General features: G+C 42.7%; 2 protein-coding genes across 2 annotated transcripts in view; both read right to left on the minus strand.

Annotated features, from left to right (window-relative positions):
• Positions 1 to 2,116, minus strand: part of T265_12778 (hypothetical protein) — a gene marked incomplete at both ends in the record, with an annotated part of 17,979 nt that extends 15,863 nt beyond the window's left edge. Inside the window, 2 exons of the mRNA XM_009165397.1 lie at positions 1,352 to 1,498; positions 2,036 to 2,116. Coding sequence (XP_009163661.1) covers positions 1,352 to 1,498; positions 2,036 to 2,116 — 228 coding nt within the window. The remainder of the gene's footprint in view (positions 1 to 1,351; positions 1,499 to 2,035) is intronic.
• A 22,028-nt stretch (positions 2,117 to 24,144) lies between these two features.
• On the minus strand, positions 24,145 to 55,616 carry T265_12779 (hypothetical protein; the record flags this gene model as incomplete). The annotated part of the gene is given in 11 exon segments (XM_009165398.1): positions 24,145 to 24,531; positions 25,635 to 25,964; positions 33,540 to 33,665; positions 36,980 to 37,087; positions 37,968 to 38,105; positions 41,499 to 41,612; positions 43,075 to 43,176; positions 45,567 to 45,673; positions 53,975 to 54,021; positions 54,037 to 54,208; positions 55,184 to 55,616. Coding segments are annotated over 11 exon segments (2,064 nt in total), but the record flags the coding sequence as incomplete, so codon positions are not given.
• Positions 55,617 to 72,089: the final 16,473 nt, after the last annotated feature.

Raw genomic sequence — 72,089 nt, forward strand, 5'->3', positions numbered from 1 at the left:
ACTTCCAGAACAGCGGTATGTAATGTACATTCTTAGCAAAGCGAATTGAAGTACATTCAAGTTGACTTTTATATTACTGCGGAATAGTTCATCGGAAGGTACGTAACGTCGATCATCACTTGGAAGTCTACCAGTAATGAACTACAGGGAAGGGCACTTTGAATGAAAGTTTCTTCTTGGAGGGCAGCAAGTGTCTTCTCTTTCATTCGTTCACAAACTAAGTGGGCTGTAACGAAAGACACAGCCTAATTCCAGCTGAGTCTCTCGCTCCTTAATGAAAATATTGCGCGATATCTCGATAACCATGCAAACGAAAGTATAAAGCAGCCTCTATGTGGCACATTTAGTTGAAGAGTGGCATGACTGGGATTCATGTGAGTTTTCTAAATTAGTTTGTGATGGGGTTTGTTTCGAGGATTGCGCACAATTTGGGTTCAAGAACATAGTTGACTTGGAATCGGGGTCATGCGTACCCGATGTGTTCTAAGCAGGGTGAAACCCCTCGTTGTTTATCAGAGATCTTCCAGAAATCTTATGAGTGACGTTTCGTTTATCTGCTGCTTCATTATCATGTGGTTCATTTTCTCGAGTGAGTGATTGCTATTCTGCTTTTTAGGGCGCAATCAGCAATTTGAAGAAACATTCCAAGGTTCAAAGGCTTCTGTTGTGGACCACAGTCCCTTAATGCCTGCTTATTACCGTGAACCCCGGTCTGGATAGCTGCCTCATGGCCTGGTGCGCTTAACCAAACCGGAAAAGCCAATGAACGTGCGAGCCAGCTGCTCTATTGATCAAAGTCGTGTATAAGCGGTCAAAAGTGATACTGAGAATACAACTTATCTGTCAATGACGAGTAGAGAACAACCAATGAAATCTGTTTCAACGAAAACGGTTATTTCATTGGCAGGTATATAATCCCGTTACGTTCGGAGCCGGTCCTCCTAACAGTTTCCCCAATGGTTGTCTAGGGCTAGAATGCGGGCCCAGTTGCCCTACAATTTATAAGGCGGACATAAAATAGCTGGGATTCAACCAGAACTAACACATGGTGACCTAATGTCCGCAGTGTGGTGTTGGCAACGTCGTACACACGCGGCGTCAGTTTTAACTGGATCAAGGTTGGATATTCTCATGTTAATCCTGATTCTTCCGCATGCGCAGTACGCAACAGCTGATTGCATATTACTCCTGCAAATGAGTTTGTTATGCAAATGACCATCGCACTGAATGAGTAGCCAACAAGTTTGAGAGATGACAGATTTTGTTTTACAAACGCCTAAACAACTGACAATAATGGTAATGTGAAGCAACCAGCAGTAGGTTATCGTATATTCGTTGTGCGCCAACTCACTTCAAAAAGCTGCGAATACAGAATCGCGAAAACTGGTTGTGTCGCACCAGAAACAGCCGAGCATAAACATCCAAGTACAATGAATGCGAGTTCCGGTCTATTCATCCGTAGCATCCGGGCCAAGGGTGATCGTTTTATTTGCTTCAGCTGCAAACAACAAAAATCATACCAGCGAGGAAAAAATTACCAGGATCGCTGGGAGTGATACCAGCACTTTGTCAAACGAATAACTTCCTTATTCAGATGAGAATTCTGCCGGTAATCAGAGACCGGTTTAGACTGATATGGCACCAAGAACTCGCTTTTCTCATTAAAAAAATAACAAAAGTGGAAAGAAGCTCTTCTTACTTTGTTTGATATGACAGATGAAATGGAGCCGGACTGCAACGACAACTTCGACAGCGCGTCCAAGGAAGCCTGATTGAGATCAATATAAACGTAAGCGAAAGCCAACATTAAAGCAAGGGAAGTATTTCGACAGTGTTAAACAAACTGTAGCTCACTTCTCCCTGAAGTGCGAATTAATTTAGTCGCCACTGAGCTAATTCACGTTTACATCACTATCGTTTGAACGGTCGTTCCCCCGTCTGGGCGAAATTATTTTGGTGCGTTCACACCAAAGAAGGGAACGCCGGACTCAAGTAGTAATCTTATCAGAGATCATCAGCATTCCATATCCTTGACCGTGCCCCGATTTGAACTTCGGATATCTGAGATGCGAGGTAAGCTTGTTACGACTACTCCAGCAGCGTACGGTGGACACATTTGAATTTCCACGTCTTAAGAGGCGGACTTGTTCACGTTTGAGCTATATGACTTGTTTGTCGACACCTCGAACGACGATCCAGTAAACGAACTGTTTGTGCCGGCTGACTGGCCCGGCTATCAGGACATCCTAGTAACTGCGACGGATGTTTGAAACCATCTGGACAATTTTTGAGTACTTTTAGGTCGTTTTGGGATGTGAATTCACTTTAACATCACTCTTGCTTGAAAAGTCAGGTAGTTTTAGGTTTTCGGGATGTGAAGAATTCACGTTAACATCACTCTTGCTTGAAAAGTCATCCCTCTGCCTCTGTCACAAGAACAAGGTGGCCAGGGGAGGAGGACAACTATTCAATTGGTGGTGGTGCGATTCTACAAGCCCAACAACCAACTATAATTGGACAATTATACAACTACTATCCAAATTCCAGTAGTAAGAGAATAACAAGAGAACGTGGTGGCGTGCCGAGCTCACAATGACTAACGTTTCCAGCGAACTTCGCGTCTTCCACTTGGTCGGCCAGTTGAGGGCGTCGATAACCATTGTCACGTAGCTTGGAGGAAACCTACACTTTTTTGGATTACCTAGGAAATCATCGTTCTTCGAAGGAAACTGTCTATGGACTGAAAACATAACGATCGCATTTTTCATCACCCTCAAACAATAACGCACATTTCCACCCATATTTTAGCAGCATATCAAACTAAATTTTGGTAGCCGCTCACCTCATCTTCCACTTTCCACACCTCAGTTTCCATGTGCTTTAGATCAGCATCGGCATCTTCGTCTGTGAAATCTTGGTGTCGGCTGCGCTTCTGATGGCGAAAAGTGTAGAACAACGCGATTAGAGACGCCCAAACAATAGACAAGTATGAAGAGATCATTTATCAGGTGGGGAGAACACACGAAACAAGTGTTTACTGAAACAAAGCATAGATATTATATTTCATTCGTTGCCTGTTCAAGCGATCAACGTCAAACCCTACTACATTAAACAGGTGAAGTGAAGAAAACGTTCGAGTAGATGCATTTTCAGAAGAATTCATTTCGCCCAGTCCACCTTTAGAACTGAATTACCTTTCTCCATAAGCCAATCTTCATGACGCAGAACAATTAAGTAAGTGCCCTTTCAGCATACATTGATCTGAGGCGCATCACGAAATATCGACTGAAAAAGTATGCTTACATTTGGAAGCTCATACAGTCTTTGTTAATGTAGAGGAGTAATGATGTTGGTGATGATGGTGATGATGAGGATGGGGCGACTCGCTGCTCCTTTTCAACTACGGTCTGCATTTACCTTACCAATTCTACACTCCTAATCTGCATGCCATAGTGCAAATTTAAAGGATCAATTTAAAATGTAAAGTTTAACTGTATGTATTCCCTATTTGGTTTAAATTTAATTTAATGAACTTTACTCGAGAATTCAAACAGGCAGGTGAATACAGCCGTCATCCTGACGGAATTATAAGGCATCCTATTACTTTTTGGATGTTACTGTTGATTGGGATGATGGGCCAAGTGGTTATTACTTGGTATAGACGTAATACGCTACTCATAAAGTTGCTGGAAACTCTTCGATAGCCCATGACCAGTTTCGCTCATCTTGGAACTTAACAAGTAGGCGCCTTTCCCGACTTCCCGTCAACCTCATGTTCTGCTTCAACTCAAATTACACGAAGTCAGCGAAATACACTCATTTGCATACCGATTGGATTTTGACGGGGGGCTCATCTGGAATCGAGCTGAATCTCTCCCGTCAAAACTAAATTGGCATGTATTTCACTAGTTATCACATTTTTCGTCCATATGTCAACTGCTTGACAAAGCAACGACTGAAACTAGCCGTGAAAAAGTCTCGAATAACTACCACTCACAAAGCTGTCTTCTGTATGAATGAGATATCCACAGGTATTCCCGTTTTTCGAACACAATTGTTGCGCTAAAAGTAGATACACCCGCCTCCCTTAACAACTGATTCCTGAACATGTTTGATAGATAGAAGGGTGGAAATGTAAGTTGTACAACGAACTTTCCGCACAGTAGAGTAAATAGCCCGACTCCTTCGATAAGTCAAAGGAATTGTATTTTGACATGTGTGCCAAACTTTACCCTAGGAGACAGCAGTTAAACTAGCAATAACAGGAGTGGTAACTGCAGTTTCTAAACGGTCTGTATAATCTTTAATTCTGCCTGACTGCCGCCAAAGCAGTGAAAACCGTCTTAGTCTACTCCACCTCAGAGTGAGTAAAAATGAAGGTAACCTCTGTTATTTCAAGATGGTTAAAATTTGGAACTTATCAATTAGCAAATTAAACCAAGTAAGTTATCCTGAAGGAAAACGCGATGGCTAAACCGTCTCTTAGCTTTTCTTTCTTAGTGGAAAGCTTTGAAGGATAGAACCACAAGATTCTGTACATAGTTTGGTCCAATTCATTTGTTATATGAAAAGTGGATATGTCACTGGCTACTTGGTCAGCTGATAAAAGAATCTGGTGAAGATACACGTGGTTCGGATAACTCATTGAGTCTTGCACAGCTTGTCGAAGTGCCATTTAGTTCATGAACGATCATCAAATATTTGTGACCGATAAGATCACAAAACTGTGCCATGTGAGCCTTAAGCCACTATGAATCGATTCGATGTTGGGTCTGTGATTACATTACGCAGTAAATCCCGTGTTTAATTTCCCTGTTCGGGAAGATGATGTACCGTCATCGCTACAGACCCGACGAAAATCACAATTTGGGTCGAATTAAGACGTTATTTAGATGTCTCCAAGTGAATGTGATCCACACGTATAAATCGTGCCTTGAAGACGTGAAATTGATTTACACTCAGTGGGAGAACAACTACAGCGACAGTGAAGTATGTACGATAGGCAATATACACTATTTTTGCGGCATTCTCACTTGCATTCCAGGTAACATGCTTCAATAGTTTCTGAAGGCGTTTCATCTTTGTGTGTCTTCTTTTTATCACGATTCTATCGATATTTGCAAACGCCACTCAAGTAAGCTTCCTTCCTTCGATGACTTTCACCACAGCCATATCGGATAAATTCATTCTTTCTTGGCATCTGATCCGCCATGAACTTATCATTAAATGCGGTGACTTAGACTAGCGTCCCTAAGTGGACAACATCTTCCACTTTGTAGTCTCAAAGGATGTACAGGCATCATAAAAGTCACGAAGCATAATTTGTTAAGCTGGGCGAATCATGGTTGGAACACAAAGTTGAAGATGATAACGGGAATTGATATAAGTCAGTTCCTTTCCGTAGAATGTGGGGAAGGTTGAAAATAATGGATGTGATCGTATTTGTGATGTCTAAGAGGACGTGAATGTAACATGCTAGATAAAATCAGACCAACAATCACATTTCCACGCATTTATGATGCGATTTGAAAGCAAAACAAAAATAAAACTGCGTCTAAAGTTATTGACCATAGGATAGTGTTTCTTTGGGAAATTATAAGTTTTGCTGACCACTTAGATCCCGCTTCATTCATCGACATTTCATCGAGAACTCTTACTTCTGTTGAAACTGGAAGTCTTTACAAAGTCATTCACGTCTACAGACACTTATAAAGAATCTATACAATTCCTCCCATGTGAATTCACGTGCGTCCACTATATCTGTTGGTGTCAAATAATCGTGCCATCTGTCAATTTTTCCTCTTTAATGTCGTAAATTATGCGCTGTTTGAGTCCTCCTTACATGTCTCTAACGCTTCGAGGAACGAATTACTCTGGGAGTGTTCGCTCATGGACATTAAATAGGTACACAGTATTGTTGCTCTTGGATATGACTCTTTAGAATTCGCATGAGATGAGAAATGATTCTGTATACGCTCTGCACATTTAAGGTGGAAAGTGTTGCTAAAAACTGAGCGGGATCGAACCCAGACCTAATGCTTACAACCGAACCGATAAACCTATTCGGTAAGTTCGTCTATGAAGTCCCGGGAGACCGGCGAAAGACATCATTCCTCCCTTTTTTGAGGGGTGGTGCGTGAGGTGCGGCATCTACAAATCTGCGACATTTAGGGTGTCAAAGCGACATCAGATTGGCTATCCAGCGTACATTGTAAAATGCTGCGGTTCGATCTGTTCTACTTTATAGATCAGGGATGTGGAAATCAGTCGGGAGCTCCCTTTTCTTACCATCGGTGCCTCGGAAACTTTGCACAGGTATGCAGAGGACATCATATCAGTAATGCTGAGGTAGGGCAGACTTTTCAGGAAAGTTTAAGGTGTCCCGATAGATCAGCTGCTCAAACACCACATCTGACGTTGGTTTCGTGTGCGAGAAAACCGGATGCCTCGTAGAACCTTGTTCGCCCGGTCATATATCGGACAGGCGGTCAGCCCATGACTTGGCAACGATGCACCAAATTCCTAACCAGTTCACTCGCTCACGTTGGTAACTACCTTCTACTAGGATGAAAACTCCTGAATGAGGCAAACCAATTGTCAGTGACCCAGAGGGAGAGACGGTGATGAGTGACGAGTGAGACTGGCACTGCCAAGGATTGCCAATAAGGATGAAACAGCCGTGCAATGTTTCTCTTCATACTACTAACAAACTACAAATAGGTATCGTAGATGGTGGTCGTTGGCTTGTTCGCTGAGCTGGGCAATTTGATTGCAAACGTTTCATCACCAACAACCCACCGCTACGCACTACTACGCTCCACAATAACGCACTGATGATGTCACCTCGATTGGTGATGAAACGTTTGCAATCAAATTGCCCAGCTCAGCGAACCAAACCCAGACCAAACTATAAACAGCCCAGAAGGATGAATAATTCTCACAATAGGTGAAACTTCCATCGAAGACGTCGTCCAACAAGGGGCCAACCAACGCATAACCCCGTAATTTGGATACTGCGTTTCGAGAATGGACGCCGGTCTATCCCATTTAACTGAGAGCTAATCACATTCCTGAGTGGTCGCTCGTGACCGAATGGTTTAGTCTTCAACTACAAGTCAAGATGTAATTTAGAAGCTATGCGATCTTCGAGTGATGCGGATTGGTGATGAGTCTCAATGGGCATAAAACGCCTGCACAGTGCTTCTTAGCTTTTGAAAATGGATCGGGTTCGCATACAATACGAAATCTGCACTGAACGACTTTATCCTGCAGCAAATAGTGATTCTGGATCAAAGTTATCGCTTCCATCGTCGACATGCTTCACTCTGCAGTATTCCGTCAATGATCTGATAGGGCCGCCGCCTCCAAAATATGGCTCTGATTCCTTTATTCTCATTATTTTCAGTGAACGAAGCAGAAGCATCTGGAATCATTATTCTTCAGTACATGGTTTGTTGCTGAAAAACTGAACCGATCTAAACTGATGTTAAAACCAAGCAGAATACAGTGTCATACCGAAGGGGAGCTACCTTCGTCCGACCTTCCGAAACGCATGGTGGAAGACTGTACGTGGCCTAGCGACTATTCTAGCTGCGAATTTTCAGTTTTACCGACTTATTGTTTCACAGAAAATTTCGATTTTCGACGCATACCGTCCGGCCATTATGATGTCGGTGGTTGAAACATAGCCTACACAACTACGCATGGCCTAACTACGAAGCACCCCTCACAAACTACGCACTGATGATGTCATCATCATGATCTGTGCAGGAATAGAATGGGTTCAATGAACAAGTCAGCTGTGATGAATGAGAAACCAATATGCGTGACGATGCTCGTTAATTTTTTTCACCACGTTTTCTTGAAATTTTCAAACAAGGAAAGAGCTGAAGGAACACTGGACAAAATAAAGGAAGTGGAGACTGCACTGTTGCGAGCTGAATACAAAAGGTAACGAACAAATCTACGAACGTGACAAGTAAGAAAAATTGAGGTATTTTACCGCTCCATTATCTACGGCGTACGGCATGCACAATGAAAAACCACACTTGCAGAGTTAACCAAGGGCAACCATGAGAAAAACAGCTATACGATTGGCACTGTCTTCAGAGTGAGTTTCGATGCCATTAAAGGTGATCAAAAAAATTTCCGATAGTTTAGCTAATCGTAAATTTTATTTCCGACTTGAATTGAGATGACTTGGATTTAAAAAATCACATGCTAGCTTTTCTCGATAGACCAGCTGAAATATCCTTATTGCCAAGAAGCTGATGGTCAGAATTTTCCTACCGTCAACCTATTTGAAATAACGCGTGTTGGTTAAACATGTCCTCATCTGTTGTTGCCGTGAATTGTGGTAACGATGTTGATGTTCGAACGAGACGAGCAGGGTCTTGAACAATTTCAGGTATTAGTTTAATCGATAAAGTATGTCGAACAAGTGAAAAGAGACGGCAAGATAGATCAGCACCACAACCGACAACAATGCGGTAATATTGAATACTGGCTTCACTTACGATACAGTAATGAAAAGATTAGGCTGTGTATCTTGCCCGTCTAATCCAGCTTTATACTCGGATTTGTGCCCCTTAAGCAGTATTGCGGAAGCGGTTTCCAATATGAGGGTTGTACCAATATGGTTAAACCTGTTCTTTCTGACAACTTTACTGAATAATGCCTTGGCCCCTTTTTACTCAAGTGATCCAAAACAGCCAAGACAAGACACACGGACCCATCATCGTCTTTTGAAAGACGTTGGCAGAAACTCATTTGTTCCCCAAACCTACAGGCCTAAAGCAATATGCTAAATTAATAATGAAAGTACTAAAGAGGGATAGAGACTCATAGGTCACAGTGTGAGTTCAGGGAGCCAAATGATAAACAGTGGTGCAACGGCAGTTGAGCATCTAATGGAGCATAAATTGTAAGCAATTAAGCGTCTGTAGAAATATACTGGTTTTGTACATGAACTATGTAGGTTAAGTCAGAGCCGATGATTTATGTCTCTTTGTGCTGTGTCAAGAATTGGCATGCCAAAGAGAAATTTTCAAGTGTGATAGAATATTGGTAGTCAAATAGTCAGGTAAAATAAACTCACTAAGAATGAAGTTTCGTGACTGGGTGTAAGACATAGACATAATGGAAAGGTGGGTGTTATAAGTCGAGAAAATAGTTGAAACAAACACTGCTGAATTCAGCGTCAGACCACCTATCATTACTGACCCAGTTTTCACTCATTTCTCAAATCGGCCTGCAACTTCTAGAATGAAAATAACAGATAAAATTCAGCCGGACAACCCATGGTGAATAACTGTAGCTTGCTAAACAATGCAGACCGCAGTGTCATTCACGTGCCACAGGACTCACAACGTCACCACAGGCGGAAGATATCAGATAAATATCTACCAGGAACGGGGAACAGGCTACACAATCATGCGGTGTCTACTAACTGCATAGCAATCACCAACCTTGATCAGTTCTGAAGAATTGCGTTACGTTCGGTGCAGACCGCGTGTCATTCACGTGCCACAGGACTCACAACGTCACCACAGGCGGAAGATATCAGATAAATATCTACCAGGAACGGGGAACAGGCTACACAATCATGCGGTGTCTACTAACTGCATAGCAATCACCAACCTTGATCAGTTCTGAAGAATTGCGTTACGTTCGGAAGACAATTTGCATTCTAAAACAGTGGGTTCGTTTGATGGTCAAAAACTGTCAAAAACCATTTTCTCCATAGTATTGGGAGATTTAGACATTTCAAGTGAAATTTCGACCTCGTAGTGAAGCCAATTTTCTGATACAATCAGCAAACTATACGTACTTCAGAAGGAAGGGTGATTCACACGAAGAGCGAGTCTTCCGGCCGAGAACCCATCACTCGACCGTGACCACGAGATATGTATTTCGTGATTGAAGTATGATTGGAGCCATATACTATCTGGCTGCGAGTTTAGCACTCTGCTGATCAGCCGCGCGTAGCCCGAACGGTTCAGAATGGAATCACCAACCAGAGGGTCGTGGGTTCGAATCAACCTGGCAATTGATTCCTAATGATGAAACACCTATACAGTATTTCATGACTTTCCTGCATAGATTGACTTCACTTAAAGGACGAAACGTCGACTGAAATGTTTCGTCTACTCTCGAATAACTGTCTACTGCTAATATCCGCACGAATGCCACTAGGTTGGTATCAAATATCCGGAAAACCCTTCCAGATTTAAACGACAACTTCTCAGCGTCAATAAACAGGGTGCTCTCACCATTGTCCGGTGAACGTAGCGTTCTACTGTGGGTGAACTAAAATTTCCTCACACCAAACATAACGTACTTTCCTGCATTGACTTCACTTAAAGGACGAAACGTCGACTGAAATGTTTCGTCTACTCTCGAATAACTGTCTACTGCTAATATCCGCACGAATGCCACTAGGTTGGTATCAAATATCCGGAAAACCCTTCCAGATTTAAACGACAACTTCTCAGCGTCAATAAACAGGGTGCTCTCACCATTGTCCGGTGAACGTAGCGTTCTACTGTGGGTGAACTAAAATTTCCTCACACCAAACATAACGTACTAAATGTTCCTCCCATTTGCGCAGTTTGTGCACTTGCTCTATCAGTCATCTTAAGACCAGTGCCCATGTAGCTAGGAAGGAAACGCAAGTTCATCCCCCTAGATTTTCACTCAGTTGTACGGAGCTCAAAAGCGCACACAAGGACCATGTTGTTGATGCCCATGATAACTTTATCTATTGTTTTCATGGGCCATCTTTGATCAAAATATGTTGCCTGTCATTATCGTTAGTGGACTTTGATGAAGTTATGCAATAAAAATGCCTCTTACGACAAAATGAGAAGAAAAGAGAATGAGCAATTTTAAGAAACTCCTCAAATCCAAAGGAATGGGTTGTTAGGTTCCCCTCCGAATAACGGGACTAAGAGTTCAGAGACAAACAGTTCGACGCAGATCAGCCACCAACACCCTACGTGATTTGCAGCCCTATACGCTGTTTGTTTTCAATTTGTGCAGAGGACAACTCATATTACTACTCATTTTCGCGAGCAACCAAATCTCCAGAGTGATCGAACGTTTGAACCAAATTGAACGGAAACAAATGTACGGAAATTGTCATTTAGTATGGTCTAGAGCAATGGTTCTCATCATCCTCTTGGCTCTCTTCAGAGGAAACCAGAAACACATACAGACAACCTTCCAAAAAGGGCGGTTTCTCGAAAATGTGTCAAAAATGAAAATAAATGACAGAAAATAAGCAGTTACAATTTGGGGCGATTCTAATAGAGGACGGGGCCATACGGACTTGTCTTTGGCGGTTATTGTACATAAAAAATACAAACTACTGTGATGGGGCATCTGTTCAGTTAACATCAGAATAGGGATATCATAGAAAATTGTAAGGAGACCCCACGTTGGAACTGTGGAGTCCTTTTCGAATGCGACAAGTTGACTGCATCAAATCTTTTGTCCGACCGGGACGAATTTGAAAATGCAACTTGGGATGGCATTCACCTATTTAGATGTGGAACGAAAAACCTCAGTAGGTCTGATTTCAATAGTTTTCTAACGATACTTCGTCGCAAAAAGCATTGCAGATTAGGTCAACTGTTGTGGGTTGTACCCAACCCTAAAGGACATAATGCAATCGTCAAGAACTAGACGTCAAGTTTCTCTGGCCCATCTGAATTGACTTTGAATATGCCTACACATAATCCTGGGTGTATTTCGATAGCAAAACGGACTCGATAGCAGGCAGAGGGGTTACATCACTCTGATTTTGTTATATACTGGCAGACTGCAACCCACATACTCAGTGCAGTAGGCGAATATGTATTTGGACGCTGTTTTGCATGATAAGGTAATGACAGCTGTGTGACTCTTGATAATCGATACAACCGCACTAGATAACGACAAATATCAAACACCCCCCGTGACCATACCCCTTTCATCACCCTCTCATCACGTTCACGAGAAAAGAACTAAAGAGATGCTGCCCACAACATTGAGTAGATGCACATCAGAAGGAGTTTCGTTTGTCTGAGTTTACATGAAACTTAGACCAGGTGAATACTCTTCAAGCGTTCAACTATTTTTAACCATTTGCGTGCTAAAGGTCGTACAGAATCCAGCGTGAGTCCAGCGAACTGGTTCCACTTACGGTGTGATTTAGTCGTGCAAAGATATATTTCGTAATTTTCTACAATGCGCCTTTTATTGAAATGTTATTTTTTATTTTTATTAGGCCTCCAGAAACTATTCACAGATGTCTTCATTACGACAGTTTCATAGAATTTAGCTGGTTAGAGAAAAACAACTCTGAGTACCCATTTTGAATTTACGCTTTTCTAGAAATTCCCATGTTATAAGCGATACTTTGATGCAGTTTGGTAGGTCAGTGGGTATGCGTTTTCCGTGTCTGATAGTTTCACTTGAAACCAACCGGCGTTTCGTGGTGTCGATTGTGCAAATTCAAAATTTTGACTTGAATTTGGGATCAAGAGCGAAAAATCCCCGCCAAGCTGCACTTAGTGCCATGTTCCTTAGCTTGTCTACTTCTATAAGGATATATACGTCTCCCGGAGTGGGTCAGGCAGCCGCAAAGATGCGGTTTTCGCTGATTTGGGGCAGGTTCCTTGGTGAACGGTTTTAAATTCGATGGCAATCCTGGAGAGCGTTGGCAGAACGATACTATTCTTTGGGTATCCGGTCACTTCCAATCTAGCCGATCAGTCTCATCTCATTGATTTTGGAAATTCGAAATGGAACCTTTTGCAGAAAATTCTTGGAGGCTATAAATAATTTCCCGTATATTCTAATGACCAGAGTTGCATATTAGCTTTTAAGGTAGTTTGCTTTCGACTCAAGTGTTGGCTGAAACGATGAGACTGGAAGCATAAGTTAGTCTTAGGAATAAGTACGGACAGACGAACCAATCAATGGTAACACCAGTGCCAAATACCGAGTGGATCAAAATGAAGCTAGCAGACATTGGAAAGGCATTCGTGCAACCTAACGTGTGTTAAAATCTGCGTGACACCGGAACATTTCTAGTTGTGCAGATATTCGAAATCGATTTTGGGGCAGTAAATCGACTGAATCAGACAGATGATGAGAATCTGCAACAGTGACAAATTTGAAATGGAAGTCATTGTAGCAAACCTACCAAAACCCAAACCACAAACTTCAAGAACGCCGTATGGCACGATATCCAATTGGTGCATTTCACAAGTCAGTGTACTACAGACTCATTCACCGGCTTAGTGAACATGTGAGAAAACTATGCGCCCTAGTTACGTGAGAACTTTCTGACCTTTGAGGAGTTTGACAGAACCTTAAAAATTCTGAAAAAATTCCACACTGGATGGATAAATGGCTAACCACATCATCATCATCATCATTGTCAGCTGTAATAACCGCGTACTTGTCGTACAGTGGTTGTAGCTGCTACAGTTTCATTCACCGATGATTTGGGGAGGTGGGGTGGGTAGCTGCGCATTGGAGGCAGGAGCTGATAAATTAGTACGTAAATACAGCACTGTAGGTGGACTGTTATGTGGAGGAATTGGGAAGGGAGCTATGAATTGAAAGCAATAGCTTGAATGCATGAGCGCTATTGATGGCGTGACTGGGTCATGTCTGACAGTGTTTCTAACCATTGATATGGCCCATCTCGGGGTCTCCATCCAGAAAGGTGGGAGTGACCAGTGCAGCTGAGTTTGCTGCAAAGTTTATTACAAAGCCATATAAAATAGACAGTATCTGCTGTTCTCTTACTTGACACCATGATCACAAGCAAGTCCTCGCCCGAACACCGGCCAGTGAAAATCTTTCAAAATATATACTCAGCAAAAGAACAGTTCAAGTATAGCGACGCCATATGCTGTGACAAATATGGAGATCATACTCAAACACGAGATGCTAGAGGACCGTCGGTAAGGTGTACAAAGACTCCCTTCCGCTCCGGCTACAGGAAGTCAGCTGAAGGATCACAAATATGCCCAATTACTTCCTAGTGACCAGTTTACGTGTACCTGTGCTTGATGAGTAAGCGCAACTGGTCAGTGGCTACGACAAAGAATATTTTGTTGCCCGTCACTCAGACTAGTTCGCTCAACACGGAAAGTTGCCAACGAAAATCAAAGCACTCACGTGCTGACCTCATCAATGGTAAGCCACGTGACACAGCGACCGCATACTTGAGTCACATTTGTCCGTGATACTGGCACGTATTAGGGGCTAAGTAGGACAAACTAAATTTGGAGCAATAATGACTACATGTGCGCAGCCGGCTTCAAGCACCAAGGAGCCGCTAACGTGTGACAAATTTAGCCTGAACATAACTCCGTCGGACTTTTGTAGAGTCCATTCAACAAGAGCACCCCAAACCAGGTCTTGAAGGGCTCTGCTTGTTGTGCATATCTCACCACTCCTTAGCAAATAAGCTATGCAATGTAAATACTAATATATTGTATATACATGTAATCATAATGCAAAGTAAATTAATTGTGACCTGGCTGACTAAATAACATGGTGTCTATAGAGTGAAACCTCATTTTATATCTTCGGGTGCAAGAAACACATGCCTGGTGGCATAACTTAAAGCGAATGAAATGATTTCTGTTTTGGTGGATAACTTGAGCCACAATCATGATTACCAACAAAAACAGTATTACACATTTCCGTACAGGCAGGGGGATGGAAGTTTGAATAAACAGTGGGAGGGGAAAAGGAGTCCAGGAAGTTAGAATGAAAGTCTCACAGGGCCTTGAGAAAAAAAGGTCAGTGATAAGGTGCCGAACCTTTGGACAGCATCAAGATAAAACACACCTGAGAACTATGTTGAAGTGGGGTGCTATCAGCGGGATTAAATGGGTGTCCTCCGCAGACCTCACCCGAGATAAGCCCGGCACTCAAAGGAAGGTGAACTTTAGCTTGGCAGTTCGGCCAGGAAATGATAACATTCAAAACGCTGGGATCGGTTGCTTCTAGAATGCTTCCAACCAGATGCAGGCAGAATCATGTGATCCCCAGTCAGGAAGATCCCACAGCACTTAGTTGCTGTCACATGCCAAAGATCATATGGAATGGAAAACAGCGCTTCCTTTGGTAGACGGTAGCATACGTAACAGACGATACAATCACCATAAACAGGCAAGTTTCGTTCACTGATCTAAATATTCTAGTTCTTTAAAAAGAACGCTCTTACACACCACTCCGATGCGTACTCGTTGGAGCCAGTTTGGTGCTTTTGTATCAAGGACACAGCGGTAGTCAAGAGTTTGAGGGAGCTTGAGATAATAGGGGCGGAGAGGCCAGGTTTTGCAACCATAAAATAACACCGCTCTTATAGTTTTCTTGTATACACAGCCCCTTAGCTTCAGAAAAATTTGTTGCTGACACGAGCTGGTGGATGCTGCACCGTCCTTCGTTACCCGCGCATTTATTCCATTAGTTACAATGGAATCATGGTTTCCGCAGCTGCCAAGGAATGTGAATCAACCACCGAGCTCAAGTACTCCATTCTGAAGTTTCCAACGCATGGGAGGGTGTGAAATTCTGAAGAGTTTACATTTTGAAGGTGTAAAACGCATGCCGAAATACAGAATAACCCCGAATATTCTGTTTAAATAACTTTGCGCGGAACACAATCGTCAAGCGGCACAGAAATGTTATCCACATTATCCACATCTATGACTCCGATGCCTAGGTTCATGTTTCCTCAAAGTGTTCGCTCCATGATAATGTCGGTGGCAAAATTGGACAGAGAGGAATACGCGAGACGGCCCATCTACCGGTGTGACGGTGGATGCTACTGATGCGGGCATGCGAGTAGTATGCCTCCTCGTAAATCCACTTCGCGTCTACTAAAAACCGAGATCTATTACAAAGTTTGTGGAGTCGCATTTGCTTTCATTTGAGCAACAGTCAGTGGATATCCAGGAAAGTTCAGGAAGACGCGTTCGAGGAGAAGATGGATATTGAGTTTTTGTGAATAAGATGCATATGAGAGTTTTGCTCCCCTGTCCAATAGTCTGTAACTGTTCATTTAGGGTTTTCTAATAAAAAAACTGCAGCGAAGGCCTTCTTTCTTTCACGGTTGTGAGGAAGCTTTTGGATAGTTCACTGTACACCCTAGATCAATCTTAACTGTGGAGGTGCAAGGCACAAGGACATTCCCTTCTGGTCAACGGGAGAGCCAATTTATTCACAGAGACGAAGGTTCGTTTGAAGCCGGTAAAAACCACGACTGTTGGTCGGCAATACATGTGGCACCGCTCAATTTATTAAAGAAAGGTAAAAATACGATAATTGAACCCTCTAGCAAGTCGAAATCTCGCTTAGTATCATCGGACTTGCATATCACGTGACGAAGATGGGCGTCACAACCTAAGAGAAGCCAGTAGTCTTGTCACGACAGGCTTGAGAATTGTGCCCCCATGGTCAGAATACCCGGCTCGGATATTTTTTGAACGCGAGTACAACCACCGAGTGGTCTTAATACTCTGGAACATATTCTTAGCCCCAGATACGTGAGAACAGTCCAGTTAAGGCAAGGCACAGATTTCTTACCACCTGTGAATGACGCTGAGGGTAAACCAACTGGTCCAGCGGCTCGATGGCACTTTAAGCTAGGAGAGGGTACAGAGAACCAATTGACTGAGAGAGATCTTAACTCACGGATAACTGCTCAGAATGAGCGGGTAGAATGAAAGGGAGGCAATAGGCAGAAAATATGCTGAAAATATTCCACCCAGCGGTCTAAACGCTGGTCTTGATTATATATTAAGTTCCTAAAATTTTCTCTGATTAACTCGTTCACGGGAAGCCTTTTGGGTCCTATGTTACGCATTGGCTGAAAAAGTTTCCGCAAATTTGCAGCCACACTGGTCTCCCTTATTGCTTGAATTTTCCGGTTCCAACTCGCCCGTTTCCAAAGATGTGAGCTACGTCTACGCGGTCATCCAGTCGCACATCTACTCGCATAGGAATTTGCAAAGTAAGCCAGGTGACTGAATGAGTGTGTCCAAGTTCAAATGTGCAAGCGTACGGATATGATAACAGCCAGTCAAATCAGCAGTTGTGTACCGAATCACCACAGAATCTAAACGACCAATCCCGTGTTATGTTTCCTTTCATCACTCTGCTGGAGTTATATCTTTTTCCAATAGTAATTTCTGCTGCTCGAGACTATGACAGTGATACAATTCGCCACCGGAAGGTTATCATACACGTTCATCTTCCGGTGTACACGTTGACAGACACTGCACACGTCTTTATACCATTCAGAAAGTGCAATATTTTCTATGGACTGAGCATTGAGTCAACTAACCATTTACCTGACAGATACGCACGGCAAGTCTGTTCTGCTTACTCAGGAAGGAGAGATCAAACGTGCATATCCTGGAGACATTAAAACATCCATTTTCATGTATGTGATAATTTGCTTATTGGTGAGTGGAACTTGGGAGATGAGTTCCACTGATGAGTGTGCAAATTTCGATATGTTACTTTAACACCGTCAAACCTTTCGTGCGTATTGCCAAACGAGTGGTGAAACGATGAGCACTTGAGCTGTTCCGAAAATGGTGGTAAACGTCACAATTGATAATGACTGTAGTTGTTTCCTGAAGTAAACATACCAGGCGCGACCAGTTGTTGGAATTAAGGATTTCAGTGAATGACGTTTAAACACTCCCTCAGACGGTGTTGAGTTACACATCGGCTAGCTATGTTAAGTCCATCAAATCACCGGTGAACGCTGGCTATGAGTGGCGGGACATTGGTTCCAAGCTTTTCGAGTCACAGTGACTAGCGTTCTCATCAGCTGCTACTGTCAGTATTCAAGAAATACCGTTTGCGATGTCAGTAATCATCCTCAGCTTTGATGCAGAATACATAGGTTTTCGCAAATCCTCATGCACCGAGAGCGAGGGAACTATCAGCTCACAAAACCCCAAGTAACGCCACTCATGTAGCTATCAACCGGTCAGCCCTCAAATGGGCATTTTACTGGGATCTTTCTGGCCCATTTAGTCCCACTTAATAATAATGCCAGATCCCAAGATCATTTATAACACAAGAATTAGTACACATATTCGCTCTATTATGTAGGAGGACTGTCAGAATGCTCATAATCACGTGGGATAGATTACGCGACTCGTACGCACTTGGCTAATCATATCGCTCAAGACGATGATATGTTCACATTTCACTCAGAATACCTTAACTGTATGGTTGTGAATCTTGGGAATAATATGGCCGCGCATCAGCCTATTGATCAGCGGAAAACTCACGTGGTGAAAGTGTCGTACGGGTGCGTCCACGCGTCCGAATCACGTGCGACCCCACCATGCGCCGAGGCAAGATAAAATAAAAGTACGCATGCATATCACGCCCACCTGATGGCCAAAGAAAAATGTGCGCTCCTCAATCAAGCGCACAGACGACCACCTATAACTAACGGCGCTCGGTATTCGCACAATGGAATTGAATTTTCGAAAGCTACAATGTGTCCCTGATGTACTAAATCAGACAGGCAATTGAGTTCAGAATTCCAGTCCAAACCTTCAAACCCCATTTAGGCACCCCGGGTGTCACTGATATTAGGGAAGTAGTCCTCCGGAATATTTTCTGCAAGAGGTATGGATACTTCAGTGGACAATGAAATTTGTTGAGCTGTGAAAACATGGATGTCGACTAGGGTGGCTTCTGGTTTGAGCATCTACGCACCAAAATGCCACATTTCGGTGTAAAGTTTTATTCCACTCTCGAAAGTTTTGCAGCTAAGAGCATTAAGCGGTCAAGGAGCCCCGATGACCAACTGTAGCAACGAAAATAGCCGCTCGAGAACCGGTCTGGGCGTGCGGAAGACATTGGTTGGTCGATAACAGATTGACCATCAAATATGGTCACAAGTGAATGATATAAATAGAACGCTGTATCTGCATTACTACACAGGTTTTCTCGCTGGCTTCTTGTCTTCTAAGTGTAAGCCGGTAGGTAGGTGAAGAGATATAACGGAGTTCAGGAAGATAGACTTAATCAAACGACCCGTCCCATTGTTCTGATCATCATTCTGTCAGAGGGTGGGGTCTGGGGGAACTTTGTTAATGGGTTGAGATTTGGCAGAGCAGTTTTAACAATGGCAAAACAGAGCACGCATCTTGGCCACGGTGTCTCTGCTAACCAGCTTGACGCCAGTAAAGACACAGCCGGGAACTTTGGTAATTCGACTGAGGCTAATGATATGACTAAGTGTTTCCGGTTTGCCAAGCTCAGGTGCGCACATTGTACTGATATGGATGTCCATCCGTTGCTGGCGATTATAGATTAACAAGAAATTGATCCAGCATGAAAACGCTCTGTTTCATGGCTTTACGGTGTACACTTCTTCGCTTGGCCCATTGAGCACGTGCTTTGTTGTTGTACTGTCTAGGATACCCGCATAGTTAGCATTCCTTAATTATGAGCAACTGATTTCATGACCGCATTGAGTCATTGCGGTGTGACTGGTTTGGTTTTTGGTCCAAATGGCTTCCCTAATCTCACAAGTGTCCTTTGCGTGCCACCCTCAAAAAGAAAGCATCTGACGTTCATTTCAGTACCGAGAACTAGTCAATGGACCACGCATAACCGCAGTGCGATTAGTTTTCCTCTCGTTAGGTTGTTATTCCTGCTTTTAGGGTTATCATACAGGTTTGTGGGACTACATTTCTTTCGGTTGAAATTGGAACAACAATGTGCAAGGAAGCTATACCAAACCAGGTAATGCACGACTGTGTGATTGACGGTAGTTTGCGGGCTGCCGGGCGAATACGGCTAATCGATACGTCTGCCTGTTTGAGATATGTTTGGTGTGTGTGTGTGTAATAAATGGAGCTGGTGAAACCAAAGTGAACAAGATCAATGCAACGCGGTCAAAGCCGAACTGCTCAGTTTACTGAATTCCAGGACGCTCAGCTAGATAGCGCATTCCGTCAGAGAATGTCTAGTGTCTTCCGCTCAACTAGCAGTCGCTAGAGTATCCCAGCAACCATGAACGTCTAATGTACCGTGCCATGCACAATGCATGCTTGACATCTAATGTCTCAGAATCTTTACATGGTAAACCACAAGTATCACTTTCTAGCAAGTTAGAAAGTCGCAGAATTTAGTGACTATATTCTGTCGGATGGGGACTGCGTGGTCTTCAGTGCGCCTGGTTGGAGACGTTGCAAGATGTGGCTCCTCATCGATGTCAGTGGCGATCTTGTTGTCAGTTTCTATCCGGATTGCCTGAATGCGTGTTTGGAGGTGGGTGCACCTCGGAGTGATTGTGGTAACCCAGCACTAAGTCCTTCCCCCGTCCATCTTTATTCTTTTCTGCACAATAAGGCTTTCAATTAAATCATGGTTGTACGACAGCTAAGCATCTGTGTTGAACACTGACGTCATACTGTCGATGATGATGATGATATCGGAAAATTTGTTCCTTTTACTTGGCAATTTTCTGCTAGTATCATTCGACGCGCTAAAAATCAGTATGTTCGCGCTATGTATGTATTGTGAACACATTTATACGTGGTGCCCTTGGCCTAAAACCCGTGAGAATGATGCATGGTTATAACACACCCACGAACGGAAGAAATCTACACTAACTACTCTCTACAACTGCAGATTTCTCAGATTTTGGGCGCAGTTTCGATGACCTTGCTTACCTGGGGATCCTAGATAATAACCTGCCTTACTTGCAGGAACTTCAAGGTGGAGACAAGAAACTAGTCGAAGCAGTAGTTAGAAGCAGTCGTGCGGTAGATGCTCGTTGAACATCCGATTGATTTTATTTCTAGTGGCATCACATCATACCCGTTCACGATCAAAGGTAATCAACTTAAAAAGTTTATCGAAATTCGGAGGTTTACGAATTTGAAGATTTGGGTTGCGGAAGCCCTGAAATGAATGTAATAGAAGTGGATCCAGGAATTCTAAAGAGCCAGTGGCAACGGAAAGAAACGGGTTACAGAAGGGTTGGTATTGGGACTACTCAAGCCACAGTTCCGTTTACCTTTATTTAAAGTAAGTTCCCAATGTCCGGATAAATCGAACATTCGGATCGATAGATAAAACTAGCGGAAACATTGTAGGACTAGTCACGTCTTGTGATGTCACTAGTAAGCATGGAATGAAACCGTATTTGTTAAGTAGGTGGTGGATACAACTGAGGACACATTTACCTAAAAGCAACTGATGAGAAACCAAAAAAAGTAAATAGCGCTGGTATAACATAGAATAAGGTGATTAGTCAAACAGTCTCATTCACTGAAACAAAAGCTAGACGTGAGCGGCGGTTTTGTCTTGTCCAGGAAGTCCATCACTCTATCTACCGATGGCAATAAAGTCAGCGGTAAGTTCTCCAGTGACTGAATAGGTGGGAACAGTTGACACTGACCGATATTGGCCACCGGTTAGTCTTCTCCGAGGGCACGTTGAATCTATGCAAACTACGCGTGTTATCCTCAGAGCCATCTGAATCGTTCAAGGAACTAAAAAGCCCTCGACAGTTCTTATGTACGACGAACCGAAGAGCTGTAGCAATCTCAAAGGGTTCCTTACTCACTTGGAGTTGGCAGTGAAATTGGATCGCTGGATGGACAACAGTTATGACCCCGTGCATGATAATTCACTTTCACTCCACAAATGCCAGTTTGGGAGTTCTTCATAGCTTTCACCAGTAACTGACCTGTTACAATGATAGGTATTTAGAATCCTTATTCGATCTTAGAAACTTACTGGTTCGAAAGACTTATTAACGCATTGGGTTGCATACTCCTACTCGCTCTCTCCACCGTATCGTTCAGCTGTAGCACCTTTTTGGTGTCCAACTGTATGCCACTCGAAGGAAGCATGAGGGCTGGTATACTGCCAGGTTGCCCAACCCTAGACAGGGGAAGTTGAGAAGCAGAGGCATGGATGGAGAGAAGTAGGGTTGGAACCACGGACCTTCCGGTCAGTAACTTCGCGCTCTAACCACTAAGGCATCTCGCTCCCAGAGCCATATCCACCACGTTGAAAAAATTCCAATCGTCCGGTGAGCAAACCAAGCACAGGTGTGCTTATTTGACGACTGACTAATGACGCAGGTTAGAGCTCAGTGCTATCTGTACGATATTAAGAAACCTCATATTCAGGCTTCTTACAACAGATTACCTCGGTTACGAATTAAGTTGGTGTTAAACGGACAAACAAATGAATATCAGCTGAATTCCCGCTTCAGCCGAATGTGCCTACGATAGGCTATCCTCTTGTTCGGTTGGAATGCTATTCGTTACATGATGTATTTCTTTCGCCAACCTTAAAAGCAGTGCTGCATCAAGACAGATGAACTGATTCCCCGGTTCCGCAGTGATTCAACTGATGTATCCACTTATCTCAAATAAACCCGTGGTAGAAGAAGTGGTCAAAACAAGATTTGGTGCATCTTGCCCCAGAGTTTGAACTGCGAAACTTGCATTACGCTCGTTGGATAAATGGACGTCTGGAAACTGGCCTTCAGCTTAGAACCAGCTGATGTCCCAACAAGTCAGTTAGGTAAATACTCCTTGAAGCGTGATATTCCTTAAGCGGTAAAAGTAGCTTATTCACGTCCAGTAGAAGTGACGTTATGGCCAAAAACAGATGGTCCCATTACTCTGTTGCGGAAAAGTCACAGAGTCAAGGTCTCAAGTGGTCGGGTAGAAGGACATTGATTTCTCCCATGGCCAGGCCTGCCACATTTGTAGCACCGGCTTGTTCGAGTGTGTCTCCGCGATTCCGTCTTCATAACTGCAAGCTGTTCAGCTAGTTGGTCCATTCTGATCTGCAGTTCCTCCACTGGTGAACCATCCCTCTTCTCCTGTGACTGCAACGTGGCCACTGGTGCCTCCGCCAATTCACCAGCTCCTCCATACTCAACTGGCTAGTTGCTCTCGCCAACCGCAACTGGGCACCAAGCACAGGCTGCACACCTTCGGCGAACTGGTCAGACAGTTACTGCTCGCGCGAAACTCCGTCCACTCCAGGCAAAGCCTGAACCAATGACTACTGCAGGCTGGTCGGGTTGCATACAGGTGCCATCCTTGCCGTTTTGAACCGCCTGGCAGCCTCCTAGAGGTCGGCCGGTGTGTTAAGCCCCACAGAGAAGACATTCTTCCTTTCAACAAAATCGCCTTCTCTCCGCTGGGCAACTGGGAATTGCAATTCGCCATTTCAATTCCACATTCGCTGGCGCTTCTCCATGGACCACTCAACTAGGTCATTATGATTCATTTTGCTGTTGATCACTTAACCGTTGTTCGGTGTCTAAATTCACATTTTGTTCAAGCAAATGCTCCACATTGTGGTTATCGAGTTCCTTACTCCATGTCAGATTAGGCAACAGAGTTCTCTCACTCAGACATTGTTTTATCTTTCGATCGATGTATGTTACACGCAAAAACCTCAGTTCGTCTCAGACTTATTACACTTTTCGCTAGCGTCTGGTGATCCTGATGCGGTGGCTCGTGGTATCTACGGCATACGGGTTGTGATCACGATTTACGAATAAAGCTACAATCCTGTGAAAAGTAGACAAAAGGAAACTCTTCTTTGAGTTCACGTCTTTGTATTGGCTATCCAGTTGTTCCAGTTACTCATCAAATCCTTTCTTCTTGTCTGTTCTCCAACTGCGAGGCAGGTGATATCACCACGTGCACAAAAGGCTGCTGTGCAAAGTCTACATTAAAGGGAACTCAACTGTAGTTTAGTCATGCCACTTGATCGTTGCTATGGTCCGGGTCACACCAGTATGATTTGACTGATTACACTCCTTTAAGTGGTGCAAATGTCACGCAGAAGTAGGCTGGTTCAAGTTTGGTTCTCAGGTTGCTTTACCCATCAAATCATACTCAGCGCTGGCGGGTTTCGTAAACTGATGAGCGACGAGTTCGCCAACAAACCACGAAAAATTCAAACCTACTGCATCAAGTTGACCATGTTCTGGAACTTCCATGGATATGATTTTCATGACACACATACAGTTCAACGATTAGAAAACGCCTATGCTCTGAAACCTGGGTGGTTTGGCAAGCAGATTTTGTCCGGAACAGTCTCAGAAACGACGAGTCAAGTGGTTAAAAACATTAGGGGACTGATGTCTGAGAATAAGTATTTTCTCACTTGATTCAGTAGCATAGCTGAATAAAGGCCATCTAAAGCGGTTAGTTGATCATGTGTTCCTGCTTCACGTATTCGGCCGTTTTCCAGCACCAAGATCAGGTCGGCATTGCGCACCGTTGTCAGCCTATGTGCGACCATTACAACAGTGCGTCCTGAACTGGCTTTGTCCAAAGCCGCTTGAACAATACGCTCGGAGTTTGTGTCCAATGCTGAGGTTGCCTCATCTAAGAGTAGAAGTCTTGGTTTTCGGATCAATGCTCTTGCAATGGCAATGCGTTGTTTCTGACCGCCGGACATGCCAGTGCCACGTTCACCAACCACTGTATTGTAACCCTGAAAATGAGGAATACAAGAGATGTTTCACGAAGTCAAAGATTTAAACTGGGATATCGGAGCATGGCGTTTTTGCACTTATGGCTACGCCTCAAACCCCTGACCGAATAAAACAACCGGAGTTCAAATTACTAAGACTCTTGATATTTTACCGGTCACCCGCAGCGTACTTGTGTGATATTGCAGCTGGTTCATCTTGATTCCTATCTAGAACAGGTAGTATTCTTAAGCACATCTGTGCCTCATTCGACTTATGGATTAAGTGCATACTAAGCGCAGGTGATTGCCACAGAGCTTACCCTCAATCTCTTGGAGAAACTAGCAGCGTTACTGTGACGCGTCTTCATGCCACTTCTTCAGTAGCAAACTGACAGACAGTATCCCAGTGTGTGGCGGTAGGCATATCATCACTGAAAGCCCTAAAACGTTAGAACTAGATCGGGCGCAATAGTAAAATAAATAAATCGTTCATAAGCAACAATCTTTCTGTGCTCAGCTTTCATCTCGCCCGGAAGAAGTACAAGTTTGAGATAATTCCAGGTAGATCAAGCAGACCAAGACAGAAGCAGTTGAGATGCCGACGTTGGGTCTGAACCATGGACCTTCCAGTCGGTAAGTTCCCGCCTTAATCAATGAGCTATCTAGAGCTGATAGATCGGGCATGGATAATCAGGAAAGAAGGGTTGCACTAAAAGTGGAGATAAGGAGTTGAAACTGAGTTCAATATATATTCTTGTACACGGTGTTCCTCAGTTGAACGTGCGGAACAAAAGTAGCTCCAGAGTTGCATTGGGGGGTGTTTAAAAATACCGGGGCAATGCTGACTCTCAGTGTTGAAGGCCTGAGAGTCCTTCGTAGCCTGTTTGCATCTTCAGCTCACATCTGGTTACCTTAAAGTAGCGACGTAAATAAACGCCATAAAACTGTTTTAGAGAAGCAAAAATGTTGAGGGGAGTCCAAAGACTAAGCCCACCCGGTCAACCTCGGAGGAACCGGTCGTCAGACGGTCGACATATACTAACATACTACTTACGACGGACCAGAGATCTGTCCAGATTTCATGGAGTTTATCACTGGAGTGCTGCACAGTAAACATGTCAAACAAAGTTTAACGAACTTGTACATAGACTAATGATTGCATAGGACTTGACAGGTAGATTCGTAGCAGCGCAGCTGAGTTTTTGAATGAAACTGGAAAAAGATTCACAGTCAACACAAAGCGTGCCTACCTCTGGAAGACTGAGTATAAAGTCGTGGGCATTTGCCAGTCTGGCGGCCTCTTCAATTTCCGCTTGATCGGCGTCCAGTTTACCCATTCGGATATTTTCCGCCACCGTACCCTCGAAGAGTACAGGTTCCTGTTGAACGAACCCTTGCTGAGAGCGAAATGCTTTCAGATCCAGATCACGGATATCGGTTCCTTCAACAACTATCTGTGGACATGAGAAAACACATGAGAATTTCTCTCTGATCAAACAAGGGAACACAATGATTAAAAAATGGACGATTCACAAAGGCAATCCTCCTATTTGTTCTCTCCTCTAGGTCACATTCACCGCTAGATAATGATTCCAGTCACAAAAATGAAGTCAGCTGTGACCAATGGAGTAACTTGGTCTACCGAGAAACCCAAGAACTTGAAGAATTCGAATATTCGTCGGTCTCGTGCTCAAGAACAGGAAATATGACCATAATAACCACGAGTTCACTATCACGTGACACATATTTCTTAATGATAGCGTTTTCGTTTCAAAGGTATGCATATATATTTATATATGTATTAATGTATACATGGGGAACGATTGCTTCAGCTATGTGCCGATAGCAGGCTGTTTTTATGCAGTACGAACTTCCGAAATAGTCGAAGTCGTTTGGCCACTTGGTGTCCTCCAACAGCAGGCCGGCCACAAACTCAAATCGACCACATTGCCATCAGTTACTGATGGCGCGGATCCATAACTGACTGCCGGTCGTTTTGAAACACATTTGTGGACTCTGACCACGCGCTCGTCCGGAGTCGCTTCAACCCACGTTTCCCGGGGTCACCCTAACATTGACCAGGATAAGAGGGTAGGGGTCGCCAAGCTCAAAGGTCACCTGGGCGTTGGTGAATCAGAACACAGAACAACAGAGCAACCAATGGAACCGTCCGACCGAACAACTAATCGTGATCGAAGGTCAGCCCCGGCCTGCAGCATGTACATTAACACATACGCAACACTACTCAACGCACAACCTCGAACCCATTGCCATGCACCACTATACTCCTTACGATGATGCCTCCTTGACTGGTGATGAAACGTTTGCAATCAATTCGTCCAGCTCAGAGACCAAACCGACGACCACCTACGCTACCTGAGCTACCAACATTTTTTAATCAAAATCTGCCTAAGTATAATTTTTGTTCGGACGAGTTCGGAGAAAAGCCCCATGGAGTTTTTATCTATCAACTGGGTGCCACATAAGGATTTTTCACGTCTGTATTTTTGTAATTAACTCTCTGGGACAGAATCCAAAGGTGGCTGTGCCGGCATATTCTGACAGGGAAAAAATTGATTGGGCATTAGTAGGGAGTAACACCTGTAACTGCGCAGAGTCCGACAACCTCAAAAATAAATCAGGATATAGTTTCATGTTGTCACAGGGAATTCATCAGTTTTCGTCAGCGAGAAATCCAATCTCGCTTGGCTTCCGCGCCCACCGAGAACACTACCAAGGTGCCGCGTTGATGAGGTCGTTAGGTGTTCAATAGATATCCGAAAGACCGGATGGCTGACACCGAAACACCCCAAAACGATAGCTTTTTGGAACAGACTGACATTCTAATAGTAGGCTACAAGCAGAAGTCACCTAATTCCCTTATGGGTTTGGGTAGCTCTGTTCGGTAGTCAAATTGGTTTACAGAGTGGTAATATATTAACGTGCTATTCGAATAGACTACATCGATTATGTGGCAATGAAACTATACTTCCACTGTGCCGAGTGGTGACAAAAAAGGCTGTGAACGCGGTTTGGGAGTGAGATGAATGAGTATCCTGTGAAAGATAAACAGAAAGCCAGTGCACAGATTTTCCAACGCATAACGGGGTTAGTGAACTACCGGACTGGTTCACAATACTACTGAACTCGCAGGAAACGAAAAAAATAGGTTGGTCTAGTACATTCCCTCTAGGTGGGATATGAGCTCATGTAAGAAGGAATGCACCTGTTTGATGAATGAATGCAGTTGACGCGTCCACCACTGTATTGTCAGCAGCATCATAATCGTCAACAGCATTACATCAGCACTAGACACTGGTGCTTACTGTCAACCAAGAGGACACAAAACCCTGACAAAGAGTTAGAGACGAAAAGGGTAGGAAATAAGTGGAAATGCCCTATGTAAGTAGGAAGATATATCAGGAACAATGCGACTATACTTTAGAACAGAAGCCAGATAAGTGCACCTGAGCACCATACCAATCCACCACCATCCACGGAATCGATCCAACGTCATTTGTTCTTTATCTAACAGGAACTTAGCGCTGGTTGGATATCCGGCTAGAAAATGACAGCAAGGATGCAACTGGACGCATCGTCCACCTGGTCGAAATCCTGATGGATGCTCTTGAATTGGCGTCCGATGTGCCGGCGTGAGGCGTCGCAGTATTGGGAAATGGCAGGCATGAGGCATACAACACCCTAGCTGGCTGTATCTACAGGTAACCTCTCTTCTGTGAAAGAACTACGATGACTAAATGGCCTTAGTTCTTTTTCCCAATAGGTCCAAACAGTTTCATTAGAACAGATAGAGGACAGGTTGAAGTATGTCAACATGTTTTTCACTCTCTTCAGTCGCAAACGCGAGATTTGTGAGTTAGACAAGGTAGATAGTAGAATGTTGAACATGAACTGATCAGTAGGTTCCTGCGGACGGCTTCCAACAAATCCACAGCCTTACGCAAACTGAATTCAGTCTACGCTTCAAATAACCCACATGAAAGTCTAACGAGTTCCAATCTGGTTAAACAGGTTCTCCGGGGCTGGTCTAAAGATGATCAAATTTTCAATGGTGATTTCGTACACCCGTTTCATTCTTATTGGGGATCACCGGCAGCTCACAAAGCTCAAGGCTGTTTCGATCCGCAACTTACCGGCTGGTAGTTGAGCAGCTAACCGTTGGGTCACGAGCGGCTGACCAGCACTGTGATTAAATAACCAAGTTAATCAAATTTCTCGCTCAAGTATCCAGGAGTCGTTTGCACGTAATGTGGTTGTACACCACGCTGCTGCCACCACTAAATTCCCCATCAGTTTACAATTGTGGGGGTACGCAGGTGTGAAACAGTTCTTTGTTCTATGGTGGTAAAAACAAATTTGGAAAATATGTTTCCCCGAAAGAAAAATGGTCAGAAGATTGGGTGAACAATGAGTCCGGTGCAAATTGTGCGCTTTGGATTGGGTTCTATTGGCGACACTCTGAATTGGATCGGATTAGACTTGGCCCAATTACACAGTTTTTCTTTCACTTGCACATGGAAAACAGTCTCATTAATGAAGCGCAGGGAATGAAACTTATCAATTTAAAAACCACAATCAACATTTACATCCCCAATGCAGATCTTTCAGGTTAGAAAATCGAACTTAAAGGGCTCTAAGTGTACCAAACGTTTTTAAATTCCGTACACAGCGTATAGTGTGACATCACGGTGGTTGATGACTCGGCGTATGCTTAAATCGTCCCCTCAAGTAACCTCACAAAAATAGTAAGCTGAAAGGTCTTCAAATTTTGTTCGAAGATGTCCGGCTTTTAAGGCGTTGCACACCATTAATCTTCCCGAACTTCTTCTCCAGCATGAAAAGGCAGTTGAAGGTCCGCACTTCATCAGGAAGTGTGTTATACCATCGCGTAGTTTCTGCACCGCTCAGACCGCGTTCGTCCTAAACCGAAGCACAATAAGCCTCTGAGTATCAGCCACGTGAAGTCACGTTAGGTAGATGTATACAGCCGACGAACTTGACTGCTTTGTTGTTGAGGAAACGTTCAAATAAAAAGGTGAACAAAATTGAACCAGAATTACATCCGGATAACGGCTCGACTTCCATACATCCTAGTCAAGAACACAACAAATGCATCCTGGTGCTCGCGCCTTGTGTCCACTGATTATCTGAGTAATAAATAGCTGACAATTTTAGGCAGGCATCGCATGCCTCATCCATCAACCAAAAACGGTTGAGGAGTGGCAACCTATCCAGGAATGTTTCACTGCAACTTTGTTTATTTCAATGGTGTTAGTGGTATCCATTGCCAAGAACCGGTAAAGCAACAAACGGAAGTGTTGACGAAATAAGAGTAAAGATTTTCACCACAAAGTTGGACGAGAATTACCGCAGTCGAAAACTTGCACCTTTTTTCTTATTTCTAGCTCATGCTGTGGGCCTGTCGTTCTCACTGTCATTTCGTATTACATTACAATGATTCCATCGTTACTTGATTAAAAATAATGAAAAACTCGTTGAATTTCGATTGAAACAGTACGGTTTTGGCATTTTGGGAGAGCCTAAAGCTGTCTTGCCGAAAAACTCGTATTATATGTCGTGAATTCCATAATTTGTCTGTTGAAATGGGTTGCAAACCACCGGATGGTCGCGTGGGAAACCTCAAACGATTAACTGACCTGTGCTGTCGCAATAACTTGAAGCTTGAGCTGAAATCCCTCTTGCTTGCTGCCCTTGGCCACCGGGACAGTTGGCTATCCAGCCGAGAAGCACTGTACAGCTGTTTCATCCTTATTGGGAATCATCAGCAGTGCCCATCTCACGAAACCCCGGAGAGTCTCGAACACGCGACATCCTGGCTAGTAGTCTGAACACTTGACCATTCGGCCACGAGCGGCTGATCAGCAGTGTAATTAACTCGCACTTAGACAGGATATGGCGCCTCTCATCCTTCAATCACGGGATCCACATCACGCGGTCACACGTGTTGACTGGCTCCTCGAGCAACGACTTCTCAGAGGAAGTTTCACTCATCGGGTGAAGTTTATCCTTCCACTGAGCTACTTATAGATTGTTGGTAGTGTGAGGGGATTTGAGATTTTTGTAGAGATTTTGTCCTGTAAGTGAAGCCAATCTATTCTGAGGTCTATCTATCTATGCTGTTGAGGTCCTCGTTCTTGTTCCATCTTTATGACGACAAATTTCATTATTGAACATGAACGTACAAAACAGGGAATCCGGCAAGGTGATGGGATGACGTGCACCTAACGGACAATCTACCCGTCGCTTACGGCCAAAAACTACAGTTTTGTTACTGCACTGAATAATATCAATCTAAATTTTACCTTTCGCTCTGTTTGTCCACAAAAAGGGGACTTGAAGAAACGTCACATTTGATGAGCAGCATGAATCTGGATGATGCAACCTTACGACTCAAATAATCCGGGTTAGGTTGCGCCCCAAAATACTCCTATCTTGTTCTGCTAGACAGAAAATTCCCCAACGATGAAATATACTTTTGAAGCAGACGTTTGTCCTGAAAGACTGTAATTCAGTAATTCACAGGTAGAGCGTCTTGGACTATTCAAAGAAACCGAAACCGCTGTCGGCATCCATAACCAGCCGCCCAGAGGGGACACAGTCTTAGTGATACAGTAGCAGGAACTTGTAAATTGCATCAATCCAACCTATAAAGGAGTTTACTTCTGTTTTTAGTTCCATAACTTGTTGACAATTTCCAGATGGATGTTTCAGTGTCAACAGTTTCCGCCTCGTGTGATCGTGTTGGTAAACGCATGCTGTTGATATGGTCAAGCATTTGCCGGACAGAATGCACGCCTATTCTCTTGCTAAAACCTGCTAAGAGATTGTACTGGTGTGCCAGTTGACTTAGCTGGTCACTCGCCTAGTCCAGGTGAGAGGGTGATCGAAGGGTAATTTTGAGCAGTTATCACCATATGAAATCTATCATGTGCCCATGTTGCCGTACTCATTCCGGTTAAACCACTTATTTCCCTTCGATTACTAAGGAGAAAATAAAGAGAACCCAGCGGCCCATTTGGACTGAAGTACTTTTCAATTTTTAATCTATTCTTTATCTCGTCTAAACACCGAGGTGTGCGTTTATTGCAACTGTCATTTGTTGTGAACAATGCGACATTCTCTCTTTTATAAGTTGGAAAACATCACATGAGTTATGAATACACAACTTGCTGTTATGGTACTCGATTATCACGTCCGTGTTCGATTGTGAAGATCTCACATTGGGACATTGTAGAAAGGAGTTGAACAAGCTTCGTGCTCCCGGTTTGTATGGACAGGGATAGGTGTTGAACGTAAATCGGCATGCTGTAGTTGAATAACTTGGCGAAATGTTTTACAATAGGCTTGGTAAGCATCATATGCTCAGCAAAACCACTAAGTGACATGGGACTTTGCAAGGAAGTTTGTGCGATGCCCACTAACCACCACGTGGGTGTGATGTCAAGTCAAAATGTGTCAGCTCAATGTAACCAAATGTTTGCATATTAGTAATGCATGATCAACCATTTCTGTGGTGAAAATAAACTCAAGGTTGTTTTCAGTGCTCGCTAATAATGTTGCTCAGTGACGGAACCGCAGTCAAGCCACGCACAGCTTTGACACAAGACCAGTTCTGAGACGAGATTTAGTGAAAAAATGATTTGTTTAAAGACGAGAACACGCAAGCAAAATAAACCAATTCGCGTTAACGATCGACGTAACCGAATCATGTGAATACAGTATGCCCAAATTGCCTCATGGTTCAGCTGGCCCGATCTTTCAGATACCGCAGTATACATTTTTGACATAGCATAATACGGAAACTCGAGGGCTACGCCAATCAGAGCAGTCCCAAGCGGAGCGAAACCTTTATTGGGCTGCCAAACCACTTCTAGAAGCATAGAATGAGTTGAAATTGTCCTATTAGACCTTTGGTAGCCAAACGGCAACCAAGGATGCTCTTCAGTATATCCTCCTTGGTCGTCAGATTAAAGGGTGGTTCTCCGCGGAGTTCGCGAACAGCAATTAACCAATTCGTCATCGATTTTACTGGGGAAACACAACAAAACGTTAACCCATGTTCTCCAAGTCCGATAAGCAGCCATATCATCCTGAGATGCCTCTGTCATGGTACAAAGCTGCAGGTTTGTAACACTTGTACTACCATTTCTTTCAGATTGGTAGGACGCGATTCAATGTCGTGATTCAGCAAATGGAGCCACTACTTAGCATTTCAACCATCAGATTTGCAGTCTAAAAGGATCAACCCTGTACAAAAACACAAATAAGTTTTCCGGACAAACGCGAAGGCGACACATTAATCACGAAGAGGCCCATGGGAATTGATCAAAACAACAAACATTTTAAACTCAAAGGTAGCGACAGACCGTAAGACCCTATGGCATCCATGGTGAAGTCTACGGAGTCGCATTCGAACAGACTGAAGGAAAACACTATCGGAATTGAGTACAGGATTTAGTATTCCACCCAGAATATAAAAACATTTTTCCTGAGTGACTTGATATACGAGTGAATCATTTCGATTTTCAAACAGCTCGGTATTTACATTCGACTGAACTCGTTTGGTTATTCTTTTGAAGTCATCAAAAAACACTTCGAAGTTTCTTGAAAGTTTGAGACCAGAAACCAATGCATTCCTGTGAACGGAGCGTGCAACAACGATTTTGCTTATATTTACCAAACTGTGGGAATTATTCATCCTATAAAGTCTACTTAAGATTAATTAAGTAGTCTCATCGCGTCTTATGCCATAGTAAACGTGGTGCATGTTTCAGTTTCCATGACATCGATAAAAAACCCGGACGTGACGCAAATTCAAAACTCAAAAGAAGAGGGGAACTTCAACACGTCAGGAATCTCACCAGTTTTCGTACCAAATACTTAGTGACCATAGCAGACTACTGTCCATTTGTTAATGTTCGTCATGAATCTACAAGCTATCCAGCGAGATCTCAAGGCTAGTAATTTCTAGCACGATGTTTACTCACCCGTCCCTCTATTGGCTCGTAAAAACGTTGCAGCATATGTACAACCGTGCTCTTCCCAGAGCCACTTGGACCAACAAGGGCCACCGTTTGACCTTTCCGAAGATTCATATTGAACTCCTGTAGGACCTGAAGAGCATATAGAGAACACATGGTTAGAAGGACGAATAAGAATACTTTTGATCGGTGCTCAAAAATCTAAAATTATGGATTGCTGATGCAATTATGGGACACGAATTCGGAGTAAACAAAAACCGCCAGAGGTTAACGACGTTGCAAGCGATGAGACCATGGTCATTCATCCACACAAAATTTTTTATTACAACTGGAATGTCAGTAGCGTTAAGCATGGATGAAATTTTAAAACACTTGGTCTAGCCCATCCGAACAGTCAGAAGCTGAGATAATGTCATATCCAGTTGACTTTATCAGCCACTGACGTATGACATTAACCAATTATGAGTAACAGTAGCATCGAGTTAGAGTCACTGCATTACAAACGGGTTTGAGGGACCTTTGTTTTGAATTTAATTCTATGACATTCGGACAATGACTCAATTTATGTGTATGTTTGAATGGGATTACTCTGTTTTTAACAGTATTGTCTCATGTCTAGAAGTTTCAGATTCCATTTGTGAATTCGATCCGCTGTACTTGTAGCGTGCTCCTATGTCCGCTTGAAGAAATACACTAATCGGAACGACTTGGTCATTGTTCAGACATATCAGGTAGGCATAGTCCTCGAGTTATCAGCAATCTCATTTCACACCTGAACAACAAGTTGTCCTTAGTTAGCGAAACACGGTCACTTGCAAAGTAAGTTGGCATTAACAGGAGACTAAGCTAAATCTGCGCAATAGCACATCCATTTAAAGGATATCATCAACGAGCGTTTGAGCGGGTACTCAGTTGTGTCCCCGGTTAACACCTACTTAATTTTCAGGTGACTGTATTTCACCAGTGTTCCGATGCCCTTTGGGAAAACGATTGACCGGTTCTGTCAACAAGGATGCAACTGCATCCTGCGCTGTTACCATGGCCGTCACCTAGAAGATTTAATGTATTCAACTGATGAAAATTATATGAAAGGTTTGCATCTGGTTTCTTACTACAGGTGATTGAAATGCATTCAAGAAATAAGGCGTCATACAACCGTTCCCAGTGGACTACAGGCTCGATATTCCTTGTAGTTGGATCTCCATAGTTACGGAAGAAATAAGCAAATTTGAAGAACACAAAAGCATGTAGTAATGTTGAACCGGTGAACTGAACGCAATTAATCACATTCAACCTCAAATAAATTATTAGATATCAGAGCGTTAACCTTAGATGTAGGATTTATTGCTTATGTGAATACGCGTTCGTTAATTGGCAGGGGGTATTCCTACATGGACTGGAGGTAATGCGAATAATAACTTTCTTCCAAGGCTCCAGACTTTTGGCAATAAAATGAAAACGGGTTGTCTGAACGCAAAGAAGCGTTCATCATAGGGCACCTACTCATTTCGGTTAATGAAACTTGGCCGATCCAGTCAAACGTTGGAGTAGACGGTTGAAATTGATCTTATGGGTATCGGTGGCAGAGAATGTTTTTTCGGAGTGCTCAGTCAGCGCAGACTCAACGGCCATTGATCCCTGGCGATCTTGAACATTGAATTTTCATGTTCTAACTTTTATTATAGTGACTAAATGACTCATGGTTCCTGCCATACTGGACAGTTTTTTGACTGACTAACTTGGAAGTATATACGGTTATAATCCTTGAATGAAGCCTTTTTAGTTGGCGCTTCTGAGCAATGTGCACAACACTCGATATGCGTAACAAGCGTCCTGGTGATAAATGCAAGGATAGATCGCACCACCCACTTTGTGGCGGAACACGATTAGTCTTTGTGCAGTGAAAATTATGCCCTAAAGTGCAGGTAAGTGAACACCTATGTAACATAGAATTCGTAGCTAAACCATTCTATGTGTACGAAAACCAGCTTGCCTTATGCAGCGTACAAGACTAAAAACTGTGTATTCCCAACGAACAAGTGAGCAGCTGATGATAAGGTAACCTCATTCTATCACTAATCAGGGTGTGATATACTAGAATTTTTGAAAGTATTTTGCTCGTTTTTATTCACCACCTTCATAAGCGAGCGCTGCCATGAACCATAACCTAATCGACTGGACAAGCCATAATAATTGAAGATGATAAGCAATCATTATCATAGAGAAAATCGCAGCCATGTGTAATTGAATCTTAATCATTGGGCGCTAAAGAACTTGCACATGCCAGCAAATTTAAACCTAGTTTCCGTAACCAATCTCTAGCGGTTTATCTCGGCTGCAGACGTTATTAAGCATTATTAAGAATTTGGGAAGCACCGAGACGATTGCCGGATATGTGGGCTCAAATGCTGTTTCCAAAGTTTAAATACTTGTGTGGCGACCCAAAGCCTTAGAGCTACATGTCTCTTTATGGTGTGAACACAAATTGGGTTTATCTCGGCGAATATACAAAAGCCGATACAATGACCCATGACTTCACTGTACTGTCGGATCGCTAACTCTGGTATGGTGACAAATTGGATGAAACGTGGAAAACGCCCAGATAGTTTTCATTTTATTTTCAAACTGCTGTTTTGGGAATTAACTATTCATGTTCATGTGTATAAATAAATCCGTATGTGCTTCCCAGATTTGCTTGTGCAAGCAGATAATGGATTCGTTTTGAGACAATACGGAATATTCAGTGACTAAGGACCACAGGAGACTAAGGTCAAGCTGTTGGAATGTTGTCTGAGTTTTGTCAAGAATGTCCAAACCTCACTTCAGCTAATACGGAGGTATCCACTGCTAGGTGATGAACGGCTTAAATTATCGATCGTCTTCTGATCAGAAACCACTCTAGTAGAATTTGTATCCAGGGAAGCAAGCAGGCAGAATACACGTTAGTAGATTTAAGAGAGCAGTGACACTTCACAAAATACTGTCAGGTGCTCTTGGGAGCATTGAACGGGATGATGGGCATTGGTCAGAACCAGTGCGATTAACACTCAACCAGTACTTCTCCTTAATGACATGGAAATAATCAACATCTGCATGGACAAATATCAACAACTTCCACGTTTCATTTATCGCCCCAATTCACGTTTTCAACTTTTCAAGGAGAATCTGAGAAACTGGCAACAGGAAGGTCGAATGCTAGTCAGCCATGTTAGGTGATTGTCAGCTGGGGGCAAGGAAAAACATCCCGAGGCATGCTGGACCCTGCATTCAAGTGAATATCATGTGGCAGTATACACGTAGTTCTTGTCAGAAAATTGAGACAATGCTTTCTAATCGGCTAACGAGGACGTGCTCTCTTTTGGTCAAGAAAACCATGGATATTCGAGTGTATTAAACTTGGATAGATGCTAAGAAAGATAACTCATGCTGAATCACGTTATCCTTACTATAGTATCAGGACGCGTTGGATAGACAAATTTGACATCTTGAAAATCAATATTTCCATGAAAATCCTTGGAAAGAGTTCCAACGAAGTTTTTATCAATCGAAGGGATCTGCGGATTTCAAAAACAGAGAACGAGGAAAAAGAACTTTAGTGACGGGCAAATCATCATATTAGCTGTAATCAAATGAAAATGTTTCGAACATTTAGGCTTTATCATCGTGGCCTAATAATACAGCATTCTTATAAATGTTATTATATTTCGAAGATACCTATAGACCACAAATACGTGGAGCCCACAGTAGACATACAAACAAGGGTACTCAAATAGAAGTGAGCGGAGAAGTGCCCTGGGCAGGGGAAGTTTGCGTAATTCAGATATTTCCAAGCACGGATAGACACCCAAGCCTGAACTTACTACGCGCTCCATCGCTAAGAAGCGTAGACTGATTTGTGCTGCTCAACTTCCACCTAATATTTGATCGCTGGAGGTGCGTTCGAATATTTGCGGCCTGGATGGTTCACAAAGTGACAGGTGATCTGCTCGCTGCGATGTTGACTAGCAAACATCGGAGAGACATCATCCACGACAACATAAATCTGTGTGTTATGTCAGAATCTCGAACTAAAAACGAAAAAAGAGTTATTTTCTTAAAGATCATCTATTCGTTCTTGTGGTACCGATTTACTACATCCAACTTAGAACTACTCCCCATTTAACAGCTTTGTGTCACGATGTTTTCTCGGGGGCGGTTGTATAGCTGTTCATGCTAACCACAACCGAGAAAAACGTCACCTACCTTCTACCATAATAAAAAATAACTTGCCATTTTGAGTCTGTAACGCAGTTAACTGTAGCGTCTAAATGATGCCCGTCACAAAACTATTCATACAGTCACTAATTTTAAGCTTTTTGAAGCTCAAAAACATCATAAACGAGAGGTTCAGCTGGATTCCAGGTGAGTCTACCGCAAAACCAAATAGGTTTGCACATGAGTGTCCTTCGCTAATTTCGTGCAATTCGGGTTCAAGTGGGACGTACGCTTGATCGAAATACGGGGATTATGTCTACCTGATGAGCCGCAAGAGGGGCGAAACCGGTAGTCGGTTGTCAAAGAGCTTTCAGCAATCTTATGAGTAAGAGTTCAGCCTATTAACAAAATAACAAGAGGGGCTTCTCTCTGGAACATCAAGGTCCAGAGTGAATCATCTGATAAAATAATAGGCCTTGTTTTTACTATAGTCACTTTGTTGTTTTAGCTGAGCACCGTTGGCCATCAAAATGACATCCCTTAGTGATTCCTTATGAGAACCTGAGTTACATGAAGCTTTGGACCGAAGACCTCTTGGGAAGCCTAACAAATTGTAAGTGGTGGGGCTGGGCCAGTAACAGGTGATGGATGGTCAGCTAAACGTTCCCTGTGGTGCAGTCAGCACTTGTTTTCGCTCGCTAACGGTGGTGTGTAATGAGGACACGGCATCACGGAAGTGTCACCGAAACGAGTGTTGGCGTGAAACTGATTCACATGCAGAAGTTGTGACAAGAATCAACAAGGAATGGGATGGATGTGACCTCATGAGTTCGAGCAACACAGTGTTCAGGCCGTGACTCGGTCCTCGTTTTATGAGTTCAAGCCCGCTAGGGTGCTAGAGTGCAATTTTGCATACCGTATGAAGGTGATGGGACTGAACTTTATACCGCGAGTGGTAGTCCAGAGGCGGCTTAATGTATATAGATAGGTGCGTGGCAAACAGGTTGGGTATTCACTACTTGTCTTCATTAACATGAACCGGTTTCATCGCTGCGGAGGTGTGGAATCAAGTCCAATAGGTGATTACGTAATAAACCACTGTGATAAAGGGTCACGAAAGGCTGGGAGGCTGGTCGCGCTCCGGCGTGCAAAATCTCCATAAGGACACTATATGGCCACAACGGGGTTTCAATGCTTAATGTACATGGACCAGCTATAGATTAATACTCTGGCACCCTAGCCAGGGTGACCACTGCAGTGAATCGAGTCCAACCAAACGCTGGAATTTAAACACAGTGACGTCATACTACCGCCAATCATCACCTGTCTCCCAATCTACCAGTTGATACTTTTGCATAGTCTATTTTAGAGTCTCCATCTGCAAAAAGCGAACCCACGCTAGACACTCGCGACCCACATACACACAAAGCCTACACGTTCACGGATCCGAAGCTTAGCTATCACATCTGACTCTAGTTCATATGAGGATCGATTTTTTTTCTAACGGGGGGGATAAAGGGCTGTAGAAACAAAAATATTCGCACGCCTGACCGTCGCAGTCACGCGATACAAGATTGCTGAATGTTTGCTTTCTATCATTCTGATTGCGTTATCTTCGTCGTCTTCTGTCCACTAAACATTGTTCACGACGACCTGGCCATGAATTCTGCTTTTTCCACTGGATCAGTCTGTAAAATACCGCTTCATTCAACGGTTTGTGCATACTGATAGCAATCATAACACAGGGGAACTGGTCATCAGCTACAATTTAATTGCAGTCAACATGTAGGGTTTTAGTCGGTGTTGACAAAGCTACAGGCCACGTTGAATCGTATCTAATGGCTAGCTGTGCACAGGCATGTGAAAGGCACGTTAAAAGGTACTTGAACGATTGAGGTTGAACGATGACTTGAATTCCTAACAGTTTTCTCTGAGCACCTAGGAAATGCCGCAAAGGTTGTCTTTTTTCATGCCGGCGCATGGGGTCTTCTTCATTCCTGGTGTTTCTGATGCGATATTTGGCACCAGTGGCTCAACCACTTCAACCACATTTACACAGAACACGTGCTTGCAATTCAGCCTCTCACAACTTAAGGGGGCGCTGTTGCTGCGCGCAGGACCAGTCGATATGGTTAGATCTACTCCCATGCCATTGGTTGGTTGCATTGGATTGGGTGGAGGAAACAACATTCAGTGTCCATAGGGTTCACGCCTGGCTGGTACGCGTCTGGTTTATCATAGGTTCCTTGACGTTCGCAGGTTAAACTTGCGAGAACCCCCCACAGGCGGACTGAAAACAAATAGCTTCATTTGAAAAAAAGCAATAAGTTCTAGTGCCGGCGTTCGCCCGTAATCTAGCGACTTGGATTCAAGGTGGCCTGAATATTGTTTGGCGGATCAGCTGCTTAGTATCTAGTTAAATAGGTGGTTAACAAACCGATACGGCTATTGAGGGTACTCCTACTCACGTATTAATCAGTGCAATGCGTGTGGTGTGAGACTGCAGACAGTGAATTTCGACTGGTCGCTGGGTCCCGCTACCGAACATGAGATTGCGGTGCAAGCTTATTCGCTTGCTTTCTCTGGTCCTCATCTGATGAAGTGTTGTAGAACGCAGTTGTGTCACAAGGCGTCTTTAGGGCAGATGATCAGATTCGTATGTTCATCCAATAATACTACCAGCCCTGCTGTCACTCTAGGTAGGCGAACCGTCAGTAACTATCAGCGACCGTTTGTTTCTTGTATGAAAAATTATTCAGTCGATGTCACCCTATGACATAGTGACGAATCAAAAATGTCAGAAGAATCTATAGGTCACGCAACACGAGTTCTCAACACACCGGTTTCAAGCTGAAGCAGCTGACAAAAATGAACAATACAACATCATAGCGTTTGGTACGTTTAAAAAATAATTTTCTTTCTCATTCAGTTGCTTTCGGAAATCGGAACAGATGCACCTAACCTGTCCATGCCCAACTTGTCCACCAAAAAACAGGTTTGTTACTCATTTCAAATCACCTAAAATTGAACCGTAGATATCAACCTCTGTCCTAATCATTCATTAACCTCCTGCATTGTCGAAAACAAACTCTGTATCATGATCTGTTCTCGACAGACTAGAGGCCATGGGAATTTCCGACCGACAGATATCTAAGTAGTCAAGTAATGAAAAGTAGACATCGAAACTAAAATGCATCCTCTTTTCACTCAAATGCTGACTGTCCGAGAGATGTCACACTCGCCGTAGGAGTTCAGGTCGGTGCAGCTGCACAATGGTAAGTCTAGTAAAAGTGCGAAAAACAACCAAAGAAAGAGGGAAACACATTGAAAGGGTCTTTGGCCCATCTCCGGAAAAGACTCATTTTGGGTGGGCTCTGCACTAGGTCGCGGCTGACGCGGGAGATTCTTGTGGCTCCTGCGGGAGGATGGCTTCCACTCGAGGAATCCCCTGTTAGCAGGATTGCAATTTCCTGTATGCTTTCGAGCATTTACACGATTACTCATCGCTCCTCATGTTAACGTTGACACCTAGTTTTCACTGAGCACTTGTCACAAGATTCTGTTGCCGCGGCATCTTCAGTACGGGGTCATTAAGTTGCGAGTTCGTTTGTTAGGACTAGTAAGTACTTGGCGGTTGGACTAGTTAGTGCCTTTTTCCTACGGAAGCCCTGCTTAGTTCTGTTCGAACACAAAACACATTGTTGAGGTAAAATCGGGTTACTGTTCTGATTACAGTCACTAAAACGTTGCTGTTTGTCTTCGAACACTTACACGTTCTATAGTATCATACACGTCTCTCGCAGCTGCCGTTGCCATTAGGAAGTAATGAAGTGCCGGAAGAGCGTTTCCCAGGTAAATGCTTCCCAGAATGACGTTGAAAAATACCTGAGGTAGCGAAAAATTGGGTAAAATAAGTTGCAAGTAAATCAAGTAAAGAACGAACGGCGTTTGCCCCAAAAGAGCCACCTGTTAAGTTGGGAAGCCAAAATATTTGTCATGGATGCATAACTTCAAGCCAAGCATTGAAATTCTTGTAAAAAGAGCTTTACTCCAGTTATAAAATGGATCTCAATTGGTCTTCAGGTAACCAGATATGCACCCGAATCACTCACGTAAATTCGGTCCTGAATTGTCTATGCAACTTGATCTAACCGCTGAATAATGTACACTTTCTATAGGTATTGAGGTTACAACGTAACTACAAGTGACGAGAGTACAAGAGTAAACTCAAAAAAGAGAACTATTCTGATGCTAGGAAAAACGTCGTTTTTATTCCTCAAAATAACCAGTCGTCGCCCCTCACTTTATGCGATATTGAGCTGATACTGTCGTTTTGTCAACAATGTTCCATTTTGCAAGTCACACCATACCCCTAAGTTTATTCCAATTTGTTTTCAACTGCTGCATTGTTGAGTAGAGAAAATTGCGTATAGTTTGCGACCTTGGTTGGATTCGCTGCAGATAAATGTGGTGCTCAACACTGTAATTCCAAAGGGGAAGAAGCAAGCACCATGTTGTCAATCCTGTGAAAAACGTCCGATCCCAAATAACTCAAGCCTTAGTATTTTGGTGAAACTCAGAGCTGCCATTAGAAGTTCGACCAATACGCTTTGCTGCATACCAACTTGGTTTTCACATGAGACTCACCTGGAATAAGTTGAATCACTTGTTAAGGTTATTCTTCTTCAATCAAATGCGCCGCACTTGATGAGTCCCAAGAAGGACGAAAACGGTCGTGGGCTGTCTAAGAATTTTCAGCCTGAAGTGTATTACTCCCATAGCATTACATTCATCATACGAAAATCCCGCAAACCAAATGTTATTTAAGGACTCAGTCAAGGTGACACCGTGAATTTCCTGTGGGCACTGAGCCGGAGTAATTGAGTTTGTTTTTATGTTTGAAAATTTCAGCCATGCTCGATACACGCGTCAGGAGTTCACTCAGTGAGGGTTGACATACTGGGCTTTGAATCGTTCATCTGTGTAGTGCCTGAGCAACCACTAGCAAGTAGGTTGGTGGAGACATTGCTGAGCTATTCAAGCCTAGATAGAAGCAGTAAAAATCCACCCATTTGCCCTTGTCGTGCGCATCCATTCTGAGGTAGCCCGGGTACCTTTTCAAAATCTCCAGAGGGACTCAGTACAGTATTCGAACTAGCAAGTGGGAAGTAGTCAACTAACAGCGTGAACGCACTAAAAGAAGCGGGCATTCTTATTTTGTTGCTACTCAGGCGGCGCTCAACTTTGATGCTTGTTCTGGTTACCCTGTGGAGTAAACGTACTTAGGCTGGACTCGTCTTTTTGGGGTTGCCATTCAGCTGTTTCATTCACCGCTTCAATGCCTAACTGTCATGCCACCCAAAGGAAACACCGGGGCTGGGATACTTCCAGGTCGCCCGAGCCTATACAGCGGAAGTCGATAGGCAAAGGTCGGTTTCGAAGCACAGACCTTCCAGTCAATAAATTCGCGCTCTAACCACTTGCTCCATGTTGCCCCAGTCCTGTGATTTCTCCGTGGAATGTTACCATGAATTTACAAGATACGTTTAGTAATAATTACTAAGAAGCACTTATTTATAGCTTTAGATGGTGTCCAAACCTGGCTGTTAGCTGGACCATTAAGCATAGACCGGTAGCGCAGTATTGTCTGACCTTTACGGTTTCAAACGGTGGTTGGTGCATTCTTTCACTTTAAACCCCGAAGTGGTTTGCTGAATACTCAATCTGTTGTTCAGTGTCTCTTGATGCATCAGTCCAGTTAAGATTTCTCCACAGACGCGCCGGATGTTCGTAGATTTTCTTTCTCATACCAATAAACATGCAAAAATATAAGGGCGGATCTATAAATCCAATAACCGCGGGATTTGAGTAATGGATCGAACGGAAGATGGAGAAGCTCCATAAGGTCCTTTGTGACGAAGAGCTCTCCACTTTTCTGCTAGTTCTTATAATAATTATCAGTTTAAAGACAGGGATACGAGGATTTTGTCTCCGAAATCAGGACAAGTTTGGCCGATTTGTCCTGAATAGGAAACTGTTCGTGGCGAGACGACTTATTCATGAGTCACACATTCTTTTGTTGCACGATTGTATCTTCCCTAATGAACTTACCATTACGATTATTATTACTATTACTATTACACGTCAGCAGAATGGACTAGTAAGGACTCAGATACCCAAGAAGGGCGAAACCGGTCGTGGCTGTCAAGGAATTTTCAGCCACCTCATGAGTAGTGTGTTACGACCGGGAAACCCGTTAACCTAATTTCGCCCTATCGTGAGTTGGCTAAACGAATGATATGTATTTTTAATTCCCACCGTAGTATTTGTTGCTCATTGCTGTTTGGAAGATCCTTGTAAAATTTTACTCTAAGTGGAACACTAAAATATCATGTATTCATGTGACGTACATTCGCGACTACTTCTGCCCTATTCATCCCTAAAAACTTCATCTGATGGAGTACTATTTCCGGGGCATCCGATGTGAGCTGACTGATAGTGCTGATGCGAAGAGTGTTTGGGTTAAAACAGTTTCCAACATTTTATGGCCAAACTTGAGGAATCGGAAGAGACTGATTTATGACGAGTGATCTCATTGGAGTTATTTGGGTCGTTGTTCAGGCAAGATAAAGAGCGAGGGAACGACTGAACATCTGATTTTCAATTTCAACACTGCACTAAAGCATTTTCGACCTGTGAATATGAACATCGTACCAGAGTACCGCTTCTCGATATCTATATATGACTATACCATGGATCGTTTTGTGTGTAGGCAACCGGATGGGACTGCACGATATCTGATACGCATAAGTTCCAGACAAGCATAACATAAACGTGCTTTTGTCCATACAGCTAGAGTGATTTTCGCGAGGAACGGCAAGTTTCCACAGAAACACTTACTGTGATCAAATGACTGCCCTTACAGCTTCATCAATAAATACATCAGTTCCAGTGATTAGCAGTGTGTGCAAATCGCGGCACCAGAGTACTACCTTCACACTGAAGTTCCTCACAATAGTGATCATGTTTTCAGACTATTTAGACAAATACAACAGGTGTCCCTTTGATACGGCAAAGCCGTACGAGAAGGCCGCTGCAGCTAGGTCAAATACCAGCGTTAGTTTCATATGCTCCCGTGCAAATTCGTGGTCCATTGTCGGATTGGATGAAAGGCTTGAAACTCAAGCAATACAGCATATGTCCGAAACACTCCGTACGGTGTCAGCAGACTATAACTCAATCTTGAGCGAATCCATGGAGAAGTTATTGCTAGCAATGCACCTACTTTTCAAGGAGAGAGAGGTCAACATCACTAAAAGTTTCGGGTTTTGACACGAAACAATCAGCTACATAGACTAAGGCTACCGTCTGAATGCGATAGCTTGGAATTCCAGTGTTTTAACCCTTCCTATATATGAACCACTACTGCTCAGCTCTCGGATCACTTAATTTGTTTCAATTGCTTGTCACTAAGACGTACTCCAAAAAGAAGTCAACATTAAGCAAAGACGCAGGCTAACTCATGGTCTTATTATGATCTCAGTGCACGTCCTATTATATACGCACACTTTTCTTCTCTTAGTTACAAATGAACTGAAGTCACGTTTTAGCACCAGCAATAGCAGGTTTGTTCAACTCTTGCGATGGGTCTGTGTAGGTAGAACCAAAACATATACTTATAATGCAGAGAATTCCCTTTCCGATTCCACAAATTCTGAATACCTTAGGAATCTCCCTAGTGTAGCTAAACCAGCATTGTACCATTTTGATGGAGCATTATAAGAAGAACCACCATCGACCTTTTGTTTTTGTGCACTGTGAAGAAGAGCATAAACTCACCGCAACAACCGTTCCGCCCGTGTATTCCGCTGTTAACATCAGCTCCACTCCATACCAAAAAACGACCGCAGCTGAGGTGAACAAGGTCAGACCAATCAAGCCCATCACTGAAAGCACAGAGCAGAAAAGTTTGTTTTTCGCATAATGTAAGTTCGGATGACCGTTTAGCAGATACGGAACTTCCCTGCAGAGTACCGAAAAATCGAGCAACACAAAACCAGAAGCAGTTGGATTGTGTGAGCATTTTGGAAGAGTCTACACTGGATCAACAATGATATATACATATAGCGCTCACTTTCAGTGCATTTTTGGAGTTATTTACTTTGAAGTGAAGATCATTACATTACTTGAAAGGTAACAGTTGGGGTTTTTGGAGAGAATTCTCCAGTAGTTCCAACTGTACGGTCACGGAAAAACATTGCTCAGCCATTTCCACGAACATGTCACGTGCTCTCCACAGAACAACTGTTAGTGGGGTTACATCAACTTTTCGGCGACTCACTACGTGAATTCCTTCCTCAATTACCGTTGATTGGACCGCTGCAAGAAGGTTGCTCCGAATAGATGGACACAGTTGCAGTTCGATGTGTATGGATCTAATAAAATCGACCAGAATGTTTAACCTTTGACTTTAGATGAAGTAAGTTATGAACACTGGCGTTGGTACAGATTTGTCCTGGCTGTTCACAGACAGGCACTTCAAGATTCACTGAGTAGGAATTGGTAGGGAAATCTGACTGGACTATTGAAGTGATCACTCAACAAGGCATTCACCTTAGAAATAAATGCTGTAAAGATAGTTGACCGTACATTGAAAAAATGTGCACATAGTGCGAAGTGAGTGTCAAAGAAATTAATCAGTAATTTGTTCTCGAGATAGAAACTATGATGGACACCTTTTTATCCTCTGTTTGCCGCTATAAAAAGTGTGTTTAGAACGGGATTAGTTATATGGTAGACAGGTGTCGAGTTTGTGATTAGGTATCAGGGATCCAGTCAGCATCAGTTATTAATTAATGTATGTGAGTATTAATTCCCTGTGACAAAGCATCCAGCATTGAATTAGTACATATCGGTGTTCGCGTCAGACAATGGGGCCAGTGTGTTTGAATTTCTTACACCGATTCATCATTCTTGCAACTGTAGTGAACTGCATTGATTAATTTTGTTAAGCTTCTGAGACACACAGGACTCTAGAAAACCAAAATCCATTAGTCTGACACAACGTTCGGCCGAAACTAGAAAAATGTACAAGTCGAAACTTTTGAAGCCCGTTTGTCTGCTTGTTTAAATGGTGCTGAGGGGGCTTCCAAAAGCGGAAATTTGTTGAGCACTGGGAACATCAAAAGATTGGCCGAAACGGGTGGATGGGCTAATACTGTCCTAGTCTGATTCCAGATGAATCCATGCAACTGGTTGCTTCGAAAACCTTGACGCGTGCTCTGAAAGATGAATCAATACAACAGTTGGTCCGCAATGGTCAAGCAACACTAGACCAAGAGGTTTAGACGTGATTACGCACCACTCTTGAAATCGTCCGGCTCCGGTCGAATGCGTGATGTGATAAAACAACGTGTCAAGCATCCGCTTATTAAATCTTCCGTGTAGACGGTTCAGCGGTCACCGATCACTGCGCCATGATAAACGAGCAGAGTTTAAGTTAACCGGATTTTCTTGACGCACGAAGCACTTGGTTTTGCAGTGGCGATCGAGTGCTCACAAGCCTCCTCCTAAACTTATCTCCTTAGCACACAGCACAAAGTACACACCCGTGAATGTAGCAGGCTGTCAAAACCAGTCTGAACTATTCTGTTCATAACTTGCATCCCTCCAATGCGTCTATCGCACCAAGACAATCTACCAGTTTTCTGGAATTCATGGTTATTCTTGCTAAAATGCCTGACTTTCGTTTGATCAGTCTGTCCTGCCTGGGCATTATGACAGAAGGGTTGAAATTTGTCATAGTGCCAGACAAGGACTTATTGCGCGCCCTAATATTTATACACAGGTTCAATCTGCGCGTAATTAGAGACTCACAAGCTGAACTGCAATCAAAGACCGTAGAAATGCGGAAAGTGTTACTTGGAGTGCGAGGTACAGACAAGAGTAAGCATGCAATCAGATCCAATTCATGAAGTCGGAGGGCTGTCAACTAGCGGAAAAATTACGTTCAGTTAGAAAAAAAAATTTCAGACTCTTAATATTTACAATCCATAAACTAGCACAGCTTGTGAATGGATACGAGATACACTTTATTCAAGTTGAATTTCTTTCCTTGTTATCGCTAGATAGATCTGAAGAACAAACGAGGCCAAGTCTGTCTAACACGAAGCGACTGGCGAATGAACATCATTTCTGCCATTCAAGGGACATTGTGGGATCGTTCATTCTTCATTTGGTGTTCTGTCAAGGAAGCTTGGTAGAATATAGTTGCACAAGCGTCGATCTAATTAATTTAGTGAATTACTGACTCGTACGGGTTAGCGATGATGCTCCAGTTTTACAATATTTTCAGTGCGTTGAAAGGGCACTGTCCATCTACCAAATTCACAAACATATCTATCACGTAAGTGGTATGCAGCGTTCACATGTACACTAAGCTACAACATGGATATTTCTATGATTCTCTACGTGCTGTTACGCAACGAGTGACTGATTGGATAAGAACAAAATTGAAAATTAAATTAGTTAACATAGGTACAATAAAGGATTCATAAAGGATTCGAAAATGAAAGTTCGGTTTTTGAAACACCAGTGAAGAATGGAGTTTGGTTCAGAAATTGGATGACGGAGCTGCGAGAATTCTCATCTCTAGAGAAAAAAGTGGTTCGAGGTTGAGAACAAAACCACAGAGACAAGAAACAGAAGCTTTCACGCCTTGGTCCCAAAGAGTTGATGAGTTGGCGAATGTATACGCTAACTTCTACTCAACAAGCGACCCGATACCACCAGCAGGGAGAACGATGAATACAACAATTTTGTGTCTTCGAGATAGCTCAGTAGCTAAGGTGCGCACATACTGAACGGAAGGTCTCTGGCTGGAAATACACCGCTGGAAATACACTACTCCTATCTAGTCTCCGGCAACTTGACGGCATCTCAGCTATCGTGCTTCCATCGGCAAGTATGGCAGCTGTTGTTTTCGCTACCTAGTGCTTTAGCTACGATGGGTCCAGCTGGTGTTTCCCACAAATAAATCTGATAAGCATAGTTATTTCTCCATTTACTGCAGCTGATATTAAGTTTGTTCTAGTCTGCCACTTGTAATCAACCAACATTCAAAGCACGTTTGCGCACAGTGTCAAACCATGTTATCCATGAAACCCAACAACGATTGAAAAATAATCCTATCTTAATTATTCACTGCTTAGAGAACTACCAACACAAACTAATTTCATAAAGCCCCGATCTCAGGAATACTGTGCTTTTTTGTGCTCGATGCATAGGAACAAACTACGAGGACTATCATTTTCCTGTTAAGCTGGATAGATGGAGATCACCGCAGCCCAGTGACGTGTTTGTTTTTGGATGACCCTAAAAGTAATCCAAAACTACAACGCGCAAACACACATAGAATGTCACAATTTACGTGTATTCCGACGAGCTTTTTAGCGTACAGGTCAAGTAGTATCTTTGTTTCATTTGCTACAGTGCAAACACTGACTGGCTGCGGTGTATGCACATTTCTGTGACTAAGGGAACTTCAGCCTGGTGATTAAGATAGCGGACTTCTGTGTCGATAGCCAGGGTTCGAATTCTAGCGACGGCGCTGTCAAACGGCCGCTGGCCCCTCCGAAGATTGCATAAACAGGTCGTTTCACCAATAGGCCCATGTACTTAATCTGCAGAATCCCACATTAGAACACTTTACATTTCATCACACAAATATTTTTAGTAGTTGCATTCACCTACTGGAAGCGTTTCCACTCCTTTTTGGTGACCGTTTTACTGCGCAGTAAGCGATTCGGTTAAAAAAGAAGCTACAATGAGTCTCGCCGTAACAAACTACTCATAAGGTTGTTGAAGACTCTTAGACAAGTCACGACCGGTTCCGCCCTTATTGGGGATAATCGGGTAGGTGCAGCCTCCGAGTTTCCATCAACCTTATGTTCTACTTGATTCCAAATTGTACGGAGTTCGACAAACACGCGCATTTCCACAATGGGCTTCGTTGATGGTCCATCATACGTATCCACAATCCTGGTACATTTGACCGCGTGTTTTCGGTGCCAATTTTCCAACTTCACCTTATTTGAAGACAGGATGAGTCAATTTCAACAATTTCCAACTAATTCTAATTTCTAAATTTCTAAATTCTAATTCTAATTTCTAATTTTCCCGAATTTCCGCAGGTGACAACAGGATCTGTAGAAATCGCGACTCATGGCTGCTTTTGGCGAAAAATTTCGTAAACCGCTTAGTTGTGAGCTCCATGTGGACTCCGACCATATAGGCCTCTTTTGATATGCACGGAATATGAAGTATCATCAATGATGACCAGGTTCCATTTGTACGCAAGGGTTCTGATAAACGGTGTCGGAAGGGAAGATTCTAGTTTCTAGTTTGATTGAGTCAAATATGGCGCAGGCGTCGTCCAGATACGCTGTAGAATGCTGCTGATACCCTGATCTACATGGATTGTCCTTGTGGATTGAGTAGTAGGCCGATTAAACTTCCTGAGGGTCGATGAGCACCATTCTGGAGGGCACAAACGGCTTCCCTAATAGAAATGTGGCTTGCATTTAGGTTTGGTCCGAGACTAAACAAGCATCGGATACGGTTCAGAAAACCTTCCTTCCAAACCACAAAATAACTTTGAAATAGTTATGACCAACACATTTGATGATTTGGGTATTCTGCTAAGAATACTGACTCATACACGGTCGCCAGAGTTTCCCTATTAGGGCCATTAGGCCTTTGGCACTTGCTTCCTCGTTTGATTGTAGACTGATAGCTTTGCTTCTATCTATATGGCGTGGTGGATAAAGTGTAGAAGCTTTTGCCAGCAGCGATTTGGCTGAACTGTTCCGTTTCGTGAACCTGGTCTTCCCCGTGAAGAACACGTGGAGGCGAGGAAACTTAATCAGAAAATCCCCCAGTTGTCGTAGCATGCGTTGTGGAAATATGTTCAACCCAAAACTGATTGTCACTTCCGATGCCTTGAGATGAGCCTAGTTTGGTGTGTTTCGTTTAACGTTACAGGCGAATTGAGGTCACGAATAAACTGCAGACTTCTCACTTCTAGTTGTTTCCCTTCTGTCGCAATGCTGCCTAAGAGAGACAATGCGCTTCTCGCTGTGGTGCTGAAATAATTCACCAGGAAGAAAGACTCGCAATACTAGAAGGTGAACCACAAAAATAGTTCACTTTAAAGAGTTTCTTAGGGATTTTCATACGCATGAACGAATATTTTATTCACAATGTAAAGGAATGTCTTGTATGCTAGCTGTTTCTCAGATAGAGGGGTTTTATGAAGAAAGAATACCGGGGTTGTTACTGGACCGTGTCGTACCATCTTCTAACAGTGAGACAGTTGTCCGACACAAAAAATTCCTGACAATTTTGATTATGCAACCGGTGTGTAGCTTCCACGTGTACACTAAACTTTATCAACGATCTTTGAATGTTTTATGGTGTCTGCGTTTTAACCGCTGTTATGTAACCGAAGAAAGTAGTTGAACTTCGAATGAATGGATAAGACACGAAATAGCTACATTAACTTCACAAAATATCTAGAATGGTCGGTAGCGGGCAGTAGGGTTTCAGATGATACTCAGCATAACCGGAATTAAACATCTAAAGTTTGGCCACTCATGGAAAAGACGAAAATATCTTTGAATGCGGAAATTCTACATGGACCACACCTTTTACCGAAGCTTTTTTCATTTACGTTCATCAGAACATAGTTCTATTTTCACCTGTCTCCAAGCTCGTGGTACAGAAGGAACTGCCGTAACCGTGTGAAATGTTCGAAAACGCTAAGATGACTTTGGTAAATCTGAGTAGAACCAATCAACTCGTGAATGTTGTTAGCTAGTATGAACGTAGAATGCAAAACGCTGTTGATCCACACATTCAGCTATTTCCAGGAATATCAGCTGATGCATCCGATCATTGAACTTTGACCACACCGCGTATCATTCGGACCAAGACAAAATTTTGCGTGCCACGAGGGTAAAATCGTCATTTGGGCCCGGGTACCAGCTTTGCGAAGCGAGTTATGCGGAGCTGTAAAAATTCCAAATCCGTGTGTTGGGCATTTTGTCCGACTTTGATACTGATGCGACAGCAACATGAAGGAGGGAAGGATTGGATCTTCTTAAATTTCGAGAAGAAATAGGTGTAGGTGAAGTAGGATCAGCAGAAGGATCCTCTGCTAGATATACTTGTTGCCATCCTCTTCTATTTTTCTGGAAGAACAGGTCATAAGGATGATATCTCGATACATAGTTGCTGTAGTGACACACTCGACAGCCATAATGCCTCGTAAATAGTACTCACACTGTGGCGAGGCATCGATGCACGCAAAACAGGATCCTCGTAGTACTAGGTGTGCTGATTAGTTATTTCGGATTACTGAGGACTCCCAAAGTGAAAATCGTCTTGGGAACCAGCTGCCAATATGTTAGAATATGGTCTTCAATTGATCCAGATTGAAGATTAAGGCCTTACTGCTGTGGTCGCAGAGCTTGGTCAAACAAGGGGCTCGATTTACTTTGGGAAAATTTCAGCTTATTGGTACGGAGACTGAAAGCAACAATGTTCGACGCCATTCGCACTTCTGTGACAGGCTGTGGAGCACCCATAGCTGAACGATCTCTGTTAATTCAAAGTCACCGACTGTTGTAAGACGTAGTGCTGACGAAAACTAATGAACATTGGCAGTTGGATAGTCGAATCCAGAGTTTCTCCGTAGTGAAGAGCTGTGATACTTAGCTGGAAAGCAGTTCCCCCGATTCGCGTTGATACTGGCTGCTGATAGCGTTGTCGGCTCGTAGTGCACTGGTCTTACTTTACTTCCTGTGTTGCTGCATAACCACGAAATAACTCAAAACCTGTCTTCTGAACATGTTTGCATTCTGCTCTGTTGGTTCGGGCGAAGTAATACATTTTTCCCTTGTGGATAGGCTGAGATTGGACGGAAATTAAGTGCCCAACTGCGTCAGGTAACGTATATGAAGAACTAGGATGTCCGAAGTTGAGCAAAGGCAGATAACACTGAAAAACTTGGTGGTCATGTTAACGTGTGGCGCGCTGAAGTAGACCCCTCCCTGGGAACGAAAAATTATATGCAAAGGAGCTTTTCTACATTCACAAGAGCCTACTTTGAAAGTATTCCGCGGTGCCCCGACTGGGGGAAAGCGCTGTTGTGGCCATCCATCGCAAAGACCTTACTTCGGAGGGCTGTTGAATATTAATCTATAGCTGCAGAAAAGAAACATCCCAATAGTTCTACCGACACGTCCGGCCAACACCTTCAGAAAATATAGTGCACGCAATGCTATCACGGCCATTAATCAGTTTTAAATATCCTCAATCCTTTGCAGCTTAGGATTCTTAAATTTAAGTCCAGAGGGTTGAGAGTGCGAGAGTCAGGTAAGGAATGCACGAAGGATAAAAGGTTCCGCCAATGTTGGAATAAGCATCTGTTGAAGAGAAGGCTTCTCTCTGATCTTTCAGAAGAACACACGAGGTTGAAAAAGGCTCGACGTTTAAACGATCAGAGCTATTCAGAGAATCAAGTCGTTTGGCGTCTTCTGAAGTGGAAGCACTAATGAAAAAAGACAGTCAGCGATTGACAGTAAAGTCCGGATGTACGGGCGCACTAGTGGCATGACCTCAGATACCTACAAAGGGTTTTAGTCTTCGAGGCCGTCACAACACCCTGTGATTGTGTCGGTGGGAATTTTGACAAGGAAAAAATCTGTGCTTAAAAACCAGGTAAGAGGCAGACGGCAGCTTCATAAAAAAGGATACTTAATAAATATCGCCTTCAGGTTAGCTTCGGAGTCCAGAAGAAGATACAGCTTTTCAAAATGGAGACCTCGTGATATTTTCTGCCCCATAGTGTACATCCACTAAATTATCTAGATGTTCTGAGAAGTCACGTCTATAGGTGCCTGAGGGCAGTTATTTATCCCAGATGATCGTCATGGTAGAATGACAAAGACAGTGAATCTTCTTGCCACCTTTGGCGACTATTACAACAGAATAACATGCTTCAGCAATCAACGATAAAGAACGTTTTGGCTCGTTCTCAGGTCAGTTCTTCGTGTACTTTGTTCTAGTGGCCAAAGGGTTTCGCGATCCCACAGCATACTTCGCAACACTCCTGTGGGTTTGAACGTGGATTCGCAGACTTGCCCCAAACATGCGCCAAGAATAAGCAGTGCAGCGGTGATACATACGAAAACAGGTGGTGCTACCACAGGTGCCCGCCTGTGGTATTCGTTGGCTGCAGTTCACTGACTATTTGATCAATACGACTGTCACGCCTCCCCGAGGTTGCACGAGGGCTGGGATACTGCCAGGTTGCCCAAGCCTAGACAGAGGAAATCGAGAGGCGGAGGTCGGGTTCGAACCACGAACCTTCCGGTCAGTAAATTCGCGCTCCAACCACATGGGCCATCTCGCCCCCAATACTGACTGGTTGAGCATTATCCACCCCAAGGTGTGTGCTTGTGGGGTCGAGAGACAAACTACAAGCTTAATGTAATCCTTCATGACAAACCCATCTAAAATCAAAACCTACCTTTGAAGAGACAGGGGATCCCTTAATTCACCACGATTTAACTTACAGTCCGTCTAGAAGGGAGCAACCACAGAAAGACCAAGAAAATGTTTCCATGGTATTTCTTCCTGCAAGAATGCCCTGTGTAACTCAACCTAGAGATACTGCCATTGTGCATCCCATGGTTTCTTTCAATTTTAACTAAAAGGTACTAGTTTTAATGAGAAATCCTAAAATGAAACAGGTGTCCCATGGATTGCATAATTTGTCTACAGTTGTATTGTTGAAGCTAGAAATATGACACAGGTTTCGGTCAAAAACATGACTCAACTGGCATTTGGTCGAGTATACTCAAAATGTAGTGACTATTCACCTTCAAGTTTATCCATCCAGCTAAATCCAATTTGAAAGACAAAGACAACAATAGCTTTGAACCGATATTCACCATGAGTGAACTCAAACAGTAACTCTAACCTGTATGCACTTCTTATTCAGCCAAGACCAGACTACACATCAGATGTGAAGAATGGTACAACAGTCTAACAAAATAAAAAGAATTAAAAGTGCGCAAACAAGCATTTTACTGGATGTGTTTGATGCAAGAGATCACACTTTAGCGGTCAGAATAACTCCAATGCTATTCAATTCGTTTAGTCTACTCGTTTTGACAACTCTTTTTTAAGACTGCAACTGTATGAATGAAAACCAACGACGGTTGAACAAAGCTCAGATACATAACTGAACCGCACTTGAAATAAGTGTGACCACAGTAGAAAAGGTAAATGTAATTGGCTCCGTTTTGAAGGTTATATCTGAAAGAAAATTTACAATTCTTCGTCTCCAGTACCAGATATAACTATGCACGCTAGGATTCTGAACTGCTTACCTCCTCCAACCGCCATCGATTTTTTAACTCCTTGCTTTTGAGCGGTCGTTAACTCTGCGGAGTAGCGGTTGTATTCTTTTTCTTCGCCCCCAAATGCGACCACGGTGCGGATGGCTGATAACACCTCATTGGCAATCCCCCCGGCCCGACTGTAAGCTTCCACTTCTTTCAGTGTTAGTATTTTCATTAGAAACCCGAACAGGGCAAACGCGATTGCAACCAGCGGAAGCATCGCAAATGCGACCAAAGAAAGCTTCCAACCAACAGCAAATGCAATAATGAGACCGGTTAAAAATCCACTGATATTTTGAACAAAATCGCCAAATTTCGTCCCGATGCCGTTTTGAATGATGTCAACATTTTCTGACAGCTTGTGAACTAGGCCACCGGAAGTTTGTTTTTCGAACCAAGGAACGTCTTGACGTAAAATTGCCTACAAATGAATGGGAAGGTAGCGAAACGAGTTATCATTCGGACAAAGTGAGCACGGTAAACTTTACATATCCCTCATAGGTAACCGCTCATGAGAACTCCAAGTTGACTGGATACCTGACTGCTATTTCATTTAGAGTAGCACACGATTCTGTCCAGTTTGGTGCCAACGAAAAACAATTTAATCAATAGTGTTTTATGATCCCAACAAACAAACAAACAAAGAAAAAGAACGTGTTTTTTGTGACGGATCCTCTTAACCAGTTCATCACAAGTCTAAAATGATGCTATTAAGAAGACACGTGAAGCGTCTATCTTAGGAATGAAAAATGTGTGTTTTTAAAGCAAATTCAAATTGCTGGAATGCTGGGTCCCTAGGTGACTGAAAATTTCCACCATTAAAAAGAAGGTAAATAGCTTCTTTTGAAACATAGAAAGAAAAGGTCTCAACTTGATAGGACTACTTAACCGGTTCGTCATTCTCCCGAAACTCAACTAGTATTTGCCTCTGCTTCGCTTCATGAATGATCTTTTGAACAAACTGGCATTGATGTCTCAAATTCAGGCCATCATGATAACCGCTTTCATTTCTGTTCTTCATACGTTTTCTGATTCCAGAATTATTAGGTTGTGAGTGCCGTCATCATAATCCAGTCTCAAGTTAGTCTCTAAAAGCGACAAACACGACTATTTCAGGTGCTCCGTTGTCCATAATGATTTATTGGGTTGGCCTACAATTCTGATCATACTGGGTAGGTAAAACTGAGGCTTACCAAGAATGTTGGCTGGTTGAATTTGGGTATCCGTCAAAGCAGTCAAGGCAGCCATAGTGCTCATTATGGCCCCGTATAACATTATGAAATTGGATATACCCTTCAAAGCCCAGTTCTGTAGACTGATGTTAATAGACTGACTGATCATGCAGCCATATTCAGTAAAAAAACGATACGATTCTGCTGGATAGTGAGTCTGATACATGGCAGCTTCTAAGATGTTCTTCCTCCATCCTACGTAGGCATTCAAGGCAAAAATTACTAGCGTGCACCCTTAGCGCATTCACACCCTCAATAAGGCGGTCGAGTTTCCGCCTGATGGCTACTTCATACAGAGCCCAGGAACGATGTTCGGGTACGGATGACGAACAACGAATAAAAGACGATATAACAAGAGTTGCAATCTATTTCCAGCCTGTGGGTACCGGTGTAACGGTGATGCTACTGATGGGGAGGTATGCGAGTAGTATGTGCTGTTCTTGTAAATTCGCTTTGAGTCTCTTAAAAAGGAATTTGTGGAGTCACCTTGTAGCATTTGCTTGGATTTGAGCAATGGATGATTGGAGTCAATGAATACCCAGGAAAGTTCAAGAAGACGCGTTCGGGAGAAGTTGGATGCAAATAAGATTCAAATGAGAGTTCTGCTTCCCTGTCCAATAGTCTGTAACTGCTCCGTTGAAATTTTCTGATAAATAACTCCACAGCGAAGGCCTTTTTCCTTTCACCGGTAAGTAGAAGTGACCTTATAACAAAACCGGCGATATACTATGTTTGTGGAAACTACCGGAGGGGACGCGGGTAGGTGGATCAGCGGGTCACGGAATCAACTAAAGCACATTAATGTCAAAAACACGTTCATTCGTCGACCAACGAGACCATATAAATTTCCTATAAAGTAAGATTATTCAGTCACGAAGCGGGATTCCGACCGTCTCTGATATGAATAACGTCTAATTTCGTACTAGCCAGGATCAGTTTAGAAGTATGCGATGCCTGATTTAAAGGTGTCAACCTCAGGAAAAGATCGATTTTGTTCAGAAGTGCTAGAGCTTTTCCGTGAAACGTGGAGAACTAAGACCACAGATCCTTGCAGTTTTTCAGGTCGCCTGATTTTAACTTTAAAACAAACCCTTTTCTAGCATGGTTCAGGCCATGCACTCCGAGCACTGTTTCCTAGATGTGAAACCATTTTACACTACTCGACAAGGGAGACGGCCAGACGACTCTGACTGGGTTATGGATCGACTGGGTGAGGGTTACGATTGCAAGGCTTATGGGGGAGTGTGCCGACGATTGGATTTAATACAAGCACCAGCCAAACCTAGGCAACCTTTGGGTAATGGATGCAGCATTTGCAATGAAACGACCATATGCTCGCAATGACTGCAAACTAACTCACTTCCGTACATTGTCAGGGACGGTTTCTCATTACTCAACAAACTTTCTAACTATGCTGACACACAAACAGACGCTATAAATCACATAGAAGGTAAAAAACTAACGAAATTCCGATGGAAGATGAAAATTACTGAAAGTAAAGCAGTTAGTTTTTCAGATTTCGGATTCACCATCTCTATGTATAGGTAAGATTGTCATGTGGGCTAGTCGGGTGTACACTAACTTCCGCCAAATTGCTGAATAATGTTCACCTTGTTCGTGCTCTATATACAGGTTCCAATCAATAAACGAACGACGTTTGGGTTCCAAGAGTTCCAGAGCAAGGCACATTAGGACAAGTTCAATAGCCTTGCAACCGGGACTATGTCCCGAATCTGTAACGTCAACGCTGGTGAATAGTTGCTTTGTTATTCACATAAGCCAAAACTACTTGCGATATTTATCACAACAATGGCAAAAATGAATGTCCATATATTTATGACTAAACACTACTCATAGGATGGCTGACAACTGGCAACCCTTCAGCAACCTTATGAGTAGTGTTCAGTCAATAAAAAACACTAAGATTTCTCAAGTATTGTACTGAAGCGGCCTTTGTGTAGCATTCTTAGTTGAAGAATATCCGGAAAGAGACATTCTGCACGGATTCAGTTAAGTATCCCATTAAAGCCACATTAGTGCGCAGATGGGTACATTTAAACTTTTTTTCGTATACTTATGTCGCGTTAACTGGGCGACTGCAGTAGCGTTTCGGCACATTTCTCCTGGATTTCGTCTAAACTTGCTGAAATTATGAGTTCCATTTTCTAATTTAGCGAGTTGGTGCAACTCTTATCCGCTACAGTAAAGGAAGCAAATCCCTGATGGTCAGACACCACCTAAGACTAACGACATTATTCTCTAAAACCCGCGGAAAGCAGCCACACTATTTAACCTTGAAATCACACAAATAGCATTCACATATTTTTGCCGGTGGTTGTTTAAAAAGAAACAATAGAAATACACCAAAAGGCGGCATCGAAATAAGGTCGCTGCATGTGAAAAATTTTTGCAAAAAACACCTGGTTGGCAAGAGATTGCAGGTTCCAGTAGGAATGCACCAACACATTGGGTTGATTTCAAGAGATCTTTAGAACCTCAAATCGGAATGGAGTCGTTTTGAAAAAAAGCTGGATATCAATCTAGGGGTTTCAGTAGGGGGACAAACACATACACACACAGAAGGTGAACAACAAGAATATTCTGTTTGAACCGCTGGACTAAATCAACTCCAAATCAACTCCAATCCTGTTTCAGAACAAACTATATTGCCCGGAATGAAACTACTTGTAACCATCGGAATTCGTACAAACTAAAATATACGCTTGCCACTCAGCTGGAGCTGAAATATGAGTAAACTTCCAAGTTAACTGATGCTATACACTTGTACACTTTGCTAGATAAATCACGACAATCAAATAGGAAAGCGGCCTTTTCTGGGTTACGGAGTTGCAGCAGACGGGTAGTGCCTTCTGTGGGGTATTCATGGAATAAACTCTCCTCAGAGGTCTCTTTTGAAGCACTACAACACTGGCCACATTGGGATGTCATAGCAATACCAATAACAGTTTTTAATGTCTCTAAATGCCCACTTGTCATTCAATCTACAGTATGATAGACGACCTTGAATGGTTGTCTGGTTGATATCTATTAACTTCGTTTCGGAAACCCGCTCCTGCTTGTCGGAGTTCTGGTTGTTTGCTTCCGTAGCGCCACGCATTTTTTACCATATACTTTGCCAACACTGATAGTTAATACATCACATCAGGTCAAAGTATGGTAACGCTACAGCTGTTACTGACGGCATCAGTCTAGAATAAATGTGGAGAGTTGCTTTCTCCAATTATGAAACTCCAGATCAGTCAGTTCATTTCTAAGCACTACGTACTGCATTTACTTGCATTGTTCTTGTTCTCCGAAGAAAGCACTCTCAAAATGCGTCTAAAATGAATACTGTGAAGTCCGTTTAACATAGTTTAGCTGGAGATACCACAATGTAAATCTGGTAATCGATCAGGTGGCTGTTGGTCTGTTTACCGGTAACGGATTTGCAGATCTTCGACAGCACACAACCGGTTTACCTCCCTCCTTGGGGCTCATCAGGTAGGCCCAGTTCCCAAGTTTCCATCAACCTTATGTTCTACTTCAAACCAAATTGCACTAAATCAGGGAAATACTCTCATTTGCCTGGAAACATCACAAATGAGAGATCCAGCTGGGTGCATGATGAGTCTCTCGCAAAACCAAATTGGTTTTCAAATAAGTGTATTTCGCTACTGAGTTTGTCTTATTCAGTAGGTTTGCAGATATGATTGGATACCCAGCACACACGTGGTATTGATAGTAAATACAAAACCACGCTTTGGGTTTCGGTCTTTGAAAAGATTCATACTCTTATTCACTAGAATGCTCGGAGAAAACAATGAGTGCCTTGTTGGGTTGTGTAAATCGCACTTCAGTGATACGTTGCATCTACTTAGATATGGTAGATACACTAAAATACCTAAAACTGCTTCAAGGGAGGCAAAAAATTCAGGCCTGTTGTTTGCTCATGACGCATTGTGCTCAAAAATCTCGTAATGCAGCCGAAAAGAACAGAAGCTTACACCTGTCCTTTCCACCGTAAATGACAGTCCAAACTGGTAAATCGGAACTCATATATCAGTTCTATATCTTCAATAAAGGAGCTATGCGAATCTATGGAAAAAATCTGGAAAGGTTGTACCGTAGTTTATTGTACAAAAAACGTGGGAAGTACTTATTTTTTAGAGGCATATTCCTTAGGTGAACTATGGAAAATACCGCAGTAGTTATCTCTCAAATATAAGTAAGGATACAAGCCTATCAAATCGATATACGAGCACTGTCGCCACGATATCTGGCATTATATGACTTGTGACTGCTCAATTTATGTTTCTTCATAACGACTTGGTTCAAAGTAGATTCTTACTGAACACGTACCAGAATTCAAGAACTGTTGAATCGCTTTCAGTAGATTGTTATAAAGTCTTGTATTGTTAAGTGCCTGACAATAGTTTTCTTTCCATTTTTTTAACCATTCGTCATGTCACTACTAACGTTGGGCACTAAATCCACGGTACGTGACAAAAACGGTTCCAATTTATTTTCGGTGTACATAGGTGGGTTAGTACAACGTTTTTATTATGACTGGAGGAGGTTATTGAATCAAACTACGATTAGTAAACCAGTCATTCATTTGGGGCCCGATTGTAACATAGGCATTATAGCCATACCACCTGACTCCCGTGTCCCACAACATTAAAACGCGGTTAGGTGCGCGAACCGACTACGCAGAGTGATCGGTTATGGTAGGCATCTATCCTATGTGATCTTTGGAGAGAAACGTCCATGTTCTATGCTATTACATCAGTGCATACTGTAAATCAGAATAAGATTCCGTCTCCGAAAAGTGCCTTTTCCACACGACCCATAGCACGGTCGTGTGTTCCACTATTTCTACTGGTTATCTGGCGTCTTATACTAGTTGAGGTACGAAATGCTTTATGCGCCTAATCATGACGTTTTACTAGTATCAACCACAAATTTCCAGCCCTACGATAGTGGATCTGACAAGCAAGGCTACTTCCGTCACGCCTTTTATCAGTCTCCCTAATGATACTCTAGTTTGCAATTGTATCCAGTGAGATGCGATGTGTTACGTAGCGTGAACAAAATGGGGTTCTCGGAAATCTCATACAGGGGGAATTTTTTATGAAAACCATTTCTTCAGTTGTTATTTGAGACCAGTCTAACCAGCCGAGTGTCATGGTACAGATTTCTTTGAAGAAAACACCTTAGTGAATATACACTCATTTGCAAACTAACTTCGTTTATCGAACCCGGCTGAATCTCTCGTTTGTGATGTGTTCAGGCAACTAAATGTGCTGCACCAGGCCGCTTCATTTTTCAGTCGCTACGATATTCGAGATATCGCCATACATGTACATATTTGTAATGTACTTCTCATAAGGTTGCTGAAAATTCATCGACAGCCCACGACCGGTTTTGCCCTTCTTGGGGATCATCAGGTAGGCGCAGTCTCCGGGTTTCCGTCAACCTTATGTTCTACTTGAAACCAAACTGCACGAAATTAGCGAATATACACTCATTTGCAAACTGATTTGGTTTTTCGAGAGACTCATCTGGAACCCAGCTGAATCTCTCGTTCGTGCTGTTCTCAAAACATCACAAAACTGCCAGGACGTTTATATAGACATGGAATTAGTTATGCCGCATTCCGCAGACAAAGGACGGAATAGAAGAGGTTGGTCGCAACTATGGTCAAACAGTGATTCGCTTTGACCGTTGGCGTATTATTCAACTTGGCCGAAATATTTATTTCGAATAATCGGACATTATTTAAGAATCACTTGTGTGTAGTACCATCCATGCCTTATGCCCTCCACATATAAGAAGGTTCAACTTTCACAACCTTCCATGTGGGACATTGTGATCGAAGGCTTGGTCCCAGCAACTGGAAGACCCCAATCTTTCACAAGTTATGTTAGCTGTTGGACAAAAAGAAAGCTGGAAAGTAAAGCGCAATGATTTTCTGGTCAACAGGAAACAGATTCCTTCAGATGCATTCACTGGGTGCAGAAGAACTAGACATCGACTATTTTGACACTTGCCCTGCGTTGTAGGGCTGGATGAACCGAATCGGTGGAGGCTTTTGAGTTATTGGCCCGAGAAATCTCTGAAAAAAGCCAACACACGTTTTAACGCGAAACGCGCACACTCACTTGCTTGTGGTTGAGACATTTGGTCAAGGTCTGGAGGTAGGGTAAGTAATACAGTACATATTCTTCGAACCCCACAACTGGAAATTGAGACACGCCCGCGAGTCATAAAGACAGCTAAAATTTATATTTACCCATTAGTTCAAGCCTTAGTAACCCCTTTACTAATCTGATCCTCTCAGTTTCTGGCATTACGAGTTCAATAAAAATTACCAACCTTCTAACGAAAACAAAAGCTTTACTGCAAACTTTATGGGACCTCACCGGTCTGGCAGCGCTTGTTATCCACATCACTCGTTAAGTGGACCAAGAGACGCTTTCCCTATACGACCCTCCAGCTAAATGCTGGTGCACAGAACATCTCAAAAACTCAAGTCGGGCTGATGTGTAACAAATGGCATTCAATGACGAATCTTGTGCCGGTCTATTGAATGATGTGATATCGCATAGCCAACCATACTGACCGGGTTGGGTTTTTTGTATGTCGGTTGATTGAGTGCTTTGTCAAATTATGTTTGCCAAGCCCTGGTATGAGCAAAAAGATGCAGGAGGAATGCGGCATGACCTGAATATGGGACGAAACAGTTCAAAAACGGGTTTCACCTTTGTTTTACCCGCCACTGGCTAGAAACCTTCATTTACCTGTAAAAACCTCGTAATTACTTACGGACTTTCCTTACTTATTCCCATTCTTTTATTCGCTACTGACTCTGGTTCGACGTCTTACTTCATGAACTCCAAATAATTGCAACTCTTTGTATCACATTATGGGTATACGAGTGTTATAGCGAAAAATGGCACAATCACACGTTTTGTTGTACACCTAAGTAATTTCACTCTATATAGCCGAACGACAACTTTCGTTCTGTTTTGTAGGTGTTCTCGCCGAAGGACCGTCTGCTGACGATAAATCCGTTTCTAGATTCATCTACCATGTCAAGTGGTGCCAACGAACCTAGGTGCACAATTGATTATGCTACATGAAGTTAGCACTGAGTGGCGTGTATACCCACCTGAATGCCCTCCACCCAGTGTACTCTCAGAGGAATACGACAGGAGCACCCTGCACCAGCCTGCTACTACCTCTAACACCACTGTGTGCTTACGCTATGAAAAATATCCTACATTACTTTTCACGTACGCACGCTTTAAACGTTTACCTTCACTTTGAGTATGTGGCAGAAAGAGGAAACAGGTCCGAAAGACAACAATTTCTCCGTAGACATATTCTTTCTGCGGTTTACCCAAATCAAGGACTAAATGCGATCATATGACTGACATGACCCTCCAACCTCCAGGGAAATTGCTCATGAGTTTCTTAGAGGCTAAAGCAAATTATCATCAGGATACACTAGCATCTTCATCAACATCACACTAGTAATGGGAATCGCTATTTGGGCAATTTCCTCAGTGAGAAATTCAACTTTGTACCGACATATAAGGTTTTGTCAAAAACAGCTGATGGCTTTTTCATCCTATGTGCTTCCACAGACTTCCAAAGGTACACAAAGAAACGATTTATATCCGGGCGATAGCATAACATCCAGAACACCGATATCCAACCTTTCGAGAGAACTATGGAAAAAGTTGGACAATCATATTGATGGGTCTCACCGCTCAATCGTCGATTCGGGCCAACTTTGGAAAAACTGAGAAATATAGACATCGATCAGTATGAGACACGGGTCCCACTGTTCACACATGTAGATTCGGATTGTGCCAAGGCGACCATTCCGAATTATTGAAAACCACTGAGTCGCTGAAGACAAAAGACCTTGGCAAACAACTCAATGCAAAAAAGTACAAGCATCTGCGAGCAACACCAATAGGGACTTCAATTTTAGGGTTTATCGCAGAAATTGCAGTATGAAGCCTGGAACGTGCTTCACTGCCAAGACATGGATTCTCCACATGAACAACACTTTCATAACCATAGAACCAATGGACTGCGGCTAATTAGCCAAGTGATGAACAACATTTTTGAGAGCATCAAAAACCCTGTGGAACTGATCATTCTTCATTAGGTTGCAAAGTTGACAACTACAAACTGAGATCTGCAGAAAGGCTACGTAAACTCAGCTACCGACCAAAATATCATAAGCAGAGCTGTATCCAGACACTTTGAATCGGGGTCCAAGATAAAAGAACGTCAATAAAAGGTCTCTCAGGCAAACAGACCTGCGAGGAACTTTATTCGGCAACCGTTGGGAAAACTAAACTGGACTAAATCAACAGCACAAAGAGGAGTCGGAAGAACCACTCCCATGCATCAGAGGCATTGCTGGAATAATCAGAAAACATTCGCGGCAAAATGATACAACGGTAGCTCACAAACCTGTGGATACCTTGTGGACGGCACTATAGAAACGAAAAAGAAAATTGGATCCAGTGATGAAAAATAATGCCGCGTACAAGAGTAAACGTAAGTATTTTGGCTTGATTACATGAACGAAAAATTTGCTAATAAAAGGCAGCAGACTTTCGCTGAGCCCGGTTACAAAATTCAGGAAGTACATGAAGTTTGCCAAAACAACATTCAAACAATAGACTGAGCAAAAAAAAAACGCAAATTTATGGAAGCATGCTACTCCATCCAAAACGCTATCAAAAGTTATGTTGAGATTGATCTAACTCAGCAATCACTGAGGATCGGGAAGCTGAAGAACTACGAAGCTCAAAATTGCACAGGACACCAGATAGGAAACTCGCAGAAGGAGCCCGAGTCTAATGGATAAATCAATCTGATTGAAATACGCAGCCGACCAATAAACTGAAAGGTCAGATCTAAAGGATCTGAACAACTGATTACAGGCGGCGACAGTGTTTAAAGAGGAGAAAACAGGAAGGCGCAACCAACAGATCGAGTCCTAGAAAATCATGCCACAACGAAATGCAAATCGAAAACGAACCAATCAGGAAAACGAACAAGTGCACGAGAAAGAAGTTACCCTGAAGTCCAGTTGCGCGCAATCTGTACGAACAACAGAAAGTAAACAAGCTGATGGAATAACCCACGGTGAGGCTTGAGCACATTCGACCAATCGCGCCAGAAGCAGGTAAGATGATATCTGATGATGATGGCTCTCTGCTGATGATATCTCAACTGCTGCTGACAAAGCGTTTACCAGGCAGTGGCCAAGCCCGGCGCACAGAGCCACAGCCACTTGATAATCAAAAAACGTGCTGGAGCTACCAGTGGTTGGACACGTCATCAGGACAGAACAAATTTCTCCTTGCGTGATCAGTACTCTGGAATTAACCTTTCGTGCTAAACATTGAGTAGCCGATTTTCCTCCTGTATTTTTGCCCTACCATATGAAGTTGTTTACTACTGGACTTCTCCAACTTTTACCCGGCTTAAAAATTTGGTTATCTCAAAGACGTTTTCATTATTAGATTTTATGGGCTTTGTTTGACGTCTTGGCTTTTGCTCGTGGAAATACAACCAACACGGCTGCAAACGCTCAGATTGGTTGAAGCGAAAAGTAATCACTGTGTTGGTGGGAACTAAAACAAGGAGCAATATTAACCTCGGGCAATTCTATCCTTTATGAATAACATTTTTATTCTCTTATTCGTACAGAATTGAGTGAATACATTGGCATCAACCTGCGCTTACCAGGTGGATATGTATAAAGAACTTCTAGTTGTTACTTCTTCATGGGTTTTGTTACTAATTTTCTATACATTTCGATCCTACCAAATGGCCCAAAGATAACCATTCAAATTATTCTGCAGAACCATAGACTACTCTGGTATATGTTTATATGTGTGAGTCACTCTTACCGAAAGTTTTAGAGTAATATCAAGACGAAGAGTTCCGGAGGAGAAGTACTTCGAGAGAATAATAAATGTGCACACGTGTATTCGTAAGAATATTCGCAATATAACCATCCACTTGTCTTGACATTAATCTACAGAAGGGACCCAAGCAGTTCACGTGATGCGATACAGCGGCCAGGCCCTTTAAGTAGGCACTTGTTTGCGTGTAAGCCAGAAGAGCAAGAAAAACTAGCTGACCTTTAGCCATGATCTCAAATCGGTACAAAGCCGATTGGTACAAACAACATAAGCAAAGGTTTTGGATGTCACTTACTCCAAGAAAGCCTGATTAGTTCTTCTGGTCACAGCTTTTGCAGACAGCCTTTATACTCAGAGATACACCCTTCGGAGGGACAGTAAAGCAGAGCTTTTCATAAGGTACTTTCTCAAAGTAGCTTAACCTGCAAAAGAGACCACTTCCTACGGGGAGCGTACTTTAGGGAGAGCGAGCGTTTTACTAAGGCCCGTGTATGCCTAGATAAACTTTTGTGGGTTGTGTGAAACAGCATTTTTCTTATTATAAAACCTGTGCTATTTGATACGGCGGGCTTTTATCACTGTTTTGTGAGGATAAATACCAAAGAACAGGTAGTACTACACCGTATACTAAAGTCAGAATAAATATCGATCGAAAAGTTTAAGTGGCTTTAAAAATGTAAGAAAAGGTGAAGGTGTGAGGCATGCTCAAACACTCAAAGTCAGTTTTATCGAGGGTAGTGTCGAGTGAGACAACAGACAAATGAACGCCCTGCTGTCCACTTTTGATATAAAAAATTAACAGGATTGCACATAATGGAGTAACACAAATAAATTAAATCATATTTTGGAGGACAGCAGAACTCTAAACGCGCAGGTCAGACCATTTGAAATGCACGCAGAAACTCAACACTAACTAGTGGGTTAATCTAGATTAGCGATCATTTTCCAAAAACATTTTGAAATAGCCTAATGGTAATTGGTAGATAAAAGTCTTTGATGAATTTTGTGGATGGTAACAGCCTAACTAAGATATTCTAATGTGGTTCAAAAATCATTAGCCAAAATTCAGAACTATAAGAGTATCTTTCAGTGTGCAGTTGAGGAAAGCTGTCGCAAATAATCATAATAATTTCAATCATAACCGCTGAGGTTTGGAGCGCAAAGCCTCTGTATAAGGAATCTGGTCTCAACACTGCCTGATCCTTAAAGTATGAGGCAAAGTATGGCAATAAAAAGACGTTTTGATCCAAGTAGGTATGGCGGGTCAACCATCCAAATGAAAGTGGATGCGTATATCTAGAAAACACTATGCGCAAATTCCTGATTCATAACATAAAGAAGCAGTATTGTGGACAATCGACGAATAGGTTGACTGACATTCAAGACGATCCGTACCATGAAAAAATATGTAAAATTACCTATTCTAAATAACTTAATTATGCCGCCACGTAAGGTTCCTCAGGTCGTTTTCTTTGAACAAAAGAAACAACACTACTGAGCTGCCACCAAACCCTAACTGCAAGATCATATGTACCTAGGATAACAGATTAAACGCAGAATTTTTCGAACAAAATCAAAACCATTGTTGCGAATGATCATTATTTCTTGTACAAACATTAAGCAATTACACAACTCATTGAAGAAACTAGTCATGTAGTGACAGCGATGGTCAACAGAAAATACGTTAAGTTATCCGTTTGAGTCGAGGTTTCCTGAATCATACATACTTTCCGTCTTGTCGTGCCTAAGCAGCTGTGCAACTGACCTGCCGGTTTGTTTTACGAAAATCAAGGGTCATCTTTTTGTTACTAAAAATCGCACCCGACAAAAGTGGTGCTTCCTAGACGTCGCTTCCATTTACCTTAAGTTTGATCATTTTGAGTCTATCAGGAAAGAGCGCATAGGTCCTCTTGCAGTTGCGTGCACTTTGCTGCCACCAATATTGGAGAAATTCTGGTCCATTCTTAGATGTTGCGGCCAACTGGTGACATCTTTCAGCATTTCGCTCCACAACCGAGTACGGAGAGACAAAATGTGTTCGGATTTCAAGACCGTATTTTTCAGTTTTGCATGGTGTTTTTATCTATGATTTGCCTTAACTGAGAAAAAAAGTGATGTTGTATGAAGGTTTAATCAGTTGACTGGATTCGTATGCCCTTCAATTTCTAAGAAATTGTCGCCAATAATGCGCACACCAAGAGTTATCATTATATACTGTTTAATCCGCACACTGTACCATGCGACATTACCCGAATGCTCTCTCGCTGTAAACTTCCTGTGTGTTTAAAATATTTTTTTTGTGATCTTCAAAATGTAAAGCTTCTGTCACTATTTGCGTGCATATTAGGTGTTTGATAATGGATTTAGTATTTGAGTTACCGCTGCTGAAGCTATTGTGACTCTTTTGGCTGATGTTAAGCTTAATTTACTAAATTCGTCTATAGATCATGTCAAAAACCTGTTGCGATCTAGTTATAATTTTCAGAAATTCATTTGACTGTCAGGTCCTCAGATTACCACCAAACACATACGTGTTGAAACAAATTATCGTGTAATGTTTTATTGCGCAAATTTTTGTGCTACTTGGCTGATGACTTTCTGTAAATGCTGACGGGTGCTGAGAGATCTCATTTGTCTTCATAGAGAAACAATGGTTTCTGAAAAACATGAAAACCTAGGTCAGCAGAATCTTCACAAAGTAAATTACGGCAGAATTTGAAACAAGCTTCTGTGTTCCATCTTAACAATTGCCTCAACTGAATCAATATAGATACTCACGTGAGAACCTATTTCTACTATTAGTAAGAGAATGGAAACTGATGGAATAGTGCTAATCACCAACGCACAAACCGTTTTGAGGGTTAACCTATTCCTCATTTACTTCATTCAGAATTTGTTGACTACTTCATTGGCAGTTATTTGCCATTTGATGAATCGTCGTTGTCGCATTTTCACTAAAGTAGTTTGGTTATGGTCATCGACAGAGCAATAGTCTGACATGGGGCGATGATGTCAACAACTGGGCTAAGTGGGCAGCTAGTAACATTGTCATATGGAAAGAGATAAACGGTTTTACACAGTATGAATTTCGGGCTTTTATGTTGACCAGACATCCTAAAATACGGTTCTGTTGTTCGTCGAACAGAAAGAATTCAGTGACTGTCCATGTTCTCTGCGGGAAAAGTGGTCTTCCATGGTTTGCTTTTTCAGCAACCTCGCCACACTTATACAAGTGTTAAAAAGTGCCCCACAAGAAGCTCACAGCTGATGTAGCTGCAAAGTATGTTTGTTTCTCCGTTAACACCTAATGTTACATCAGCTTACTTGTATACCGTACAAAATAATTCAATATATCATACCAAATTTTCCAATGTTAGTACTTGCCACTATCACATGTTGGCCGAAACAACCAAATTCACCGCCTGACCCTACGATGTTGCTGTAGGCCTGTGCTCTGAAAGAAGTGTGGTCATGTAGAGCAGGTTGTTCACAAAATGGGTCTGGGCAAACTTCGAGAAACCCTCATATGATGCCTGGATTAATGGTATCGGGAATATAAAAACACATGGCGTTGGCTCTTTTTTGAAGTCATAGATTGGTTCGCAAACCAGTCGATAAAAGAGCACTGTATCTTGAAATACCAAAAACTGATCAAATATTTATCGTGTTCCTTTGCAGTAACTAGGTCTAATTTGGAAAAAAGACTCTTTTCATTTGGAAACCGTATGATTACGTTTTGAATAAACGCTTCCGACTGCACGAATACCACGCTATGATGCCTAATACCACTAAATATATCAAGCTAACAGCCTGGTTAGAGAGAACCTAGAGAATGATGTGTGATGATGCACAGAAAAGGGGATTATGGGTAAACGTTGCACAAGGAAGCATCAATCTAAGCTTTCAGTGAATTTTGCTGTGGATGAATCATCCTCCAGTGATCAACGTGAATAAGTTTTGAAATGATGGCGAATTTAGTTAGCCATTCTGGATTTTGTGGATTTATGAAATCCTAAATTGGACAATATTATTATGTGCGAAGTGAAACCGCAGCACGGCCGTTTTGTCAGTGCCAAAGGTTTTTCTTTAAAAAAATGTTTCGACGGTATCTGAAGCTTTAAAAAGTCTATCGCAGGATCCGATGTTTACGTCACAGTGCGAAATTTGGAAGGTTGCTGAAAGTCAACAGCAGGAGAGCCTTGGACAGTGACATTTAGCTACCGTCTGGATTGGACACAGCTGAAAGAGACCCCAGGGCTTTCCGTAATTGCCAGCCTAAATATAGCCTAGAAACGAGAGTTCAGGGGCCTTGATCATTACTGAATATTCAATCAAAAATAAGATTCGCGTTGGGTAAAGACATACACAAAGGAGTAGAGCCGATTGTGCCTTATTGGCTGACCGAGCAAGAGGCATCCTCGAGAGGGTAATTACCAAGCATTGGGGTTTCCATTCTAGTTGTTTTATTCAATAATACAGCTATTAAATGTGCTCATTCTCTTCCTTTTATGGAGTTCCATTCATGAATGGCTTTCAAATAACACACTGATGGCTGAAAAAAAGCAATACCCCTGGTAGTCGCACAAAATGCATCCAAAAAGGCTGGTATTCAACAACGAACATGCGATGGGATTGAGCATAGAGTGTGAAGATATTTTCATACCTCGAAGTATAGCAGACGAATTCTGCGACCCTGGCGACTGGAAGATATTCCAAGTAACATAGATTGAATAAACGTTATGCAAAATATAACAGCTCCCAAGATGGCAAACCATTTGACATTGTCATATACATCGGTTGGCGAAAATTCGGTCGACACAAAGTTGTCGATGGTTCCACGATAAATGTAAATATTTAACGGGAAGCCGGCTCCAGCACCCAGTGCACAGAGTATCGAGCACAGGATGCATACTTTGTCTGCAGCATCAGCGTATCTAAACTAGATGGAGTAAGACGACCTGATCGGAAAGCAACACCACTCACCAATTGCCAAAATTTCACTGGCTTGGCAGAAGCCTCCCGTGATTTAGCTAAAAATGCATATCAAACGTGCTGCAGTGAAAGTTACCGTCTTTTCTTTTTCTACACATAGCCGTAACTCAAACCCTATTCAAATGTGTACAATTACCACCTTCTGGACCTTGAGGATGAACGTTCTCATGCATTAAAACAAACTCGAGCGCTAGTTATGTTGAAAGAGAATGATCCTGATTATTGAAGTTAACTGAGAACCCTTGATATCAGTGGTAAAATAATGCAATTATGCAAGTACAACGAGGAGGTAAGTGAGTATCCGCTACCTTTGGAGGCGTTCAGTTTTCGCACAATGGAGATGAACTTTCGAAACTAATGACATGTCCCTGATGAACCAAAGCAATCGGGCAATTGATTTCAGAGTACGAGTCCAAACTTTTGAGGCTCATTTAGGCATCCCTGGGGCTTGGCTTTGCTGGGAAATCATCCCACCAGAGTTTTCCGCCAGAGTTACGATTGCTTCAATGGACAATGAAACTTGGTGGGCTGCAAAAATATGAACGTAGATTGGGATGGTTTTCGGTTTGAGCGCATACACAGCAAAATGCAACATTTCATCGCAAAAACTTTACTTCTAGTTGCAATGATTTTGCAAATAAGAATATTACGTGGCCAATGGGTACACTGTATAGCTGCACGGCGAATTATTCAGTTCGAGGCAGAGCTGAT

This window comes from Opisthorchis viverrini (assembly GCF_000715545.1).
Source record: "Opisthorchis viverrini unplaced genomic scaffold opera_v5_14, whole genome shotgun sequence".
In the NCBI taxonomy this organism is placed as follows: Eukaryota; Metazoa; Platyhelminthes; class Trematoda; order Opisthorchiida; family Opisthorchiidae; genus Opisthorchis; species Opisthorchis viverrini.